This window comes from Bidens hawaiensis, unplaced genomic scaffold (assembly GCF_021521415.1).
Source record: "Bidens hawaiensis isolate Kalapana, Puna unplaced genomic scaffold, B.hawaiensis_p1.1 tig00036431_1, whole genome shotgun sequence".
NCBI lineage: Eukaryota > Viridiplantae > Streptophyta > Magnoliopsida > Asterales > Asteraceae > Bidens > Bidens hawaiensis.
The window spans coordinates 1-64083 of NW_027496371.1; the positions used below are offsets into that span (position 1 = coordinate 1).

The window sequence follows — 64083 nt, forward strand, 5'->3', positions numbered from 1 at the left end:
TATTGTGCATGGCATTTAGTAAGATATAAATTATGCAACTTTGCACCAGGAAGTTGTATTTATACATAATAACTGTTTGATCCTTGATCAGATACAAAAACAAGAGATGTTTACAGAAGCTGAGCTTATTAAGCTAGTTATACCAAAGGGTAGGCATCAAAATAATGATTTTGCTAATTTGTTAAATACCTTCATAGTCATTGAGCATGTTTAATTATGTGGTGCTTCAATTGTTGTATGCTAGTTATATTATGTTAGCTAAGAAAATTGGCCCAAATACTAGAGCCAAGCAATATTATATAACTTATTAGTTTCATAGAACGCATGCTAGATACATTATGCCAGCTAAACTGTGTAATGCCTTTAGTGCAATTTTTGGCTTGTACATTAAAGATGCCTACCAGTTGTTCAAACTTCAAACTCGACAAAGGCCCAAAAATTGTAAAACGATTGAGCATGCTTATTATACAGTTGGATTCCTTTTAAAGCGATAAAATTATAAATCAAAAGAGGTATAGTTACGTGTTTAGCGTAGTAGATCAGTGGGTTAAAAATGTCATTGCACACCAATTGGTTTTCTATCATTATTATTACATTGCTTGTGTTTGTGCTAGTAACATAAACGAAGAATAACAAAGTGAATTATGCAAAATAGATAAACTATGACATCCATGGAAGTATTGTTATTATTACCTGGTTTTAACTTTGAAGTATATTTTATGTGATGCTTCTACCAAAGCCAAGATTGAATATCAAATATCCATATGAAATGATCTTATAGTTGAGCTTGTTTGTATGTGTATTCGTCGTTGAACTGTGGCTTATAAAAACCAGGTAACTCGTTTGATGCTAGGGGCAGATAAAGAAACCCAAAGAACCCAGTTCATTCATCTAATCAAATATAGACCATATTTTTTTTTACCGAAGTACTAATGAATTTGCCAATTAGAAGTGTTGCTTTTAGCCATAAAACCAACTGTGTTCCAAACCAATCTATCACCTATGCACACACAATCATTTCATTAATCTTTTTACTAATACGGGTTCATAGAACCAAACTCCTTAACCGATTGAGTTTGCTAGTTTACTAAGATGCATTCAAAGGTTTAACAATGTACCTGATGATGAACCCAGCAGGTGCCTCTATTTTGCAACTACATGGCATGACGCCTAATGTACCCAAATATGATGGAACGATAATTTTCTCTTACCTTTGAGTAAGGATGAGCAAGAAAACAGTTCATAACCGTTATAACCAAGGATCCGAAACCAAACCGGTGCCTCAAAACCACTAAAGTGTGTTACCTTACGGTTCGCGGTTTTCAGTATTTGCATTAAACGATTCCCAGTTCAGTTTCGGGTAAAAAAGACACGCAACTATAAAAACTTATTTAGCAATTTTGCAAAGTTTGAACAGCCCATTTGAAAAATAACGACTGAACCGGTTCTGCCATAAAACCAAATAGTGAGAACTGACTTTACCGGTTCTAGTACCGAACCAGTCTTACCATAACAGGTTCTGGTTCTGGTTCTAGTTTTCAAAACATTTTCGATTCTAGTACGGTTCTCACGATTCTTAACTATAGCACAGCCCTACTGTTGAGGGTTTGAGTGTTGATGAGTATAAAATACTGGGTGAGCTAGTTCTAATACCATTATGATACACGAACTATTTCTACCCAAGAGAACCATCTGAACCGACCCAAATCACCGTCACAAAAACTTATGTATTTTAATCCGACCTGATCCCAACCAAATCACTGACCCCAAAAACTTTTAGGTATGTAACTTCGGTCAACCCTGGTAAGTGGTAACCCCTGTGATTTAGTCAAAGCTTCACCACTACTTACCACCCCACCGCAATTACTACAACACTGCCTAGCATAGAGAGTCCAAATTCCAATACCCAACTCATTACTAACTTAATAAATAATCTCAAACAACACTATCGAATAACAAAGATAAAATTTCAACTTCAATCACATATTACACTAATAATATAAAGCTTCTCAAACCAAAACATCAAGTCTGAAACTCAAAACAAACATCAAAAGCAACAGCAAAACGAGCGTAAGAATTAAACCATTTGTAACGACAACGGAATCAACGCAACCTCCTAGCCTCTCTCTCGGACTCGAGCAAAGTAAGCACATCACCTTCACGGACCGGTCCTTTAACGTTCCTCATGATGAATCGGTTCTGGTCATCCAGAAACTTCACTCTGACTTGTGTCACCTGACCTCTTGAACCGGTTCGGCCCATCACCTTCACCACCACTGCGTGCTTGATCTGTGTGTCCATCCTGTTATTCAATTCGTGATTGTAAACGTTAAGTTTATGTAATAATAAAAACAATTAGGGTTTGAAATTGACGAATGAAGAGATTGTGTTACCTGATGATGCGGCTGGTTAATTAGAATGAGGATATTGAATGAATGATGAAACCCTAGGTGAAGGTTTTATATTGGACAAGTATAAAGCTTGTTATTATTTAGTGGGTTGGGCTTAAGTTTCAAGGCCCAATACAAAGAGCCCGGTTTATAATTTTCTAATTTAAAAAACAAATTCACAAATTGTTAACGTACTTAGAACTTAGATTTGGTTATTATATGGAAATAAAATGTATTAGATGTGTACAAACATGGTATATTATCAGGAACTGGTTTCGGGTATGATTAAGCAAAAGCCAAAAACAGGTCAGGTAGAAAATGGTATAGTTGGGTATTTGACACGGGTTTTGGGTCGGGTACAAGTCCGGGAGAAACCCAAAACCAGATCTTACTTAGTACGGGTAGGAACTGATTCCGGGTCGGTTCCGGGATTGGGTATTATGGGCACCCCTAAAATGGATCATTACGATTTCATTTCTTGGTTTGGTTACTATGTGGAATTGAGTGAATCGTTGTTTTATGTTGTTTGATAGGTAAGAACTCAACCCAAAAGACTAGTCTGATAGGTGAGGGAACCGATGTGGGACGAGTCCCATACCTTGCAATGGTTTCAGTTCGTAACAATGCACCATCCTTAAGGGCCAACGTCCTCGTTGGTCACGGATGGCTCATTCCAGGCCACCACTCCGAGTCCTCGTTGGTCACGGCTGGCTCACTCCAGGCCACCACTTCGAGGTTGGCTCTGATACCAATGTTACAAGCCAAACAGAAGAACTCAACCCAAAAGACTAGTCTGATAGGTGAGGGAACTCGTTTGGCTTATAAACCCCACATCAGTTGCCCAAACAACCGATGTGGGACAAGTCACATACCTTGCAATGGTTTCAGTCCGTAACAGTTTAATAGTTAAGAAAAGTGAAGAAACGGAATACAAATGTGGTGGTGTCAGTAGTGGTGGTGGTGGAGGAGGGTATTGGAAGAATCAGATGGAAAAAAGAGATGAAGGAATGATTTTAAAGTGTTTAGAGAAAATGTAATATTTGGTGTAATAGGTAATTTCACTTAATTAATTGACCAACTAAATAACTTTTGTTTTCTTCATAATAGTACGTTACATTTCTATATCAAAATAAACGGTTTTTTATGTAACAATAAATGGTAAATATATCTCATAAACAACCATCTTGTATATAAGATAATAAATTATAACCTTAAAAAAATGTACCTTGAAACCACCGAGTGAGCACATGAATCATGAAAGATGGGCAGATGAGATCTTATCCTCTTCATCTCAAATTCCAACAATTTCAATCTTATCCTCCAACCATCACAACAATATCATCAAACTAAAACTAAAACTATAGACCTTCATACACACCACACCACACCACACCACACACCACACCACCACCGTTAGAAACCAAGATGACCAAACTCAAGCTCTCTACCAACTCTTTTCCATGATCATCAACATCCTCGGTTCTCCGCCTCTTCCGATCCCATTCCCGTTGCCTGCAGCCTTCTCAGGCCCTACCTTAGCTTCTTCATGGCCACGAGTGTCTCCGATTGCATTCGGCGCATTGTTTATATGGATTTCAATGGCTTTGATGATGTTTGGAACCACAATAATCATTATGGGGTTCTTGCTGATGCCTCAAGTTATTGGTTTGGTCATGTTGTTTTATTCCCTCCTAGGACTAGTGTTTCAGGTTTGTTGTCGTGAACACAACATGTTTGACATGTTTTAAGGATGTTCATACAACATTAGTTGAGTTGATAGTTGTTGCACTTGGACAAATAACAAAAGTAAAAAAGTTGATGTTAATGTTGACTCATTTCTTTGTATTTTGTTTTAATGTAACATATTTTTTTTTTCTTTTTATCATTTGTCATATACTCATCTTCTAATGCATTTGTTATTTAAAGTTATATATTTTGAATTGTGTTTAATTACACCGGCACACACCATACAGAGGGTTTATGTGAATGTTGGTATGATATGCCGACTTCAATTAACTGAACCACGAGGTTACGAACATAAAAAAACTGAACTAAACATGAGAATCATTCTGAGAGATGAGAATCACTCGGATATCTGAGAGGACTCTAGAATAATTTGCAAATCGAGAGTGCACGGCTTGATCAGCTTGTTTAGTAATACCCGCGCAAGTGGCTCAGTTTGTGAATTAGCAAACAAATTCAGCAACAACCCGATCGTGAAACCGATAATCAACAACGGGTATTTTGGCATGCACCTTGGATATTGTTAAAAATTAAAAATATATAGTTTGTCATTCACCCGGATCAAGGGGCAAAGCATAGCGAGGGCTAGTGGTGGCATTCGGGTATGTAGGGTAGTTTGCCATTCACCCAGGATACCTGACCGAGATTGTGCAAATCAGAAGACATCCTTTTTTTGAAGTACGAATGGTGCTAATTATTATAACGTTTTATGAGTGCTATATAATTACATGTAAATAAACTTCTCTTGCTTGATTAGATTACTCTTCACTGTCTCTATATAATTTGAAACCGGTGTATGTTTTGGGTCATTCACTGAGATATATAAGAGCATGTGTGCACGAGCGATTTCATCATGCCCCGGTATGCGTCTTTAAGTTTTGACACGTATTGTCAATGTTTCTTGTAACATCCGACCCTCACACCATCAGTATCGTCCGCTTTGTCCTCGAAGAGTTCACGGATTTACTTTCTGGTTGCCCAGTAAATACTTTCGAGGAGGTCACACATCCTGCTACTACTCCCACCTTGATATGTTTGACTGTGGACTTTTACTCTTGTCCACTAAAAGTAACTAAGGATAGAATTTTGATAAGATGACCACTAATGCTTTGCCAACGTTTGTTGAAGTGGGCCGAGAACAGCTGATGTTCTATAGTAATCCTTGGTAAATTATAAGTAATCTTATCAGCAAGATTCTCACTCGGACATTTTTATGTTTATTGGTGTGGGTCTCATTACCGACGGAGGGTGAACAAGAACACGAACACGAGATTTGATCAACACACGATCGACTCTTTTATTAAGAAAACGTCAAACAAGAAAAACTTAATTATTACTAACACAATGAACCTATGGTATATATAAACCCACGGTTCCTAATCCCATACTAACGCAAATACACAATTTGAAACCAAATATAGTTAGGATTAAAGATAAGACTAACTTATCTATAATAATAAACTTATTATTATTATATTAAATATTCTCCGAGATATTAGGAGACTTCAATATGATTTGGTGTTGGACACGTTTAACATTGTGCAATACTTTCTAGTCTAAAAATGGCAACCTCCATATATTTCTTATATGGAAAATTATTGTTTGAGTGTGGTCTACGAGAAGAGTTGATACTTTGCTCGAGGATAAGACTTATATATCCATGATCCCGTTATGCATGTTTGTAGGTAATCTATCGATAAACATAATGTTGTTAATCAGTATGTCATGGATCTATCAAATCAAGTTACCCCGACTAAATTTTTGGCGAGTGAAGAGGTAGGTCCCAGCAGAGCCCAGTTGGACCCGCAAGACTCACCTTGAAGAGGGACGTCTGCGCAGAAACCAACTGGATCCGCAGGACCCACCATGCTCAGAGACGTGACGTCCTTACGCGCAGTACGCAAGCTGTTCCCGCAGGAAATGCCTCCCAATGGTGAAGGACTCCGCCTGTTCCCGCAGCTTCGGATACAAGCCATCAGGGAAGGCCACCCGCGCAGCAAGGCTACACGCACAAGGCACTTAGCTCTCAATCACTCAGTGTCACCTGAAGGAATGAGCAAAGCCGGGAACAATCCCGCACAAGGGCGGGAGGGGGAATACTCCCGCCCAAATAAGCTAGTCCGTATGATACGGGAAGATCTTCTGTACTGTACCTGACGAGGTATGGGCAAAATATCTGACTAAAGATACGACAGCTTATTGACAACAGTATGGCGAGCAGCATGCTCCTGTACTGTATGTCACTATTAGCCGCTGCCTACTCACCAACTCCTGTCATACCACGTGCATAGCCGGCAGTTGGTGGAAAAGGAATAGTACACAGCAGGCCTGGTCACTATCAGCCGCTGCCTACCCACCAACTACCAGCAGGGCACGTGCGTAGGCCACTGTTGATGGAACAGGAATACTATTCAGCAGGCCACACCTCCTTGGAAACCTACCTTCGGCTATAAATACCACAAATGGTATGACCATCTCATCTTAACATATCTTATCATATTATACCTGATATCTGCTCTAGCAATCTCTTAATATACATTTATATTTAAAGAGCAATCTAGTCTGATTCTCACGCCGGAGGGTGGTCACAAGGAGGAACCCCCCCCCCCCTTCTCAGTGACAAGCTCACGATGTCTGTTTTGCAGGTTATCAGAAGAACCATCTTTACCGGGTCTAACCCCTCGTGGGAAACAGCTATCTAACCCCCAGGTTACCCGTAATCTGCCCGGGGTCCGGTTAGTGTTTCTTCAGCGAGTATCAACAACGAATTCTCATCGACAACCCTCCAACGATGGTTTTACGAAGAAGCCAGGTGATCCTGGTTTATTTTGTCGTATGTTTTCGATGATTTTTTTGGCTTGCAAACAGCATGCAACATCGACTATTATTTATTACTATTTCAAGTGGTTAATATTATGCTTATTTAATCGTTTTAATGGTTGCTTTCAGTAATTTGTAATTTAAATAATATTACTAAAAGATCAAATACAAGATTGGAGCACATATATCTCAGCTTTTGTCTTACAAGAATTAAAAATATACACCATGTACAACGTAAAATTATGTTACTACTTACTACCCAAGGGTTCATATATTTTTGAGACATACATAAAAATTAAGAACACCAAACGATTGATTTCATATAGAATTTTTAGTATATCAATCAAAGCTCATAGACCAAATTATGTTACTACTTACTACCCAAGGGTTCGACATAACTTTTTGAGACATACATAAATTTCTAACACTGATTTATGATTGCTTATCCTAACAATTTATGTACTATTTGTGACCAAAATAAGTTGTTTAGGAAAATGTTCATTATTTATTCCATCCTATTCTAGATTTGACGATAATTGTCAATTTTTTGAATTACAAGTTGTCTTTTAAATATAAATAAACGCGTAAGTTAGGACAATCAAAGATGAGATGTTTTGAACTAAAAAAAGTTAAAAAAAACGCTAAAAGTTACAGAAAGCGTTTAGTGATGAAACTAGAGTAATACGTTAGGGGATTCAAGTTCAACAACTAAAACCAAATCACATTATCTGGCTTGTCAATACTTTTCCTTTTGCTGCTTACGACCTTGTAACTCTACGTGTAGCTTAAGTTAAGCTGTTTTATATTCCAAACCTATATGTCATGTTTTCCTATGTCAAGTGATTTAAATAAGAGTATGCCGATTTGTAGATCAGCTCATTAATTTTAACACAAAAAAGATTAATATTAACCATTAAGCATCATGCTCATAATACCTACACATGCTTGGTCACTAAGATAATGTGTTATTCTACTCCAAGTTATCATCCTTTCAAGATCCACCACTAAAGAAAAGCAAACATGATATAGATCATTAGTAAGCCATCCACCTTTACACCAACATACATCACTTGCTTTCCTTAAATCTTTTCTTTGCACAAATCATATTCACAAATCTCTTACCCACATTTTATGCTTTAAAAAGCCAACAAAAAGAAACACTCTTGGGATCAATAATTGTATTCTTAATGAAGAAAAATAGTAAAAGTATAATAAAGCATATTAAAGCCCCCCCCCCCCCCCCCCCCACACACACACACACACAACCCACAAAACATACCTTACCTCCCTTCATTAGTTTCCATTCTTTTTGTCCATTTCAAGTTTAGTATCCTCTCCCTTCATCACCAAGTAACCAAGTCCTTATACATATTTGCAACTCAAATACTCCTACTTACACTTCAAAAAAACTATGTAGTTTTTATTCATACATAAAAAATATTTGAGTGAAATATGCATACTGATTGGGGCCTGCGGCTGTTGCAGTGATTATGTTCATATTATTATCTCCAGGGCTGCTATTTCAACTACCCGCAAGAGCACGAGTGGTAGAGTTTGGGAACTTGCAAACCAGTGGCATATCGGTCCTAGTTCATGCGGTTTTGTACTTTTGTATTTACACCATCTTATGTGTAGCTATCGGTATTCACATTCGTACTTGATGTTAATCGAGGCGTTATGTTCTATACGTTTTATTTTTATTTGATGTGACTGTCTTTTTATTTCTGGAATTGTAATTTTAACTCGGATATTGCAACGTACGGATGCGTTTTGATTGTGTTGTTATTGTCACACAACGTTTGTTAATTGTGTTTTTGTTTGTTTTATGAATATGTTTATAGTGGGAATATAAATCTATAGACCCGGATAACCTAGCTAGATGGATCACTAAGAGGTTGTTTGGGTTTGTAGGTTGTCAGATTGTATTGGTAATAATCTCACAACAGATGATTTCAGTGTCATAAAAGATTAAAGACATTGAACTTTTGTCTACCTCGTGTTTTTGATTGTCATGTATATATTTTCTCGGTTGATTACGTTTATACCAAGATCGAAGTAAGTTTAGAAGTTGATCCATAGTAACATTCCTTTTAAGTTTGATCAATAAGTAGATAATTTTTGCAAAACAATTATGATATAAGAGGTGGTAGACATTTAAGTTATTTTACCAAATGCCTTATTTCCAAATCTAAACTTCACTGATTTATATGCTTTTAACCTTTTAAAGAAGGCGTGTATAATGCAATATGCTTATATGATTTTGTTGGTTAGCAGTTCAGCACAAAGTATTTATAATGTGCCTTAAAGTTTTAAGGTAACAAGTTTTCAAGATTATAAAATATCATCTTAAAATACTTGTAAGTCGGATGTAATACCTTGATTTTGAATGGACTTACAACTTCCATGGATTTCAGTGTGAGTGTATCAACTTATAAAAGTTATTTTTCATTTGATAATGTGGAGTAGCTCACTTGATACTCTTAGGGGGTGTTTGGTAGAGGGATTTGATTGGGGAAAAATGGAATTAGAAATATTTCTTTTGTTTGTTTTCCACTTTTCATTTCTATTTCTCTTTCTATTTCTCTAAAACTAGAGAATTCCATTTCTCTTTAAAACAAAGAGAAATCCATTTCTCAGCAGCCTCCTCATAGCATGTCACCACCCCGTCTCCGGCCACCACCTCGTCTCCAAGTCTGCAACCGCCACCTCGTCTCCAAGTCTGCAACCACCACCCCGTCTCCGCCGTTCGCAGTAGTGAACACAGAGATGGTAACCGGTTGTAGGTTGCAGGTGGTACGGGTGAACGGAGATTAGGGTTTCAAGTGGTGGTTCGTGGTAGGTTAGGGTTTTCAGATGGTCGGGTGATTGTGGTCGCAGGTGGGTGACAGTGGTGGTGGAAATCGGCGGTGGTCGCAGGTAGCTTCTGATTATCATCATCATCATCGCCACCACAACCACCACCACAAAATCTCCAAAGAGGCAGTGATGACAGATTTGAGCCTCCTTTTTCTATATCTTATGTTCCAAAAATTTGAATCTTTTTAATTTCTTGTGTACTGTGGTTGAAGAAGGGGATTTGGTGGCGGCAGCCGGTGGTGGTGGGCTGTGGTTGAAGAAAGGGCTGTGGTGGTGGTGCTGGTGGTGTGGGGCTGTGGTGGTGGGGCTGGTGGTGGTGGTGGGGCTGTGGTGGTGGTGCTGGTGCTGGTGGGGCTGTGGTGGTGGGGCTGCGGTGGTGAGTGGTGTCAGGTTGGGTGGAGGTGGGGTTGGGTATGGTAGAGTTCTCTGTTTATTTTCTCGTGTACCAAACAAGAGAAATTATTCTCATTCTCCATACCAATTCTCTTTCTCTACAATTCCATTTCCATTTCTATTTTCTCTCCTTTTCCATTCTCTGTACCAAACACCCCCTTAGTGAAAGATCTTGGTTTCTAAGGCTATGTGTAGTGGAGGGGTTAAAAAATGAGGCGTTTGCGTCATGTGACGCCCAGTCAGCAAGAGGTGAGAATTTGTTTTTGGGGTGTAATGGTGTATGGGCCACAAATAGTAATATAACAATATATATATAACACACATACACATATTAATATAATAATAATAAAATTAATGTGATGGCAGGCGACAAATTCACCTCGCCACCGCCCTTTTTCGCCCCAAATTCGTCCAGAGGGGTGGTGTGCACCACAAAAGTCGTCCCAATTCGCCACAAAAATCGTCCCAGTACGCATGGCCTAATTAGTACTCTAATCTACCATTAAGAAAAGAAAAGAAAATTGTTTTACTTTTATAAGTTTTATTTTATATGATAAAGTTACCTTTTAATAGATGACTTATTTCATTTGTTACATTCTAGAATCGATTTTTGGTTGAAAAAATAAATTCAGAAAAGTATTGTCCCTTTAAAGCAATGTGCAAAAATGCAAATGAGGTTTTAACTTTAATCAAACGCGTTATTATAGAGGCCCCCACTAAATTATTTAGCTTGACTGTTTTTGTTTGCAATCCATTTTGAGATTTTGTTGTTTATCACGCCGAAACAATAATAAGTTGTGTTAGTTTATATTTATAAAAACGAAAATTTATCTATTTGTAATTGATTTAATTTTATTTTTTTTATGTTTTTTGTTTAAAAACTGTCATACATAGTAGTATTACACTATTACCCGAAAAGTAATTTTGTTTAAAAAAATTAAATTTCAAATAAACATTGTCATTTTTCTGTTGGATTATTAGATTTTAATATACTGATTCCTAGTTTATCTTTAAATGACTATATAATTGAACTTCCACCATAATAAAGCAATTGGTAACAGGTTTGATCTAACAAAAACAAACTCGATACGTTATCTGGCTAAACACCCAAACGCTTATCATTAAGAAATTTCACAAAACTCAATTACAATCTCAATATCCAAAACGCAGTATTTATAATTTAGATACGTTAGACTACAACTAAGATTGCTAAATAAAGTGAGTATTAACAATACTCTAACTTACCATTAAAAATACCATAATTATTCACCAACAATTATCACTAACAATTAAATTTAATCATATTTAATTGTTTATAATTATACATTTCTTAATTATCTCAATTTAGCCTTGAATAAGACGTTTAAACCTAAATTTCCAACACAAAAGACATTTGATGTTGTGTTGGCTGGGCAGGGGGTAAGCATGCGTGCGTTGACCTCACTGGAGTGTCCCCGTTGGTGGGGCTGAGAGACAGTGGCTTCGTATCGGGACAGGCGGTTTAGAGAGCGGAGTCTAGGAAGGTTGCTAAGCATGAGACATCGTGTTTGGAGAATCAGCACGTGTTCATTCCATTTGCCTTCGACACTTTTGGATCCCTAGCTCCCGAGGCGGTTCGCTTCTTGGAGCGGGTGCAGAAGGTGGTCCACAGTGACTCGCAGAGCCCGAGGAACCAAGGATTTATATTTAGTAGAATAGGCTTTGCGATTCAAAAGGGGATAGCGGCGCAGCTTGTTGCTTGCTTACCCATTATCCAGATGTAGTTCGGTTTGTGTTATATATAAAAGGATCAATATTTTATTTGATGTTGGTATTGAAGATGTTACGTCCCGATACGGAATTCATAAAAGTACATAATAAGCACAAGGCTGAATCAAACTAGTTATATGCAAGATGTGACTTCAATGCAATTTGACTATCGTTAGTGCGGTACTTGCAACCGAATGAAACCCACGTATTAACGGCATGTGAGAATAATATTCAAGTGGAACCTTTCATAAAAAACCATGATAGCGACTAGCCTGGAAGGGGACCATTAATGGTACAATCCAACACAAAGGGTTTATGTGTAGCAACTGAAATGATGTAATTTTAATCTATCCACTAAATTCTCTTAGTTCAGATTATTTTTTAGAAAACCAGTTGCTTATTCTCATGTCGGATGGTGATCGGAGAAGACACCACCCTCTTATTCTCACCGCTTTTAGATTGCTTCAAACCCAAAGCCAATATATATATATCAATATTCTCAACGGATCTAATTTTTAAAGCTTCAAGTAGCGAAAAATTTTAAACTGTCCTAAATTGACCCATTATAGGAGATAATCCAAAAACGTCCCCCATTTTTGCTTAATTCTAGAAATAGCCCTTCAAATCAAATCAAATCAAATCGTGGCATTGAGATTTATAAATATTGTTTGTCAAAGCATTTTGGAAATTTTCCCCAAAACATTTGTCAAAGCATGTGTTCCATGTAAAGTTTCTTCAAGTCTGAATTATAAATATTGTTTTGTTATATAACATGAATATAAATTAAAGTTGGGGGCAGGTGTATATATGTTTGTGTAAATTTAGTAAGATTATTTATGAGTACACATAGTTAGCTAAAAGAAATATCATAATTCATACATACACATGTGTATGTATGATTGATTGTATGATGTAATTATGTGTGTGCATATATAGGTATGGAGGATCAAATACATGTGAGTAATGTCCAATTTATATCAATTAAAATGTAATAACCCAAAATATGATGTATAGACTCTAGACGATAAGAGAGAAACAAAATACAATTCTTAGTTTTTGTTTTTTATATAGTGATTAATTAAAGCTGATTGGATACTTTTATACCTATTGCACTCATATTCAAACTTTTTAATTAAAAAAGAATAGCTACACCAATATTTTGTGCATGGCAACATAAAAAAAGTTTCAAAAGTTTAAAAAAAATCCAGGGGCTTTCGTCACACATTTATTTTTTATACCCATTCTGCTTAGATCCGCCGGGAACACCATCCCGACCCCTTCGATACTGACCCAAGAGCATCTTAACCCTTCGACACTGACCCAGAAGCATCTCTTTCATATATCCAACTCAACATCAAATAAAAAATTAATGAAACTACTTTAAAATGATTTTTGGGATGGAGATGAATTTTTGTATCGGAACACCACCCACACCTCCTTCGGGTCCAATGCAAGATAATCGAGACAGTAGGAGTGTAGCACCTCCACCTCCCCCACCACCCTTAAAAGCATTTTACTTATAAGAGTTAAGTGCCATTTTCGTACCTGTGGTTTATTCAATTACGCAACTTTAGTACCATTTTTAAATTTATTGCAAATGACTACCTCACGTTTCCAAAACTTGTCAGTTTAGTACTTTTTTCTAACCCGGTTTAATTTTATCCGTTAAGTAAGGGGCAATTTGGTAACTCTTTATTTTCTTTATTTTTTTCTTTTCTTTTTGAAGACCACCAGTCCACCACTATTACCACCATTGAATAACTCTGCCTATCAGACTATCCCCATCAACAATCTCACAATCTCAATATCACATTATAAAATTAATTTCTCTCTCTTCAATCTACAAAATTTAACCCACTCCAATCTTGTACTCCCATTAACAACTCAATCTCATCCTTTTTTTATTAAATAAATTCAATTTATAGTTAGTTTTGATTAACTATATAAATATAATTAGGTAATTATATTTTTTTTAAATATAAAAAACTTTAAATATATATATTAATCAAACACATTTTATAAAATAGATAAAAATAAGTTACAATAGTAGCATGAAATACAAAATTATACATATTAATGATACAAAACTACATACTTATTTATCAACACCAAATTTCTGTCATATATGCTCAATCAAATCGTTTTTTAGAATGTTATGAGCTTCTCTATTACAAAGTTGTGCCCTATTCGTCATATAACTGGATAGGCTTGCACTTCGTTCGGTAGAGTATTGAAAGAGTGGTTCATCTTCACTAGAACTCCTTCGTTGTCGGTTTGTAGGCCTATCATTAAGAAATTCGAATGGATCATAATAGTTAAGGTACGTGTCCCGTTCATCCTCAACAATCATATTATGCATGATGATACATGCAATCATAACTTTCCCCATGGTATCTTTGTCCCACAACTTACATGGGTGACGTAGAAATGCAAAACGAGCTTGTAGAACTCTAAATGCTCGTTCCACATCTTTTCTAGCGGCCTCTTGATGTTTAGTGAACAACTTGTGCTTTCGAAGCTGTGGACAAGTTATTGACTTGACAAATGCGGCCCATGAAGGATATATACCTGACATGTGTGAATATATATATATATAAATTTAAGTAAAAGTTCCACACAAATAAGGTTTTAAAGTAGGTTTTCACCTACAACTAAACCACACACGGAAGGCAAGTGTGCCTATCATTTGTAATAAAGTGTCGGTAAGAACCGAGTATCAATCCATGGACACGACAACTTTCTAGTACTAAATCTTTGTAAATGACCAACCGAACAAATAAATCTTGATTTGAATATTTAACTAATTAAACTAGCATACAATGAAAATAAGCAAGTAAAAACACAAGAATATAATCAATCCAACAAACTACCTAGACATGAATCCACTCTACTTATATGATAAAATAGCAATAATATGGTAAAACATCATGAATCTAAACATAAATACTAGATTACAATAAAGAAACCTAATACTAGCAAATAATAATCATGATGGGTTTTCAATCAAGAGATAAACATAGACTAACTTGTTTGTCAAAACAACAAAGTCTCATAATCAAAGGAAAGCTAGCATGAACAACATTCTAACCACCTAAGATCACACTAAAGTAGCCAAATTCAAGAAATTAATATAAACTTATGAAACTTTAACTAGCAAGTCATCACCAAGTCAAGAATCATAACAACACTCATCAATTTTCCAATATTAAGTGTAGGGTTTCATACTCATCAATAATTATATAACCAAGTTAATTTTTACTAGTCATTCCTAACTTAGTAATGTAAACAAAGATTTCATGAACATTCAAAGTTTACAAACAAACATCTAGAACATAGTTTTCCAACATGAATGCCTAAACATTTGCAAAACTAACAAGGTTATGTAACATAACAAGCATGAACTCCATCAATATCAACTTATAAATTCAACCATATTCTTGAAAGAAAACCACTTTACCAAAATCATGCATAGATAATATATCACATTAATAAGAGTTTCAACATTGTCTAGATAGCAAAAGTAATTAGCCCATAAGGCTTAATACAACTACAATCAAACTAGAAATAAGCTTACAAAACATGTTCAAGAACAATGGGAAGTAAACTAAGATCAAAGAAGGATTGAAGAATGGAATGATGGATCTTGAGGATGGTGGAAGCCTTCAAACTCTTAAGGAACACAAAACATAATTTTCAAGAGTTGAGAGAGAATCACCAAGGCTCCACACTCCAAAATGAAGTGAAAACAAGTGTTTATAAGCTTCGGGTCAAAGTGCATGGTCATGCACAAAAAGTGCATGGTCGTGCACTATTTTGGGTAAGTCAAAGTTTCACTTTCGGCGGCTCAGAGTTGCAGGTTCCAAAAAAGTGCACGGTCATGCACAAAAAGTGCATGGTCGTGCATTTCCGGCACTAGCTAGTGCACTTTCAAAATTAATGTGTCTTGTCCTCGGCATCGGATAGTGCACGGGCTCGTGCACTCGGAAGTGCATGGTGGCGCACAAAAGTGCATGATGGTGCAGTTTCACTTTTGGCACGACAGTAGATGTGCACGGGTTCCAATAAAGGTGCATGGTCATGCACTTTGGCACGTTATCAGATGTGCACGGGTTCCTATAAAGGTGCACGGTGGTGCACCAAAAGCGCATGATGGTGCAGTTTGGTCAGCATGGTCATGCACCTGCAGCATGGTCATGCACCTGCAGCATGGTCATGCACTTTCTTAGCATGGTCATGCACTTTGGGCAGATTCTTGATTTTTGTCCTAAAAATACCATCTTTTCATCGTTTCTTCGTCGGGCGGGCGCCCGGACCTGCAAATTCATAAATAACTCAATTAAGTACTGAATATAACGAATTTGCATGGAGTTTTACCAAAATAAAAGGATAATTTGATGCTAAAATGTGTACACTTTGTGTTACATCAATACCAAAGTAAAAGGATAATATGCCATATTATAATCCCGACCATTCAAGACGTAGCTCACATTTGGTGCCCGACCTGTCAACACATCATCAAAAATAGGAGATCTTTGGAGGACGTTAATGTTATTGCACGTACCCGGTGTTCCAAAGAACGCATGCCATATCCATAAGTCATATGATGCAACGACTTCCAAAATGATTGTTGGTTTACCACTTCGACCTGCATATTGCCCAGCCCAAGCAGTGGGACAGTTTTCCATTCCCAATGCATGCAGTCAATGCTACCAATCATGCCTGGAAATTCGCGTTCTTCCCCGACATGAAGTAATCTTCTTAAATCATCTTCATTGGGCCTTCTAAGGTAATCTTGACCAAAACATGAAATGACACCTTCAATGAAATTTAGAAGAGAATCCCTTGTTACAGTGTCACTCATTCTCAAATATTCATCTTGTGCATCTGTTGATGTCCCGTAAGCCAACACTCGCATAGCGTCGGTACATTTCTGCAAGTTTGAAAGGCATTTTCTTCCTGTAGCATCACATCTTTGTTGAAAATATACATCATTTGCTGTAACAGCGGCCACTATATGGAGGAATAATGGTTTGCGCATTCGAAATCTACGCCGAAATGTGTCTTCACCATATGTTGGGCTGTCAACAAAGTAGTCTTTCATCAAACGTTCCTCCCCATGCTCGCGTTCACGATCACAATACCTTCTTCTTGATCTAGGAGGATGATCTCCTATGATCATATTTGGCATGCTTATAATAAATTCTGTAATTATGTAATCAAGTTGCCGATTTTGCTCACCAACCCTAGCTTCCCATTCATCAAATTCATTTGAGTTAGATGAATCGGAACTCTCCGATGGGTAATCATTCAGAGACATTTTCCTATTAAGAAAGGAAGAGTTATTATTGGATAATACTCTGTCAATGTTTCCCCCATCTTGCTCGTAAAGTTTATGAGCATTATTCTCAATTTCTTTCATGCTCATTCCACTTCTTCTTGCACGATATGCTGCCTTGTACGCACCAACCCATTTACTCCCAGTTTTGCTAAGTCGGCCAAAACGACCTTTTAATTGATTTGCATTCCTTATACCAAGCTTCTCTGGATTTTCTTCTTGAGCTGCATCGTACAACTTCTTTACTTCTTCCCAAAAATGTTTTTCCTTTTTGTTTTTACCTTGAACTTTATCTTCACCAGCCAGAAACCAGGATGACATTAAAGCGACATCTTCATCAACATCTCACTTTCGGGGTTGGGTTTCTGAAATTTGTGAGGTATGTTTTGAAGTGTTTTCATTGACATGAACTTGAGTTGGATTTGAAAAAGGCTAAGAGTTTTCGTAGAATTGGGTATTGAGATAATCTTCAGAATCTCCAAGATTCATGTGAAAGTTTGAAAATTGATGATTCATTGTAGGAATATGAAATCAGATAGAGATGGAAGGTGTGAGTGAATATGAAAGTTCTTATAATATTTATAGGGTTAAAATACGAATTTAGATATTTATTTTATTTTTGTGAACATATAATGTTTGATTTTTTAGATTATAAATCTTATCCAAAAAATCTGACTAACCAATAGAAAACTAGTGGTTCAAATAAGATAATTCAATAATGGTTAAAACTAAAATTTTATACAAAAAATACGATTTTTTAAACAAACTCCATTTTTAACGAAATTTATATCGGAATGCTCACAAAAAAAACTAAGTAAGACTGTGTTTTTAGATTTTTTTAAAAAGTCAAATATAATAAGTTATAAAACAAAAACCAAAATATACATATAAATAATTGTTATGAATTAAAAAGAAAAAATAAAATAAAAGCACATCCATTAATATTGTGACACGTGGCAATGATTGAGAAAAAGATGAGATTGCAATCCCAATTGGTGGTTCGATCTGATTGCCTATTTCTCATCCCACCCCTCATTTTATGTGAGGGGTGTTTTTATAATTTAGAGGGTGATTCAGGATGTTGTGAGTGAAAAGTGTTTATATTTTGGGGAAAGCAGTGACTTTTCTGTATATTTGAAAAGTTACAGTTCATCCTCTGTAATTTTTTAATATATTTTGAGAGTGGTTGTGAGTGAAGAAAAGAGAGTAGGTAATGATAAAATGTATTAAAAGTATTATTAATTAAAATAGAGAGAGAAAATGTAATGAGTTTTAGTGTAATTTTTAGTTTAGGGATAGAGGACGGGACGAGAATGCTCTAAGATTACAATCCTAGATCGCTAATGGTTGTAGCCTCAAGAACCACCCCCATCCCCAGAGACCGCCACTGCCACTTTTGAAAACCACCCAAACAATATCGAAACCACCACCGCCAACAACAAAAACCACTGACGCCGCAGTTACTCACATCTGATAACCACCATCGCCCCTCCTTCAGATCTGACATTTACAGGTTTATGACTGATTTCAGTGGAGAGGGAGTAATTGGTAGATAGATTGAGACATTGGGTGAACGGAGGATATCGATTTTGATGGGTAGCCGGAAAATTGAGGGAGTTTTTAGACAAGTCGTCTGAAAATCGAGAGGGGTTTTTAGACAATTCGCCGGAAAATCGAGAGGGGTTTTTGACGAGTCGCTGGAAAATCGAGAGGGTTGGTCGGGAAATTGTGTGGTTGTCGAATGGTGGCCAAGTGGTGTGAGATGCGGTGGCAGTCTTCATGATCTACGGTTGTTTCCTCTGGCTCCGACCATTAGTATTAGTACCATCGCCGCCCCTTCAGTTAGGGTTCAATCGGGGCTGTAATACAATGGTCGCCGGAATTGCATAGTGTTGGTGGTTCAGTGGCTATGTGGTGGTGGTTCAATGGTTATGTGGCGATGGTTAACTTGTTGGCAGGGAAGAAAATAGTATGTATATATTATGGTTAGTTCGAGGGTTTACAAATGAGGTGGACACATTTTTATTTTTTTTAATGTTGCTTTCCCCTTTTATTTCAAGGAAAAGAAAAAAAAAATAAAGGAAGAATAAAGAAAATAACAAGCTACTAAATTGCCCCTTACTTAACAGATAAAAATAAACTGGGTTAGAAAAAAGTATTAAAATGACAAGTTTTGAAAACGTGAAGTAGTTACTTGCAATAATTTCAAAAATGGTACGTAAGCTGCGTAATTGGACAAACCACATGTACTAAAATGACAGTTAACTCTACTTATAAATTTAGTACTTAAATATAGGGATGAGCAAATTTGGTATCAGTATCAAATCGGTATCAAAGTTTTAAGTCTCGAGATCGGTACGATACCGTTATTTTCCTAATTTTTACCTTCAATATCAGTACCGTACCGGTAGCGAACCAAATATTTTAATCCGGTACTAAGAATTTACGATTTTCGGGATCGGTATTTTTGGATCGGTACAGAGCTCATTCATACTTAAATCTATTAATTATAATTTGAAGAAAATTAACCAATTTCATTAAATTCCCAAACAATAAATAGTGTGTAGTGATTACATACATATAAACCAAATATATCTTCAAAAGAAACAAAACAAAGTGAAAAAAAAATACATTCATTATTAATAATAATAATATTATTAGCTGGAAAGCACTATCGTATTGGTAGTTCTTTGATTCCTATACCGCTGCAAAACACAAACCCTACCGCCACCAATAACACAACTCCGACGGTTCCGCAAACTAAGCTCGACACCATTAAAACCTTCCTCACGTGATCTGAACCACCGCCGTTACCGTTACCGTCACTCCATGACGTGTCCGTTAAGTTTTTGGCCTCCGGTAGTGTGGTTGAAGAAGATACTCCGGCGCCGAAGAACGATGACATCTGCGGAGACGCTGCCGGAGACTCGGCGTCGGGATTTATGCCGTGATTGGATGGCCGGAGTTCTTTAGTGGTGATAATTAGTGGTAGTAAGTAGAGTGTTATTAGAATGCACCATTGCCGTTGATTCTTCTTCATTTGATGCTTTGTTTTGTTTTGGGTTGGTTACATTGCTTTTTGGCTCTTCATTGCCTAGCGTTGTTGGTAATGTGTTTTTTATTTATTTATTTACTAGTTTAAGGCATATGCATTACACGCGCATTTCGTGAAAGTACAATATTTAATAATAATCAGTATACATGAAATAATAAACCCGTTAAACACTATTAACACAGTCGTCGTACAATAGTCTTTAAAAAATTTTAAAAGTAAAATATAATTATAAATATCAAATGTTTGGAAAATATAGGATGTAAATATTAAATTAACAAATTCTAAGAATGGTAACTATTATTTTACTATTATAAATTTGTTAAAAATAGTGAGATTTAATGTAAGAATGACAAATGACAAAACTTGTAGCCTTTTATTATTAGAGAATTGAAGAAACACTAAGTGAACCCACAGGCAGATTATAGATAATCTGGGGGTTAAGTAATGTTTCCCACGGATGAGGTCCAGCAGAGAAGATTATTCTTCAGGGGACCTGCAAAACAGACACCGTAAGCTCGTCACTGAGAAGGGGGGGTTCCTCCTTGTGACCACCCTCCGGCGTGAGAATCAGACTAGATTGCTCTGAATATAAGTGTATATTAAGAGATTGCTAGATAAGATTGAGATATCAGATGATGTCCTTACCATTCCAAGGTGTTGGAGTATTTATAGCCGAAGGTAGGTTTCCAAGCAGGTACAGCCGGCTGAATAGTATTCCTGTTCTACCAACAGTGGACGTACGCACAGGCCATGCTGGTTGGTGGATAGGTTACGGCCAACAGTAATAAGGTCGGCCGTATACTGTTCCTTTACTGCCGGCTACGCACTGTTCCACCAACTGTAGGCTGTGCACGTCCCCTCGTAAGGGTTGGTGAGTAGGCAGCGGCTAATAGTGACAAACAGTACTAGAGGGTGCTCCTCCTCGTATTGTTGTCGGTGAGCTGTCACCCTGTGATTAGTTCATGGGCTGCTCTGGTCAAATTGTCTGTTCCGCCCATACCTTAGTAGGTATAGTATGAAAGACCTTCCAGAATCATACGGACTGGCTCATTTAGGCGGGAGTGTTCCCGCCTTGCTCATTCCTTCATGTGACTACTGAAGTAACGAATGCCTTGTGCGTGTAGCCTTGCTGTTAGTGCGGGTAGCCTTCCCTGATGGCTTGTATCCGCAGCTGCGGGAACAGGCGGGGTACTTCACCATTGGGAGGCTTTCCCTGCGGGTACAGCTGGCGTACTGCGCGTAAGGTTCTTTGAGCATGGTGGGTCCTGCTGGAGCAGTTGGTCATTGCGCAGACGTCCCTGTTCAAGGTGAGTCTTGCGGGTCCAACTGGGCTCTGCTGGGACCTACCTCTTCAAGTCTCCCCAGTCCAATGTTCTTCTCATGAATTATTAATAAGTGAGGTGAACTTTTGGACTTAGCAAGGGGTTTTGAAAAGGGTTTAGTTTTTCGGTTTTCCGTGGTGATTCATCCCGCGGTTTTCCTGATGTCACGCAGAAATTCCCGACTTTTCTGCTTGATCTTTGGGTGTGAAGCGGGTAGGTTTGTAACCTCCTCGCACGTCAGGAGTGTTGAGTCCTACTTGTGTGGATTCTCCGTGGGGTTTTGGTAGCTTTCAACATACTGATCAATTATGCTAAAACCACCAATCCCATCATGGAGTTTCGAACAATATAGTTCTCGACGTTCCCGTCATGCGGGGATGTTATTCCCGTTCCCGCTAGCATGGCCCATTAGATCCTTCTTGGTTTGAATTCCCTGCAGAGTGCTAAGTATGTGAAGGGTTTTGCATTGACACTGTACCCACACTTGTCTTACGGTTACTTTACTTCCAAGGTATTCCTGGCGTCAATTCCCTGCGGGTGCTAAGTATGTGAAGGGTTTTGCCTTAACACTGTACCCGCATCCGTCTTACGGTTACTTGGTTGCCGAGGAATTCTTGGCTTCAATTCCTTGCAGGTGCTAAGTTTGTGAAGGGTTTTGCCTTGACACTGTACCCGCACCTGTCTTACAGTTACTTGGTTGCCAAGGTAAGGGGTATTTTCCCGCTTACTTTTGAATCTTTTTGAATTTTGAATTTTGAAATTCGAAGAGTTGGTGGAAAGAAGAACAGTCCAAAACTCTGAAACGTCGTGCGACGGTTTCTTCTGACTGTGTCAGGACGTGCAGGAAGTTATGGTGACGTGACAGTACATGGTCATTCCAGAAGCTTTTTCAGGCGCGTGGGCGCGATTTTTCGGGCGCGTGGCCGCGAAATTAATGGTATGCGTCCGGTCAACAGCTGTTGCCAGCTTGCTTTTTGCCACGTGTCATAGTTTCATTGCACCTTCGTTTTCTCTCTCTTCCGCATTAATTTCATCGCATTAATTGCGATTAGTATATAAAGGGGGAGAGGGTTCTTTGTAATCCACACTTTCACTCTTCTCTTCATCTTCTTTGCGATTTCCGGCGAATACTCACCTTTTCAGGCAAGCATTCTCCCGAAATCGTTTTCTCCTTTCCTTCACAAGATGTCGTCTCGTGATGTTGAATCCATAGCCGATGACAAGAGTACTGCTGGCGAGTGCCAGTGTGCTCTGCCTGGCGATCTGTACCGGTATGTCGTCAGGAAGTTCATGCTCGAGTCTCTCGAGCCTGAGTTTCCTGAACCCCATCATACTGTGTACGATGCCCCCAGAGGCAAGATCGGGGTTTATGCAGCATTCTTTGTTTATGGGAATCTTAGGTTCCCATTGACAAAGTTTGTTTACCGTGTCCTTGAGAGGCACGGTGTTCATTTGACCGAGTTGCACCCCATGGCGATCGCTAAGATTCGCCACTTTGAGTGGGTGTGCCGGATACTGGGCATTGAGCCCTATGTTGACCGCCTGATGACCTTCTATACTTGGAGGTGCATCCAGGGGTGGTACACGTTGACAACCCGGATTAAGGGTTTAAAGATCTGCGCGACCGAGCGCAGTCTTCGCTCGTGGAAGCGCGAGTTCTTTTTCATATCCGCTCGCGCCATCCCCATTGCCATGAAATTCAGGAACGGGCAAGCACTTCCCAGCCTTCACGCCTCCAGCTACCAGGAGCCGGAATGGTTTGCGAAGATATCTCGGGTCCAATCTCCGGTTTACCGGTTTGCGGAGTCCGGGATGGTGATGCTGGGGATGAGCCGGGTGTGGAAGGAGGCTGATGCGCGCAAGATTCCGATCGTCCTCGAATACGGTTCGAACTCTGTTCCTTACGGTATGCCTTTTTCCCTTTTGTTGATTTTGAATTTCTTCTAACTTTTTCTTGTTTATTTCAGAGGGGAACGACTTGCAGTCGCTCCTGAACCCGCGGGAGGCTGACGGTCCCGCACGGATGGGTACTCGCGCTCTAGATGAGAACGAGTTGCCCATCCTAGATCAAACGGCGGATCGGTTCGTGGAGGTCTATCCGCTAGGCCATGAGATCCTTAGCGCCCGTCGGCCAGGTAAGGCGCTCTTCGACCCTCGACCCCTCAATGTTGAAACCTCTGCTGGAATTCCTCTAATCGTATGTTCTGATGAGGAATCCGCAGATGGTCCTCCGTTGGTGCGGAAGAAGAAGGCTGCCGGCGGGAAGGGGAAGGAGAAGGCCTCCACTGCCGATCCAGCGCCTCGGTCTGATTCGGAGACCGAGAGCGAAGAGGTGGCGGGGAATCCCGGTGGTGATAAGACCACAGCTCCGGAGGTTGCGACTGTCACCTCCGGAGAGCCAAAGAAGACGACGGTGACCGGCGCAAAGAGGCCGGCTCCATCGGGTCCGTCCTCGCCTCTCCGTACCTTTAGGCTCAAGAAAACCCGTAAGTACAACTTTCCTTTAGCTTTTATCTTCATAGCTTAATCTGTTAACACTTTTCTTCTTTACGCAGGCGTGGATGTTGGCGCATTCCAGGGTGAAGCGCCGAGTAGTACCTCTCCGCCAATGACGGTAGGCTTGGTCAGCCTACCTGAGGCGTCGACCTAGGCGTCTGCGCCTGCTTCCGCTGGTTCAGTTGCTCACTCCTTTGAGCCGACTGTTCCAGCCGAGATGACGTCACCCGCCGGCTGTGAGTGCGATTTTTACAGCATCCTTCACCGAGCCGGCGGTTACTATTGCTGCGGATTCCGCGGCAGCGACCGCGACGGCGACCACGGCGGCTGCTACCATGCCCCCGCCATCGGCAACGACGGCCGGTCCATCAGGTACGCATGGGGCTTCCCGCCAATCTTTGCCACCTTCCCATCTGCCTGACCTCTTGGATGGATTTCCTTTGGGTTCAGGTGATGGGTTCGGCGGCTATCGGCCTGTTATTGACCCTACAGGTGCGTAGGGTTCTTCTGGCCCATTTTATATATATATATTTTATCATCTTTTCCTAACTGCTTTGTGTTTTTTGCAGTGTCGGATTCCAATGAAGTGTATGTTCCACGATGGAACATTCACCGAGGAACAACCCTTCGCACCCCTGTGGAGTGCGTGGAATGGGCTCGTCACGCTGCTCCCAGTGGTGCGTTGGGGGAAGCCATGGCTAGCTACCAGGAGGGTAGGCTAACCAATGAGCTTCGGGTTCTCCTGGCCCGGATGCAGCCGCGCGTCGAGCTGCTTTGTCGTGAAAACGACAAGTTAAAAGCAGCTCGCCTCAAGGAAGTAGCTCAGGCGCGGGCTGTCCGGGAGGAGAACCAAAAACTTGCCGCAGTGGCTGCGGAGAAGGAGAAGGCCTTCAAGGCCCTCGAGGTTGAAGTTCAGGCTCGACTCGAGGCCCGTTCCAAGGCTGCCCAAGCTGTTAATGAACAGCTTCGGCTGGCTAAGGAAACTGCGAGGAACGCAACCGAGAGGGCCACCAAGGCTGAAGCTGTTGCTGAGCCTCTGCGCGTGGAGAATGAAGAACTTAAAGCCAAATTAGAGGCTCTCCAGCAGGCTCATGATGCCTTGGCGATGGAAGACGCCAAAAAGCTCCAGGAGATCTTGGACCAGAGGGGGGTGCTTGACCATACTGAGCGGAAGCTAAAGGGCGTCGAAGAGGCTGCGGCTAAAGAAGTGTTGCTTGCCAACCTTAACAAGAGTGAAGCCGAACGCGCCCGTAACGAAGCTCAAGCTGCCCTCCAAGAAGCTCTGGTTGCCAAGGAATGGCTTCTTCGAGAAGCGTTGTCTCAGGTAAGCTTTCATGTCTTTACGCTATTCTTTGTAAATAGAAAGGGTTTTGACACTTGTATATTTTCTTTTGTAGGTTGTGCATCGGGTCTTCTCAGAGACATCTTACGACGATGCAATGAGCGCAGCCCTCAACGCTTCTCACGAGGATGGGGAACGGGCCGGCTTCCTGCTTGGTCTAGGGTTCGTTGAGAAAGGCGTTCCGCCTTCCAACTTCCCTTTGTATAATGTGGATACTGAAGCTATTTACGACCAAGCAGTGAACCAGTATGCTGCCTTCCCGCATCCGGTGGTGGAGAAGGTGAATGAAGTTGCTGCTGCTGATGATGGGCTAGCTATCCTTAAGGCTTTCCTTGAACTGCCACGCTCTACTGACGGCGCTGGTCCAAGTGGACGTGGCCCTGAAGCCTGATCCTGAAGATCCCTTCCCGCTGCTAGGACAGATTTAGTTTGTATATATTTACTCTTGTAGGCGGGTAGTTACCCGGCCATTCTTGTAACGAATATTTATGAAATATAAATCTTTGTGCGGCTAAGACCGCTTCTTTCATTGGATTCCTTGCTTTATAAACGTTATATGACTTGCATACTTTAGTTTAAATTAGCAATTTTCCAAGTGTTAAGAATAAGTTAACCTTTGAACGTGGTAGATAGGTGTGAAGTTTTGCTTCCTCTTCCGTGATTGTGCGGGTAGGACCGTCACTTGCACGTAGTAGGATGGCTAAACTTTACCATCTGACCTGCGTGTAGGTTTTCCTCATCTTTTGAGGATAAGTTAACCTTTGAACGTGGTAGATAATAGGTGTGAAGTTTTGCTTCCTCTTTCGTGATTGTGCGGGTAGGACCGTCACTTGCACTTAGTAGGATGGCTAAACTTTACCCATATCTGACCTGCGTGTAGGTTTTCCTCATCCTTTTTTAGGATAACCTTTGAACGTGGTAGATGATAGGTTGAGGTTTTGCTTCCTTGTTCGTGATTGTGCGGGTAAGACCGTCACTTGCACTTACAAGGATGGCTAAACTTTACTTACATCTGACCTGCGTGTAGGTTTTCCTTATTTTTAGCGTTGTGTTTATGCGGGTTTTGCCGCCTTCCACACGTAACGACTTACTTCTTCCCCATTTATGCGGTGAATACCGGCACCAGTGTGGGAAGTTCATAAGTATAAAGGTAAAGTTAACACATTATGAAAGGAGAATCATTTCCATTAGAAGTGGCTCTAGGCCTTTTCTTTACAAGTTTTGGAATTGATCTACATATAACATTTGCGTAATTGAGCTCCATTCCATGTTCTTGGGATGGGAGTGCCATCGAGCCTTTCGAGCCGGTATGCGCCCTTTCCCAGGACTTCTTTGATAATGTATGGCCCTTCCCAGACCGGGGCCAGCTTTCCTGGGCGTTCTTGGTTCGAAGCCTCGTTGTTACGCAGTATGTAGTCTCCTACATTGAAGTTGCAGAGTTTTACCCGCGTGCTGTAGTACTTTTGCATTTGTCGCTTGTAGTTCTCTTCACGCACTGCGGCTAAGTCTCTGCGTTCCTCGGTCAGCATAAGATCCAACCGTCTTTCCGCATCATTGTCTTCTGGCTGAATCAAGATCCTTGGTGAGGGTAAACCAATTTCGACCGGGACCATGGCTTCCGTGCCATAAGTGAGGCTGAACGGGGTTTCTCCCGTACTGGCCTTCTTCAGCGTTCTGTTTGCCCAAAGGACGTGCGGAAGCTCGTCCACCCAGCCGGATCTGTGTTCCAAGAGTCTTTTCTTGATGCCTTCGACGATGCTCTTGTTTGCTCTTTCCACCTCACCATTACCTTGCGGGTGTGCCACTGAGGTAAAGGTGTGGGTGATTTGAAGTTCTTTCAGCCACTGTTGTAGCTTCTTGTCAGCAAAGTTGGTGCCGTTATCGCTCACCAAATTCTGTGGAAGTCCAAAACGACAAATAATAAATTCCCAAATAAATTTTTTGATATGTTTCGCGGTTGTTTGGGCTAAAGGTTTTGCTTCTATCCACTTGGTGAAGTAGTCGATGGCTACCACTAGGAACTGAACATTTCCTGCTGCTGTAGGAAATGGGCCTGTCACATCGATGGCCCACTTCTGAAATGGCCATGAAGAAGTGACTGGAACAAGTTCATTCTTCGGGCGGTGCGTGTTGGGTGCGTAAAGCTGGCAAGACCTGCATTTTCTGATGTATGCCAGTGCATCCGTATGCATCCCCGGCCAAAAGTATCCCGCGTTGTTTAGCTTGGCTACAACAGCGCGGGGACCTGCGTGTACTCCACAGATGCCTTCGTGTACTTCCCTTAGGAGGTAGTCAGCATCTTGGTTGTCCACGCATCTTAAGAGTGGGCCAAGAAAGTTACGTCTGTAAAGGATGTCATCTATCAGTTGATAATTCAGTGCTTTACAGCGTAGTTTTCTTGCCTGTGTTTTGGATTCTGGTAGTGTACCTGCCGCAATGTATTTTATTATTGGTGTCATCCACGTTTCCGTGCTGGTTTGGATGACACAAATTTCCTTGTGCGGGACCGATGGTGTCTCGAGGAGTTCAATGCGGATATCCTTTCCTAAGTGGGTGAAGGCTAATGATGCAAGCTTGCTTAACGCATCCGCAGATTTGTTTTCACTTCGCTTGACGTGTATGACTTTGCAGTCATTGAAATCGCGCATAAGGGATTTTGCTTGTGCGAGGTGCAGGGCCATTGTGTCGTTCACGGCCGTGTACGTCCCGTTGATTTGATTGGCTACTAACATGGAATCCACGTGGGCTTCCAAGTTTTTCACTCCCATCTTACGCGCAATTCTCAGCCCAGCCAGGAATGCCTCATACTCGGCTTCGTTATTCGTACTTGGAAAATCCAGTCGAATAGCGTAAGTGTATTCTTGGCCCGCTGGGTTGGTTAGCTTTAGCCCTGCGCCTGAACCCTCGTTATTGGCTGCCCCGTCAGTGTAGAGTCGCCAGACATCATTGATGTCTTGTGCTAGAGAGGGTTGAGCCTCTTCCTGACACTCTTTTTCCCGTGATGCAGGCACTTCTGTAATAAAGTCGGCCAGAACCTGGCCTTTTATGGCTGGTCTTGGCTTATACTTTATCGCGTACTCTCCCAACTCAATTGCCCATTTGGCTAGGCGTCCCGATAACTCGGGTTTGCCTAGAACGTTTGCAAGTTTGAAGTTGGAGAGAATGGTGATTGGGTGACCCTGGAAATATCGTCTTAACCTGCGTGAAGCGTGTATAAGTGCTAAGACTAATTTTTCGAGGGTAGAGTACCGGGTTTCTACGTCTGTTAGGATACGGCTGACATAATAGATTGGCATCTGGATGCCTTTTCGCTCTACTAGCAGGACTGCCCCGGTTGCTCTATCAGTTGCGGAAAGGTATAGGATTAACTCCTCTCCCGCTTCTGGTGCTGTGAGTGTTGGGAGTTCGATCAAGCGTGACCGAATCTCCTGAAAAGCTGCTTCCGCTTCTGGTGTCCAGCGGAAGTGCGTTTTCTTCAAACAGTTTCTCAACGTTGACACGAAGGGAAACGACTTATCCGCGTGGTTTGCCAAAAAGCGATTAAGTGCCACTAGTCGTCCATTCAGTGTCTGAGCCTGTTTGATGGTAGTAGGTGATTCCATTTTGATAATGGCTTCGACCTTTTCAGGGTTCGCTCTGAAGCCATCTTTAGTGACGATGACCCCCAAGAACTTCCCTTCTTCCATTCCAAAGGCACACTTGCTCGGGTTGAGCTTCATGTTTATCTTCCTGAGCGTGTTGAAAGTTTCTTCGATGTCTTTCAACATCGCTTCTGGGTCAGGGCTTTTGATGACCAAGTCATCCATGTAGACTTCCAAGTTCCTCCCAATTTGGGAATGAAACTCTTTGTCCATCAGGCGTTGGTATGTGGACCCGGCATTCTTAAGTCCGAATGGCATCATTTGATAACAAAATGTGCCATCGGGCGTCGGAAAAGCGGTTTTGTCCTGATCATCAACGGCCATGTGGATTTGATGGTACCCCTTATACGCGTCCAGGAAGCATTTAAGGCGGAATGGTGCCAACGAATCCACCTTAAGATCAATTTCAGGTAACGGATAACAATCTTTGGGGCATGCTTTGTTCAAATCCTTGAAATCTATGCACATGCGCCATTGTTTGTCATTCTTCGGTACCATAACGGGATTTGCAACCCAAGTTTGATATCTACTAACGCGTAAGATGCCTGCGTCAAGGAGTTCCTTGACTTGGGTTCTACACGCGTTAGTTTGTTCTGGCCCCATTACTCTGCGCTTTTGTACGATCGGCGTGACAGCCGGATCGCATTTGAGCTTATGCTCTGCCTTACTCCGGGGTACACCAGTCATGTCAGCTGGTGTCCACGCGAAGATGTCGGCGTTCCTTTGTAATAAGCGCTTAAGTAAGGTGCGTGTGGGATCAACAATTGTTGGGCCAATGGTTACGGCCTGGTCAGGGTACTTGCCATTGAAGGCCCATCTTTCTGGTTCGGTGATGGTTGGTTTAGCCATCTTTGGTTTGGGTTTAGATGAGACAGATGCGATGCATACCTGGGGAATGCCGGTGATCATCGCTACACCCTCAGCTGTTGGCCATCCCATCATGCCGTGGACTGAGGATACCACGGCATTGAATCTTGCCATCCCGTCTCTCCCGAAGAGAATGTCGTACGTATGGTGTGGCTTCCTCATCACGACAAAGTCCACATCTTCTGTGCGGGAGTGTTTTCCATCTGTAAGAGTGACGGGGAAAGATAGGATACCCAGGGGGGTGTTTGTGCTGCCATCAAACCCTTCCATCGAGGCGCAGATCGTTTCCAGGCGCTCATTGTCTTCGTCATCTAGCTTGTCGAAGAACTGCCTGTACATCACCGTTGACGAGGCGCCGTTGTCAGCAAGAGTGCGAGAAGTGATGTAGTGCCCCAGCTGGCTTTTTATGACGATAGGGCCTTCTTTGCTGGGTCCTCCTGGCACTCGCGGGAAGCGCACCTCAGCTTCCTTCCACGCGCATGGTTCTGGCGTTCGCCTTTTTCTTCCTCTGATGTTGCCATGAACCATGTTGATACTGATGTCAACGGGCTTTCGTCCGTTGCCCCGGTACCGGTTGTCGTTCCGTCCTCCCTTCTTGATTGATGCCACCAGGTGTGCCAATCTTCCATCCTTGACGAATGCTTCAACAATATCCTTCAAGGATGTACACTCTTCCGTACCATGACCTTTTGTCCCGTGGAAGTCACAGGATTTGCTCTGATCCGCATTAGGTCGGTGCCGGATCACTGGAGCTTTTGGCCACGGTAGCTTTTCAGTGGCAAATATCTCCGTGACGCTTTTGGTTAGTGGCGTCCACCGGTGCTTTTGGCTTGAAGGGTGTGTGTGATTTCTTCCGCCAACAAGAGGGTGAGAGCTGGATGAGGTGTCAAAGTTTACCCTTGACTGCCAGATACCTAGCTTCCTCTTTTTGTTCTGCCGGGCGATCCGGACATTGTTCTCTCTTGTCCTCTGCGTGTAGAGGTTTGTACTCTGGGGAAGGTCCCTTCCCAGTTGCTTCTCCGTCTCGGCAAAGCGCTTGGCCGCCGTCATGATGGCATCCCATGTTGATGGCATGCCATCCTTACCCGTCAATGTGCGGATAAGCTCCGGGTATTCGGCGCCTTGGATGAAAGCGGCGCGGACAAGATCTTCACTTACGTTACCGAGACTTAGCTTTTTGGAGTTGAAGCGGGTGATGAAGTCTAATAAAGATTCAACCTCCTCTCTAACGCAGTTGAGGATCGTCCACTGTTCCTCAGTGTATTTCCTCTGTTGGCTGAAGTGCTGGCTGAACTTGTTCTGAAAGTCCGCCCAGTCATATATGTGGTGGACCGGTAAACGATCGAACCATGCCCTGGCCGCTCCAACCAGAGTCATCTGGAACATATAACACCACGTGGGTTCCGTCCAGTTACTGACGGTTGCCCCCGCAATGAATCTGTTCAAGTGGTCGTCTGGGTCGGATAGACCATCATAAGTGCCAATGTTAGACATTTGTTTGGCACTTCTCGGGGCGATTGCTTCCGCAATGTCCCTTGCCAACTTTGACTTTCCTGCAATTGTAGCAGTTGGCCTAAAGGTTTTTGAGAAGTCACGCGGGTTTCTCTCCGCATTTGTTGGTTTAAAAGCTTCCCCAAAATTCCTTTTCGGCTGGAAGTCCGTTTCCTTACGCTTCCCTTTCGCCTTATGGCGAGGGTTTGCGTCGGTATCGGATTCTTCTCTCTCCTCGTCTGAGTACTCGCACTCGCTGTTCATATTGAGCTGTTGGCGAGTACTGCCGAATTCGTCAGCCTGTTGGACTGAACGCAAGCGTTCATCCAATTCAGCTTGGAACTCTCTTTGACGTGCTTCGGCCCACGCCTTCACTTGATCTAGTGTTTGGCGAGGGGCCCTCGTTCGTTTTTCCAACTGGGCATCAGTGAACCCCAGTGGAATATTTACTGCACTTGCCCCGGCTTGTGTAGTCGGGGTAGTGTTCGTAAGATTTGTGTAACCGCCGGTGTTCCCCCCAGTTGCTGGGGTTGTGGTTATCGGGGTTTCTTGGTCGGTTACTGGCCTTGGGACCGGAGTAACGTTAACCATTTCTTCAGAAATTTTGAAAAAACTAAATTAGTTCTAGCTTTTATGCACGGATGGCGCAAATGAAGAAACACTAAGTGAACCCACAGGCAGATTATAGATAATCTGGGGGTTAAGTAATGTTTCCCACGGATGAGGTCCAGCAGAGAAGATTGTTCTTCAGGGGACCTGCAAAACAGACACCGTAAGCTCGTCACTGAGAAGGGGGGGGGGGGGGTTCCTCCTTGTGACCACCCTCCGGCGTGAGAATCAGACTAGATTGCTCTGAATATAAGTGTATATTAAGAGATTGCTAGATAAGATTGAGATATCAGATGATGTCCTTACCATTCCAAGGTGTTGGAGTATTTATAGCCGAAGGTAGGTTTCCAAGCAGGTACAGCCGGCTGAATAGTATTCCTGTTCTACCAACAGTGGACGTACGCACAGGCCATGCTGGTTGGTGGATAGGTTACGGCCAACAGTAATAAGGTCGGCCGTATACTGTTCCTTTACTGCCGGCTACGCACTGTTCCACCAACTGTAGGCTGTGCACGTCCCCTCGTAAGGGTTGGTGAGTAGGCAGCGGCTAATAGTGACAAACAGTACTAGAGGGTGCTCCTCCTCGTATTGTTGTCGGTGAGCTGTCACCCCTGTGATTAGTTCATGGGCTGCTCTGGTCAAATTGTCTGTTCCGCCCATACCTTAGTAGGTATAGTACGAAAGACCTTCCAGAAGCATACGGACTGGCTCATTTAGGCGGGAGTGTTCCCGCCTTGCTCATTCCTTCATGTGACTACTGAAGTAACGAATGCCTTGTGCGTGTAGCCTTGCTGTTAGTGCGGGTAGCCTTCCCTGATGGCTTGTATCCGCAGCTGCGGGAACAGGCGGGGTACTTCACCATTGGGAGGCTTTCCCTGCGGGTACAGCTGGCGTACTGCGCGTAAGGTTCTTTGAGCATGGTGGGTCCTGCTGGAGCAGTTGGTCATTGCGCAGACGTCCCTGTTCAAGGTGAGTCTTGCGGGTCCAACTGGGCTCTGCTGGGACCTACCTCTTCAAGAATATAGATTTTTCAGTTATTAAAAAACGAAATAATAAAGAGTAGACCAACTGTCCAATTATTCAAACCGATTATGTTTACAAAGGAATTAAAGTAGGAAAGTTACAATTATTAAAGGGTAAATCGCACGAATCTTTGATGAAGTTACAAAAGGTGAATGAAATAAGCATATATTTTCCTTCCATTTCTCACATTTACTCTCCACGGCCTTCCTTAAAAAACTTATGAACAAAATTTTTCTGACATTCTTCTTAAATTGTTTCTTTTTCCCTCGGTTAATGAAACTCAGAAACATATTATTACGATGTTGACTTTTTTTATGATTTATTGTGAAGGAGCAATGCATAAATGAAATCAATGAAACCAAGGAACAAACACCAACGAGTAAGGAATCAATCGTCTCTCTTTGACTCCCTTCCTTATCCTTCTAGTTCCTTCCAAATTGAAAGGAAAACATTTTTCCTCTATTTCCTACAATTTCTTTCCTTTAACAAAACTCAAGGATACAACGATTTTATCTCTCCGTCCCTTTCCTTCTAAGATAAACTCATGAACACGTCCCCTTCTTTCTCTCACTCTCTTTCTTTTCTTAACTGGAACTTGGAAACAACATGATTTAGTGTTTGTCATTTTGAGTCTTTCAATTTCAACGAAAGAACGGTGAAATAGAGCATTCCCGGCAGATCATCTATCTTCATTTCTATAATAACGTAAAAAAGTCACTGCATTCTCTCTTTTTTCAATAAACAAATACTTTTATTATTACATTATCTCTAGTTTTCATTGACAACCATTTTTACTAGATAAATTTGTAAAGGGTGAACAGTGTTTCTCTAAATTTACTCGTAAACCAGTAATATTCTCTCTACTCCAATCACACTCATACTAAAAAATAGATGACACCCTCATATAATTTGAAAAAACTATTATGAATTAAGTGTGACTTTGACTGAAAATTATGAATTCTCTTAGGTACGGTTCAAATAGTCAAAAATCAAAGTGACTTAAATTTTTTTACCTTATTTTTCTGTAGTGTTGGCTCGAGTTCAAAGAGACATTGCCCCATATTTAGCTAAAAGTCCAAAACTTATTATTATTTTTTTTAAATCTTGGACCCTCACATTTCTAATCTTGATATCAAATCTCCGGCAAAATTGAAAAGTATGACATAACTGAATGTCTGAATCATGATGATAAACGTGTCTTCAAAGTTCAAATAGAATTTGTAAATTGTGATATTACAAAAAATAAAAAAAATATGACCGAATTGATTCATACACGTAAACCCCAAATAATCATGGTTAAATTGTGCATCAAATGAAAGTCTGAATTTCAAATTTCACATAACACTTTTTTCACAATCTGATTTGACAATTTTTTTATGCCAACTTTTATAAAACAAACGAAAGGACGACTTACGAATAGCAAGCTCTGTACAATCATCATCAATGTCTGAATTCAAATGAAAAAAAATCAATATTCACATTTCACACCAAAAATGTATAAGTACTAAGGGATTGTTTAGAAAAACACAAAATCAGTTCATAGAATTTGTAACCAGTCATATTATTATCAAATCCAATCCAAATTAATCCACAAAATGTAAATCACTAACCAATGATGAAAATTTAAACCATTACATCTTAACCAAGGTACATATGAACTCCAATCGCTAGCAAAAAGATACAAATAAGCGCGAAATAAATAACCGAATGAACCAATATCGACACACCACTCGTCTGAAAGTTACCAAACTCCACCACCTTGTTGCGACCCGGAATCTGAATCAGTAACCCTGGTGTTAGCAATATGAACAACACTACCGCCACGAAAACCGGGCCCCAGTCCGACATGTTTGCAAGATGTGACTTGTGAATGTGTGGGATTGTTGAATGAAGAGACAGTTGGATTTAAGGTTTAGTGGTGGAGGAAGAGACAAGATAGGTATGACTGTGAAAGAGGAAAAGTGAATGAAGAAGCTTTGATTGCTTAATCAAGTTATCTATATTCAATTAAGTGTCATGCCCACTTGTGTTAAATGTTAGTGGACATGTGTTTTGAAAGAGTTGTTGCATTCTCATCCCTTGACTTTACAAGTCATGTTTTGTTTTTTATATTTCTCAAATGATTTTAAAATAACCATCTACTCATGAGCAACTCAAGATTGGCTCTTTAAAAAGTTTGATCGAGCTAAGCTTAATCGAGCTCGAGCCTAAAAGTAAGCTCGTTTAATAAACGAGTCAGAGCTTCACTTATCGAGCTCGAGCTGACTCGCGAGCCTAAACGAGCCTATTATTTATATAATGTTATTAAAAAATAAATAAAAATAACTAAATAATATATACTTTTTATACATAAAATTATAAAATATATATATAATTATATTTATATAAAAAATAACTGATAAATAGTAAACGAGCCGAGCTCGAGCTTTAAAATCTACTCATGAGCGGAGCTCGATCTCGAAACGAGCCGAGCTCGAGCTCTGGATGAGTTAAACGAGCCTAGTCGAGCTCGGGCTCGACTCAGCTCGTTTCCACCCCTAGTTGTCACTTATGGAGTTGTGGGGGTGTAACTACTAACTAGTAGCAAGACCTATTATTAAATTGTGACATGCTCTATATTTTTTTCATAAAATTCTTGGTTTGGAATTAGGTAATTTTAGGCTATGTATTATAGTTGGGGTGAAAGGTTTAAATAAAAAGTGATGATAACACATGGAGGAATTGTTTCATCTTTTATCTAGATGTGTTGTGGTCATGTGAAATGTGATGAGATGGATAATTTGGGTTTACATTTGGCCTCTTAGCGCCTCTTTGAGCCCTTTCCGTGGTGTTCTGCTCTTCTTGTCTACGTGGTGGGGTTTAGTGCTCCTTGTTTATGGTTCGATTAAGGTTAATTTCGGTTAATTAACCAAACGAAATTTGATGCACAACTAATTAATATCCCTAAATCGAAACATAAAATCTTGTTTTTAGTTTAATCAACATAACAAGAATTCCTTTCTACCTACGTGACGTGACGGTGACCGTCACCATTACACACCCGATGAATTCAACTCTCAATAAAATTTAACAACCCACCCCCACCCCACACACACCCACCTTTCAGTAACACCATAATACACCCGATTAATTCAGTTCTCAATAAATTTTGGTCCTATTGGTTTTTGAAAACCCCAAAATAAAAATCAAACATTTAGGTGGTGTTTGGGATTTCTTATTGAAACCCTCTTTTTAACAATTTTAACTTTTGATAGAAGTTAATAGTTTAAAAGGTGTTTGGTAACTCATAAGTTATTTTAAATTTTAACTTCTTAGCTAGTGTAAAAATGAGGTTTTTAAAATTTAAGGGATTCCAACTTTATGAACTTTTGAGTTTGGTGAGGAGTATTACCCATTACACCTTTCTCAACTAAAATCCTAAACAATTTAAAAAAAAACAATTAAAAAAATGTCTTTTTTTGGTCATTTTACATTAATAAGGTAAGTCAATATTTTTTTAAAACAACTATAAGACCAATAATTCGTGACTTACGATATCAATATTGCGAAACTCCTATTATATATTTATTTCAAGCGATTGATTAAAGTTGGCGTGAATTCCAGATCCGAGACGAGAACTTCGTTGTACACGTTTAACTTCAACGTGAGAAAACTTTTAGATGTTTATTGTTTAGCTATAAACAGTGACCATGTTGTCTTTGTTTATGTGTGTTTTTCTAGTGTGTAAACAACCACCCAATGGGAGCTCACCATAGGTGGGATCAGTTCGTTTAATATTATCAATATTTTATTACCGATTACGGAGTCGTTCACTATCCTTTATATTATTTTATACTGTTGTTCGATCGTTTGTTTATACCGCACCCGTCTCGATCGTTTATCAAGAACACAATCCGTTCGTTTGTCCGGTTTCAGGACCTACAACAACTTATTGACTTATTACTTAAAAGTTAATCCAAACATATTTTTTGAAAACTCCTTTTCATATGTTATAAGTTTTTTTTACAAGAAGTCATTTAGAACTTGAATAAATAGTAATAATAATAATAATAATAATAATAATAATAATCCGAAGCGAACTACCTTTGTTTGTCAACGCTATTATAATAATAACCCCTTTGCTCTGTTCTGAATTCTCATCGTTTCCTCCGCATACAAATCCCCAATTCACTTGACAGATCCAATCTCTCTTATTCAATCAATCAATAATGGATGCTTTAGATTCAGTGTTCGAGCCACTAAGAGAGTTCTCAAAGGACAGTTATCGTCTAGTCAAGCGATGCCACAAGCCTGATCGCAAAGGTAAACCCTAATTCTCACTTTTAATTGATTAATAATCTGACTCAATTCTCATTTACAATTTCTTTCTACAGAATTCTCGAAGGTAGCTGTTCGTACGGCCATTGGATTCGTTGTCATGGGATTCGTAGGCTTCTTCGTTAAGCTTATCTTCATTCCGATTAATAACATCATCGTCGGATCTGTTTAGAGGTGAATTCACTTTCTTATTATATGTGCTTTTTTACATTTAGTGTTGATTGATTTTGACCTATGTGGATTTGATATATGCGTTTGAAGTGGTTAGTGTTAATTAATTTGAATATTGCATACCTTAAATTTGATTTAATGCCTAAGTAGTTTCTACCATGAGATCAATAGCACAATTCATCTGGTATAGTAGAATTTGAGCTTAATAACTCAAGCCAGAATAATTGAGATTTGAGAATGCGACTTATGTTTTTTTGAAAGATTAGATCCTTGGTTTTAAAAAGCGTGGGCAACAGGTCTCAAAGACATGTTTGGGATTGAGTTTGAAAACAACTTATTGGTTTTTTTCAAAAAGCAATAAGTTAAAAAAATGTTTGGTGATCACAAAAAGCTTTCTTATTTTAGCTTTTTGAAAGGGTTAAAAAGCTGTTTTCTAAAAGTCACAAATCCTGACTTTTCAAAATGACTTTTTGAAAAAACCAATAAGTCAATAAGCTGTTTTGAAACTCAAATTCCAAATACGAAACAACATCACACAGCACAAAAGCGCATGTTTTCCGTACGGGCGCAAGGTTTTTATATATATCATAGGTTTTTAGGATCATCTACCCAAAATTTTGCTATAACTAGGCATTATATATGATTTAATTTATAATTTGTACAACTTAAAAAGCATGTTTTACGTCATTTTGATGCATAAAATCACCCGTGTACGAAAGGCGCCGCGCTCGCCTGTGTGTTTTGAACTTTCGCCTTGAGTGGCGAAAAGCGATGTGGGCTGCGCTTTTATAAACCGAGAATTTAAATCATGTTTTGTGTCTTTCATCATGTCTGTCTTATTTGGTCATTATATGAATAGACCATACAGAGTCAGTATATAGAATCTCATGATGAGAAATTGAGGATGATAGCGGGGATAACTGTGTTTACCTGATTGTTTAGCATGATCCCACTGATTAGAAGGGTATTAGTGTGGGCCGTGAGTTTTTCAGTTTACAGGTTCTCATGGTTATACATAGAATGTGATAGATCATGCTCTATGTGATTTGAAGTTTTATGTAAGGATCGTTGGAGTTTTTACTTTATGTTAAGCCCGACTGTGTATCTTGTAGTAGTTTGGTTGATAAGTGTTCATTTGTTTGCGGCTAAAGAAGTCTACATGTTGAACCTGTCTTAACAATTTTGGCTAACATTTGCTCTATTTGCTTATTTGTCAGATCATACAATCGACAAGGAATGGATGGAGGACACTAACTAGCCGCATGCAAAATGGAATGGTTTAGAAACATAAGTATGATGTATTAAGGGAACGTATTTTGGTTTTCTGTTTATGTAGAATGGGATTTTTTTATTTGATGCTTAAATGTTGAACTTATGTTAGCTTTTAAATTCTCTGTTTTTTGATTTACTTACTGATGTGTTTTTTGTTTAAAAAAAATAATAATAAAATTGGTTTGCTTGTTGAGTGCTTTACACGCTTCATTTGAATCACGGTTTAGTTGCATTATTTTCGGGTTCTTAGTTTTTAAAGCGTCTTTGAGTCGATAGCCAAAACACTTTTTAAACTTAAAATTTAGCTTGGTTTACTAAGCTCTTGACTTAAGTTTAAGTTGATCAGCAATTCTAATAAATATTTTCAAGTTATGAACTGTAAATGGTTTCTTAGTCATGCTCCAACAGATGACCATGCAGTGACAAATTTAGAAGTACAAGTCCAGCTTAGATTCGTCTTGACTAGGGGTGTAAACGAGTCAAACCAAAGTCAAGCCTGAGCATGGCTCGTTATGAGCTCTATTTAACATTCTGAGCTCTGCTCATTAGTTTTTTTAAAGCTCATGATGTGATTCAGCTTGGCTTGTTTATTGTTTTATTTGTCCATATAAATTATTTTGATATTATAACTTTTTTATTAACATTTCATCTATACATGCGCGTATATTAAATAAAGTTATATAAATATGAGTCCTAACTCGTTTAAGATTGGCTCAATTTGAGCTCTTACGAGCCGGTCTCGAATAGCTTACGAACGGCTCGGTTTGTTTATGTTTACAATAGCTTAAGTATTGAGAATTACTTCATAGGTGGTGGAATAAAAAAGCAATAGAACAGAGAGTTATTTGACAAAAAAAATTACAATTAAAAATGAGTTGTCGAGAGTGGGATTTGAACCCACGCCCTTTCGGACCAGAACCTTAATCTGGCGCCTTAGACCAACTCGGCCATCTCGACATTATATTATTACTTTCCAAAGAATCTTATTTTAAAAAGCTCACCTAGTCTCAATTCTAACGTGACGTTGAAACTAGATGACAGCCACTCATCTCACCGTCCATTTTGTTAATAAAAAAGTATAGTGGGTTTCACAATCAGCTGTCGTCGTAACACGTAAAAGATACTTCACCCGGTTTGTTTGTTTGTTTTTATTTGTTCATCATCACTTCATTGCCATCCTCACCATCCTCATCTTATCACACACACAGAATAATAATAATAATAATAATAATAATAATAATAATAATAATAATAATAATAATAATAATAATAATAATAATAATAATACAATCGAGTGAAGAAGCAAAATATGCCTGGACTGAGAGCACCATCCAATTACTCAGAAGAGCCTTCTCGTCATCCTTGTCTCAAAATCAACTCTAAGGCAAGCTAGCTGCTATTTCATTTTGTTTTCATTGCTCATACTTATGTAATTAATCACACTACGAGTTATCAGTATTGAAATCTGTTTGTTATATCTATAGTAAATAACTAACTGTAACTGTGAAGTGATAATAATAATAATAATAATAATAATAATAATAATATATTATTAATTTAAACATAACTTATTATGCAGTATTGTAGAACTCGCTAGATGCTGTGGTGTGGTACAAACTAGTGATTAGTCTGATTGTATTTTTATACGTAATTTTTCAAACTTATTAATCGGATTGGATTAATGACTATTAACTATTCTGACCTAAGTTTGACTGATATGAGCCAATTGATGACTGGATTTGACTGATGACCGATTTTTAGGTCTGATTACCTGAAATCGTGTCGGTTGATCACTGATTTCTGATTAATTGGCGCCTATTACTGATTTTGTTAACATTTATGTGAGATGTTTGACTTCAAATATATTAGTATAGTCAAATTATGGTTTTAACAATTTAAAAATCTTCATTACTAGCTATTTAATTTTTTTTATACAACTGTGTAAATGTAATACACGGATTTCTAACGTAGTATTAATATATATAAGTTTTAAAAAGCTCAATTTTTGATATATATAAATTATTATGAATTCTGTAGTTTATAAATATTATTTGGCACAGGAGCCCTTCAATGCCGAGCCACCACGTCAAGCGTTGGTTTCTTCTTATGTGACACCTACGCATTTCTTCTACAAAAGAAGCCATGGACCGATACCTGTTGTTGATGATATAGAAAGGTGCTGACTCCTAAAACATGTTGCTTTTGATCTTTATATGTTAAATTGTTTATTATTAAGTTATTAACCGACTGTTATTATATGTTTTTAATAAACAGATATTGTGTGTCTGTTAAGGGACTAATTGAGAAACCCAAAGAGCTTTTCATGAAAGACATTTTGTGAGTGATAAATAGTTAAAACACTCTCTGTTCTATTTGAAATTTTTATGACAGATTGTAATATTCATTTTGTTTTTTTAATTGCAGGAGTCTTCCAAAATATAATGTAACTGCAACTTTCCAGTGTGCTGGTAACAGACGAACTGCAATGAGCAAAACCCGAACTATAAGAGGAGTTGGTTGGGATGTTGCTGCTTTAGGAAATGGTTTGTTTTCTATAATCATTATCCACTAATTCATTAACCTATTTGGCAATGAAATAATAATACCCTTTTTGCCGTTGTTGCGCACATGTCAGCAATTTGGGGTGGAGCAAAACTTGCAGATGTTCTTGAACTTGTTGGTATACCTAATTATACCAACACGACACCGACAGGTGGAAAATTTGTTGAGTTTGTGAGCGTTGACAGGTGTAAGGTTTGTACTTTGTTATCTAATTTAGGATTTTTGTTGATAACAATTTACAATTTCTTTTAATGTTCTTGCTTGATTACAGGAGGAGAAAGGAGGTCCTTATAAGGCTTCAATCCCACTAATTCAGGCGACAAATCCGGAAGCTGATGTGTTGCTTGCTTATGAGATGAATGGAGAGGTATATTTGAGAGATTTTACGTAAATTTAAAGTAGCAAAATTGTTGTTAGTACAAACTTTATGTATATGTACTTTATCATGTTCCTGTTTGGGGTGTGCATGGGTCGGTTTTGGGATCAAGCTAACCAAAAACTGAAAATTCAGTTTTTTGGTTCTGAAAACGTTCAGTTTCGTTGTTTTTTGGCTTTTGGTTTTTTACAATGGGTTCGATTCGTTTTTTCGGTTGTGCCATTTGGGATTGAAATTGTCGGGCCGAAACAAAAATGTCTGACAATAATGAAATCGGACCATAAACTCTAATCCTAATCTTTTTGTTAATTAATGAGTAGTTAAGTATTCACATTTGGACGTTTTGAGTTAGACCAATTATTAAATTTTTATTAATTACTTAACATTAATAAAAAAGTTATAATCCATAAATCAATAACAAAAAGGCGGGGTCCCCTCCCCCCCCCCCCGGTTTTGACGGGGTCCATTCTTGTTTTATGTTACATGCAAAACCGAAACAAAACGAAAATTTGATTTTTGAAAAAAACATAAAACCAAACCATCGTTTATGGGTTGGGTTCGGTTATTTCGGTTCGGTTTTTTCGATAGCTTACTGCTATGAGTGAGATTACGACGGGTACGTTTGTTTGTGCTGGTTATTTCGGTTTTATGCACATCCCGATCATTCCATTTTCTTCAATTCTCTCTTCAGTATTAACATGTAATCACAACTTTACAATCTTTCTTCCTGCTTAGCAGTTGATTTCACTTTTGCTTATTGGTTTGTGAAACTGTTATAAGATTCTCAACAGGGATCACGGGTATCCACTGAGAGTAGTTGTCCCGGGGGTTATCGGTGCCCGTTCTGTGAAATGGCTTGATAGCATCAACATAGACTCCCAAGACTGCAAGGTTAGATTTTTAATTTTATTATCAATCTATAAAATTTACATGTTAGAGTTCCTGTTTCTAAATCTGCAATATATTTCTGCTTACCAGGGATTCTTCATGCAAAAAGACTACAAAATGTTTCCACCGACAGTAAATTGGGATAATATTGACTGGTCTACAAGAAGGCCACAAATGGATTTCCCTGTTCAGGTACTTCTTAGTTATTATGGTCATTATGTTAATTGGTTAGTTAAAATGATAATTATGATATTTCTTTAGCAAAGGTAGTCTGTATTAGAATGATTAGAAGGTTAATATTAACTTATATGAGTGATGCTTTTGACTTCATTTGTGGGCTGGTTATTGGCAGAGTGCAATATGCTCTTTGGAGGATGTGAATGTGGGGAGAAATGGAAAGGTTAGTAAGCTTTATTTATTTATTTATTTATAGTACTCTCATATTTAAGATAAGAGGGTTTCTAGGCAAAGAATTTTGTAGTTTTATGACTTAAGTGACGAGATATTTGGATTTGAATTGACAAGCATGTTGTCACGGCACATCCATGCAAATGAGTATGTGTGAGTAGATGTGGTAATAATGATATGAATCCATTTACTTGCAAACGGGTTCGAGTTAATTGTTTTTTAAAATCTTTAACAGGAAACTGGTTGAGCAGGTCTGAATTTGTCAATTTTGAAGCATGCCAAGTCATAAAACATTTTTTTTAATAGAATAGCATGGTAATAATATAGCTTTAAGGTTTGGGATCAAACCAAACCGAAATTATTTTTTTTTAAACCGTTTGGTTTTTGGTTTTCACGATGGGTTTGGTTCCGTTTTGGTTTTGTTTTTCCTTTTGAGCTTGAAATTTTTGGGCCGAAAGAAAAGGCCCAAAATAATAAAATTTTGGGCTGCATTTTAACTGGTTAGGTTCAGTTTTCACTGGTTCGGTCCGTTTTTTTTGGTTATGAGTTGAGTACATGCAAAACCAAAACCAAACCGAAACCCAAACCAGAGAAGAAGCATAAAAACCAGACGGTTTTGGGTGGGGTTCAGGTATTTCACTTTCATGCACATCCCTAGGTTTTGTAATAACCATATATAACGCCTTAACATAATGACCTGTTTTGACCCGTTATCCCTCTTGCTTGACCCACCCAAGTTGCCACCATTTTATATGAGCTAATTTCTTAAAAACATTTTGTGCAGATAACTGTAAAAGGATATGCAGTTTCAGGAGGTGGGCGTGGAATTGAACGAGTCGATATATCCACCGATGGGGGTAAAACCTGGAAGGAGGCATCTAGATACCAAAAACCGGGCGTTGAATACATTGCAGATGATGAAAAAAGTGATAAATGGGCATGGGTACTGTTTGAAGCTGAGGTGGATGTACACACAAATACAGAGATAATTGCAAAAGCTGTATGTGATCTTATGTTTTTAACTCTTTAATCATGGTTGACTTATTAACTAATTTATTTCCATGTCAACCAACAGGTGGACATAGCTGCAAATGTACAACCTGAAAAGGTTGAAGACATCTGGAACTTGAGAGGAATTCTGAACACATCGTGGCATCGTGTTCATGTACAAGTTAGGCATTCGAATATGTAAGCTATACATACATCGGAGCATGCAATAATATGAGCAGGATGATAAATTGTATGATAATCCCTGCAACTTTTTCTGCAATTACATACTTTCGGATTTAATTTTTTTTTCTTCTGCTTATTGTTGGGTCTTGTAACAAATTATTTGAAAGGTTCCTTGGTAATGTATCATTTCTGATAGAAAACTACGTGCATTTATTATGAAAGATCACGATTTCTGTAAGTTATGCTCTTATATCATTTTTAACGAGTAATAATATGTCGACCTAAAAATCAATCAGACGACACATGACTTAATGCATGAGGTTGTATGTGGGTTGGAATCAGGCTGGCTTTTAATGTGATACTTTCTTTACGAGTATTATCAACGGATTTAGATATAAATTTCACTTGTAATAATATAGTTTTGATGGTTACATTCAGCACATTAACCCATTAAAAAACAAGTATAAAGCATGTAAGAAAACATTTTGAGCCGACCCGACCCAAACCTATTACATATGCTGCCCACCAGTCATGTTCCATTACTTTAAAGTTTTCATATGAATTTTAAAAGGATAACATACAATACGACTTCGAGCCACAGGCTGTCAAAATCATGATTGCGGCTTTCAAGTACCGCATCGATCACTTCAAGGCTACATCGATAAGCTCCCAAACTGATTATTCCAAACTTCATATGTCCCAAGTTCGTTAACAGAAACAGAAGGTCTCACTTCTTGCAGTGCATTCTCAAAGTCCTACAAAATAACATGTCAGTTGACTTTTATAGGTCAAACTCGATAACATCTTTCAAATATTTTTAATTCAATATAAACTGTACCAATCTGCAATTAAATTATAAAATCCTATATAAGAAAGTACCTTTAGTGTAACTGGCCTCATATCATCCTTCTTAAGTTCAGTAATATTTGAATCTCTCATAGCTTCTCTCAATGGACCCATGGAAGCATCTTTCACTAGATTCTTCATATCAGATCCCGAATAGCCTGAAAAACCCCCAAAATACAAACTAACATAAGCCGTAATATGTAACACGTCATAATTTGTAAAATATAAAAATAAGTTACCTTCGGTTAATTTGCATATGCTATCGATCTCCTCTGTCGAAAGATTGAAAAGCCCATCCTTCATTAAAAGATTACGTACTATCCAGGCTCTCGCTTCTTCACCCCGATACATTTAATACAAATTTAAATCCCATTATTAGTGTCAAATAATTTTGGCATAAAGAATTGTAGAACTATTTTAGAAACATGTATATATGTCAGGTCGATTTGATTAGCTCACCTTTCATTTTCTTTTTAAGTTCATAATAACCAATAAACTATATGAAAATGAAACATTATTTTCTGTTATTAAAAGTTAAAAAGTGTAACATACTAAACTATTGTTGCACCTGAAGAAGGAAGTGGAATATAAAGTCGTTTTGTAAGACGCCTTCTAGCAGCCTCGTCTAGTTCTTGTGGTCTATTTGTTGCTCCTGCCAGATATTTAATCGGGTGGTGGTAACTTTAGTGAAAAGCAGATAAAACTTTAAAAGGGGGGTTTTCATTAAAAGGATGAATAATAATAAGATTTTTTAACCTATGAGCAGAACTTGTTCATTCCCATTGTCAAATCCTTCCATTTCTATAAGAAACTGTGTCTTCATTCGCCTGCTTGACTCATGCTCACCATCTGACTTGCGCTGCAAGGTATTATACATTAGTATATTGTCTTACAAGCAATCAAAATACAATAAAGTTGCAAAAGACATTGAAACTTTTATATTATTTAGAGTGCTTGAAAGGAACATAAAACTTTCTTTGTTCATGGATCAAAATCTAACATACCTGGGACAACAGTGAATCTATTTCATCCACAAATATTACAGCTGGCTGGCGACAGCTGGCAACTCCAAAAAGAGCCCTCACCAGCTTTTCACCTTCTCCAATCTACGGTCACCGTTTAACCTTTTTACTTGTATATATAATAGAAAAAAACCAGCAGGATGGGCGGGTTGACTAAAGTTTCAGAACAAATGATTCTGTTTTGGGTAACTTTGACCCGCGGCACTCTTGAACCTTTTTTTTTTTTGTAATTTGTTGCTCTAGTTTTTGTCAGGCATGAACACCAACATATATTACTTCAATAATATCTCTAACTTCTAAATTAGTGACTTATGATGCTTTATGCCTAAAATACGCTTTGAGGTTTGAACGACTTTCACCTGTTCAACCCATATACTTTATACCTAGTTTATGTTTACCCATTTGACCTATTAGAGATGAAATAATATCCAAATTGACACATTCATAAGCAACTTGTTCAAAACTGTCACCTCGGTTTCAGTTATGAAAATATCCACCTTGCACAATGCCAAAAAAGTTCCATATAAAGGTTTTCTTTCCAAATCCTCACAAAGTTAAGTTTAACAACAACATTGGAGTTACATTTCCTAGATATCGTAAGTCAAAATTTTAGTACATATATAATTACAATTTATCTATAGTGCTAAAAACCATCTGCATTAAAGAATCTATACATACCCATTTACTGGTTAGCGAACTTGCAGATATGTAGAAAAATGTTGCTTTAGCCTCTCCAGCAATTGCTTTACCTATCATTGTTTTACCTGTTCCCTAAAACATAAAAAAAGATGCAAACAAATCAAACAAGTGGCAAAACAGCTGGGTCAAATAGGCTGAGTTGAGCACTGAAACTACTTGTCAGTTTTCTCAAATTTCTATCATTAACAATGTACTAAATATAATTACAACTAGATTATTGGAGTTAAATACAACCTAAATCAACCCATTTTCATATAAATAGATCAAAATTCCCACCTCTTCAATATATTAACATGTATTGCACTTACTGGGGGACCAAATAAAAGAAGCCCTCGTCCTGGAGCACGAACACCTTTAAATAAATCAGGCCGCATCAAAGGCCATATGACCATCTCAGTTACACATTTTTTTGCATGATGTAATCCAGCTGTTAAGATACAACATATTATAATCTTATTAGAGTTAACTACAAATTTATAAAACATGAAAAAAACTCTAAGCATCACTAATGTCTAATACCAATATCATCCCAACGAACATTAGGATCTCGATCCATTATCTCATTACTAATGTGCTCAATTAGGCGAGGCTCTAAATTCCTTAACTTCTCTGGAAGTTCACCATCAGGACCGCACAGCATATCCATGCTGCAATCATATAGTGAACTACGTTCAAAATATCATTTTCCAAAAGTTAAAGTGAACAAGATGCTTGATGTTGATTTATTATGTTATAAACAAGCACTAAACTTACCATCTTTTTGTTGAATCATCTAATGCATCTTCGCCTTTCGATGCACGTGACGTTACATTACCAGTATTACCACCATTTGATCTAATCGGTGGTACAAAACCACGCAGTCCACGACGTGATCCATAGGATTTGACGCCATACCCTCTGTTAGATCCATCACTTTGTGAAGATACTGAGGGATTTGGTGATGCAGTCAACCCTCTCTTTTGTCTAACATCCATTTCCTGTGGTATAAATGAGAGAAATCATATTGAGCTATCCGAAAAATCCTGAAAATAAGCTTATAAGAAGATATTCAACATTAAAGATGGATACCAATTTTTTTTTGGCGGTAACAAAACCGTTGCCTGTAGCTTCACTGTTACTTGATGGAGACGTGACTTTTTCAATCTTTGGGCTACTGATTTCCACGTGAGCTCGCTTCGATCTCAAGTTGTTTCCATATGTTCTTTCTTCATCAGCATTAAGATATGTAAACGAACCACAACCCTCAACAGAATTATTATACATACCATTATTTTTCCCTAATATGCCCCCATACAAGCTTGCTGGTTTTACAGGTAAATAACCTTTTGAAGTCTTGCCAGTAATATCTTCCTGCTTTCCAGGTTCATCATCCTATCATAGATTGCTATCATTAGCCAATGATATTTATAGCATCTCATGTTATTGCAATCTAACAAGTATACTCATCCCTTTACTATATTATAACTGGTAATTAGAATCTTCACAGCAATGCATACATGAGTTCATGGAAAGGTTTAAGTATGTGAAGAAAAAAAACCACCAATACCAGATAACTAAGCATCCACAACCATAGGGTACCTCATTTAGAGTGTTTACTTTAGAATGCTGAAAAAGAGCTTTAAAATACTTGGATTGCTTGATTCTCTCAATGCTGATATCCCCTTGCTTATGGAAAACAAACCCTGGATCTCTACCAGCTTGCTCAAAAGCTTGACTGCAGTGAAAAGAGTGCAAAAACCATGGATAAACATCGAAAACTAATAAACTTTGATAACCATAAAACTAAATGAAACACAATTCAGCTAGTTAACCTAGAACTTTAACCTAGCTTATAACTTTTAAACAACATCTATAATCTCTTTATACTCCATAGATTAAACCTTGCACTCCCTACTGCTATAAATCAAAGGCACAAAAATGAACAACATAACTATGGAAAAGCCAAAATGTAAAGAGCCTTCTGAATTTCATGATTTACGTTTCAAATTGACCTAAAATTCTATGGCAATGCAACATTATAACAGGATGATCAACATAAACAAGTTAGAACATCAGTGCAGATTACTAGTTATCTAGAAGCTGCAGTTTGGCGGTAACAACAAAGCTAGAGCACGCAATTTGATTATGTAAACAACTTCAGTAAATAAGTGTTGAGAAAACAAACAACGCGAGTCAGAAACGAGTGACTGAGTAGCAGGTTTGAGTTTTAATAACAACCTAAAATTATACGGCAATGCAACACAAACAAATTAGAAGATTATTACATATTATCAGCTATCTAGAAGTTGCAATTTGACGGTCACAACAAAGCTAGGGCACACAAATTGATTACAAAAACTTCAGTAAAGAAGTGTTGAAATAACTACAAATCCGAGTCAGAAACGAGCGTATCAGCAGCAGATTCGAGTTTTCATAAACAAATTAGAAGATCACTACAGATTATCAGCTATCTAGGAGTTATACTTTGACAGTAGCAACAAAGCTAGGGCACGCAATTTGCTAACAAAAACAACTTCAGTAAACAAGTATAAAAACAACTACCGGTCCGAGTCAGTAAAGAGTGACTGAGTAGCAAAATCGAGTTTCAAATTATCCTAAAATTCTACAGCAATTGCGTAACAGACTATCAGCTATCTAGAACTTGCAATTTGACGGTAACAACAAAGCTAGGCCACACAATTTGATAACAAATTCAACTTCATTAAACAAGTGTTAAAACAACTGCCGATCCGAGTCAGGAACGAGTGACTGAGTAGCATATTCGAGTTTCATATTAACCTAAACTTCTACGACAATGCAGCATTAAGTAACAGGATTATTAAAATAAAGTCAAACAAATTAGCACCTCAGTATAGATTATTAGCTATCTAGAAGTTGCAGGTTGCAGGTTGTGGTAGCAACAAAGCTAGGGCACACAATTTGATTACAAAAGCAATTCAGTAAACAAGTGTTAAAAGTTAATACAACTACGGGTTCGAGTCGGTAACTAGTGACTAAGTAGCATATTCAAGTTTCAAATTAACCTGAAACTATACGGCAATGCAATCACCAATCAGCTATCTAGAAGTTGCAATTTGACAATAAACAACAAAGCTAGGGCACATAATTTGATAACGAAATAAGTGTTAATACAAATACCGGTCCGAGTCAGGAGCGAGTGACCGAGTCGCAGATTCGAGTTTCGAGATAGCTTCACGGCGAATCGGACGAATACACGCTTCGTCCACGTCATTGAGAGACTGAGAGTCGAGGAAACCGATGAGACGGAATGAGAGTAGCTGAGCGTAACTGTAATCTCCGTTCTGGATTGCGATATCTGCACCGAACAGAAGAGATTGGAGCCGCTTGAGGTTTGTATCCAGCTCTTTTCGCCAGCAAGCTGAAGCCGATGATGATAATGATAATGATGATGACGGTGGTTTTGGTTCAGCCTCCATTGTTTGTTCTTCGATTTCGATGGACTGTGTGTAAACTATTTTCCCGCCATTTTCTTTACATTTTATGGTGGCGTGACGGTATACTTTTTGGGATAAATGGATAATGACCAAAATAGCCCTATATTCCGTGACTAACGCTCTCAGATAATTTTTTTTTTTTTTAAATTGTCACTTTCTAAACCGTTAGATGCAACAGGTTAGATTGTTAAGGATCTTTAAACTTCTATCGGGTCTGAATATAAACTTGCAAAAATCAGTTTTGTTTGGAGTGGAAGTCAATAATCAAGAAATTAAAGTAATGGCAGATTTGCTACATTGTAGATCAGGGGAACTTCCATTCATATATTTGGGGATTAAAGTTGGAGCAAATATGAATAATAGAAATAACTGGCAGCCAGTGATTGATGTGTTTGACAAACGACTAGCAAGTTGGAAAGCTCATTCGCTTTCAATGGGGGGTCGGTTGACACTAATTAAATTGGTTCTGGATGCGCTTCCTAGCTATTATTTTTCACTCTATCAAGCTCCAATGAATGTGTTGCAAAAGTTAGAGGCAAAAAGAAGAAAATTTTTATAGGGTGGAAATGAAGAAAAAACCAAAATCAGTTGGGTCTCGTGGGATAAGGTTTTAAAGTCTAAAGAAGACGGGGGGTTGGGTCTTTGTTCGCTTAGAGACTCCAACCTATCTCTATTGTCGAAATGGTGGTGGAGGTTCAAGGTGGAAGATGATAGTTTGTGGAGGAATGTTGTTAAGGCGTTGCATGAGACTACAAGATCGTGGATAATTCTCCCTCAAAACAAAAAACTTACCGGAATTTGGGGGAAAATAGTAAACATTGAAAAAGAGCTTTGAAAGTTCTCAAATCTCGTTGAGAAGGTTATTTAAAGCTAAGGTGGGTGATGGACAGAAATTGAGATTCTGGCTAGACAATTGGCTAGAAGAAGGTTCTTTAAAAGAGCGTTTTCCTAACCTTTTTTCCTTAGAAAAGGTTAAGTCTTGTTTAGTGGCGGATCGTTGTGTTGAGTTGAATGGGTCTATTTCGTTGAGGTGGTGTTGGAAAAGGCAACCTTTGTACGGGGAGGTGGTAAACGAGTTGATGGAACTTCTCAAAAAACTGTACCATTTTTGATACGATGGTGGGGAAGATAAATGGATTTGGGAAGGCGACGGTTCAGGTGTCTATTCGGTTGCTTCAATAAAAAAACAGTTTTATAGGGTTGTGCCAAGCCCTCGTGAGTGCAATATGCATTGGAATAGTTGGATACCCTTGAAGGTGAATTTGGTTGTGTGGCGAGCGCTCATTAATCTACTTCCTACGTGTGATAATTTGTTAAAAAGAAAGGTGGTATATGGGCCAAATATTTGCATTTGTTGCAGATCAACAGGAGAATCAGCTGATCATTTGTTTGCAAGCTGTTATGTGGCTTCTGCGGTTTGGTACAACATTTGTAAATGGTGCAATTTAACTCCTTTTGTTGCTTCCACGATAAAAGGGGTTTTAAACATCCTTAAGCAGGTGCCGGAGAAGGAGCACAAGAGAAAAATAGTGAGTTCAATTTTTATGGTGGTGTTTTGGAGCATTTGGAGAGCTCGAAATAAACTAATCTTCGAGAATGAGCCCATAAAAATCGTTAACATTCTGAGCGAGATAAAGGTGTTAAGTTTTTTATGGATTAAAAACAGAGCGAAAGGTTTAGTTATATATTGGACTAGTTGGAATAGATTGATTTTGTATTATGATAGTTAATGTGTGTTTTTACCGCCCCTGCTAGCTTCTCATTGGGAGGGGTTTGGTTTTGGTTTATTGAAATTTGCCGTTCAAAAAAAAAAGATGCAACAGGTTAGAACTGATATTCGACAAATCTATTTGACACTTTATGTTTTTGGACCACACACATCTAGGTACGCATGCATTTAAACGGTCAGTCATTGATCTATCCGTCGGGCCTCATATCTTTTCTCTCTGGCTTCTTCTCTATTCTGTCGGGCCCGACGAAATAATATTAAATACAAAAATGAAGCCGACGGAATGGATATGGTCGACATAATAATAGATATGAAGTCCGACGGAATAGATCCATGGCCGACAGTTTAAGTGTATACGTATCTAGATGTGGTTGGTTTAAAACGGAAGGCTGTGGGATATATCCGTCAGATGTTAGTTCTAATTTGTTGAATCCAATTTTAGAAAGTGGTCATTTCAGGTATTTTTTGATTTGGGGGTTGGTCAAGGAATGTTTCAGATATATCTATCAGATGCCGATTCTAATTTATTGAATACGACTGTCGAAGCATGAAATGAATCTGACCTGATCCATGACGATGTTTCCACGGATTTTGAGATGAACGAACCACGTCTTGATCTTCTTCTGCGGCTACTTGAGACCTGCAATGGTTTTTCGGGGGTGCGGAGGCGACTGCTAAGAAATCTCAAAGATCTCTTGTTTACAGACACAAAAAGTGGTGGTGGCTCTTATTGAGCATGACCCCTGAATAAGGAGGTGGAGACCTCCTTATATAGAGAGCCTCATGGCCACCATCATGATACCCTAATGGGCCTAGCCCAGTTAGGGTTACCTCCACAAAACTCCCTCAGCCCAATAACATTGTATTAGTCCATATAATAAATAAGCCAAACATAATAAATAATAAATTTAGGGTCGTAAAACCGGGTTTAGTACCATACCCCTACAAGCCCCCCAAGTCCAGCGTTGCTCCTGGGCGCGCAAGCGTCTAGGTGGAGCGCTGGACTTTATAAGGTGTGAGGCGGTTTTTTCCCTTTTCTTTGGCCTTTTCTTTATTGTCTTTGAGTTTTGGGAGGTTTTCTTCATGATGGTGACATGTTGTAATAAAATCCTGCGCGCGAGGCGACTTACAAGCTATGAGAATAATAAAGCTTGCGCGCGAGGCGACTTACGAGCTATAGGAATAATATAGAGCTTGCGCGCGAGGCGTCTTACGGGCTATAAGAATAATTAAGCCTGCGCGCGAGGCGACTTACGGATCTATGAGAATAATGCAGCCTGCGTGCGTGGCGTCTTACGAGCTATAAGAATAATAAAAGCTTGCGCCCGAGGCGTCTTATGAGCTGTAAGAGTAATAACAGCTTGCGCGCGAGGCGTCTTATGAGCTGTATGAATAATAAAGCTTTGCGCGCGAGGCGTCTTATGAGCTATAAGAATAATTACAGCTTGCGCGCGAGGCGTCTTACGAGCTGTATGAATAATAAAGCTTGCGCGTGAGGCGTCTTACGAGCTATAAGAATAATAACAGCTTGCGCGCGAGGCGTTTTATGAGCTGTATGAATAACAAAGCTTGCGCGTGAGGCGTCTTACGAGCTATAAGAATAATAACAGCTTGCGCGCGGGGCGGCTTATGAGCTGTATGAATAACAAAGATGGCGCGCGAGGCGTCTTACGAGCTATAAGAGTAATAACAGCTTGCGCGCGAGGCGTCTTATGAGCTGTATGAATAATACAGCTTTGCGCGCGAGGCGTCTTACGAGCTATAAGAGTAATTACAGCTTGCGCGCGAGGCGTCTTATGAGCTGTATGAATAATAGAGCTTGCGCGCGAGGCGTCTTACGAGCTATAATAAGAATAATAACAGCTTGCGCGCGAGGCGTCTTATGAGCTGTATGAATAATAGAGCTTGCGCGCGAGGCATCTTATGAGCTGTATGAATAATAGAGCTTGCACGCGATGTAACACCCCGACCAAAGGCGGATTATACATCGGGGCGCCACATATTGTTTCATTACTCGTGACACTATTGGGTGTCAATATTTAATAAATACATTCATTCGCACACGCGCAAAGTAAACAAGATAACATAAATCATCATAAATCAATATATTATAAATCATAATATTCGAACAGCAATAACTTGTCTTGATACATTTTAATCTAGGTCCAAAAGTAAAAACGTCCTATGTGTCCACAAGCTCCAAAAACAGCTACAGCAAACCTGAACATGTGTTAAAATAAACGTCAAACACTTGCGTGTTGGTGAGAAATCAAGTTTAATACAATACGTAGATAACAATAAATCTGCGCGCAACATGAGTATGTCTGGTTTTCAACAGGGTGTAATCCGATCGGGACCAACTCTAAGATTCATAGACTGCCAGTGCTCACAATTGAGCTCACAAACAAGAAAGACTGTGCAAGTGTAAACAAAAGAGAAAATCATAAACGATAGTTCTCTCGTGTTCATCTAATGGTACCATGAGAACTGCGGAATAGACCGACAAGACGGTTAATGATCCACACATACAAATAAACAGCCAAGTCTACGTCCTCAACACATGGGATACTGCGCGACTAAAGTTCATAAACAGTTTAAGACTCTAAGTTTGTATGAACACATGAACATCCCAAAACATTAAAAGCAAAAAGGGATTAGGTACGAGATTACTCACTTGATAATCGGTGCGGTGTAAGATAAAGCAAGAACCAACTTTAAACAAGCACAAGTTAACCTATAAATAAGATTATTGTTTTAATGATTTGTTTTAAGTCTTGATTATAAGTTAGCATAATTAATAAGTAAATTATTATATATAATATATATTACCGGAAAAGCAGGGCAGAACAGGATAGAAGACGAAGGCAAAGAGAGAGGAGACGGCAGAGGAAGAACAACGGCAAGGAGCAAGAGAGAACAGGAGAGTTTAAGTGCTTTGTGTGTGTAGTGTTAGGAAATTAACATTATTATTTATAGGGAAGCCCTAGGGAACACAATCCCTAGAAAAGGGGAAAAGATCTCCAAAAAGTAAAAGATTCCAAAAGCAAAAGATATCAAAAGATATGGCAGCTGCAGGGGGCAAAGGAAAAGCTGACAGGTAACAGTAACAGGCATGGGCGGGTCAGATAAAGGTACTGGTCAAGCATGGAAAAGCAGATCTCAAAAGATAATGTCAGTCACTTTTTCTGTCAACCAATGGGGTTGGTGGGCATGCTGCGCCAAAAGTGGCTTTTCAGACATAAGATAGGTCAGGTCAACAGCACAGAAGATAAGACAATACAAAAGTAAACGGCTGGATTAAACAGAAGAAAAGACTCAAGACATAACGCGAGAAAGCTTGAGCGCGAAGGCAGACACAGAAGGTCAAGAGTGTGCGAGCGCGAAGGCAGACAGAACCAACCTTAACGCGTAGCGGGATGAACTACATTTCTAAGCGCGCCGCGGGAAGAACTTCAATTCTAAGCGCGTCGCGAGAAGAACTATATTCCTTAGCGCGTCGCGGGAAGAACGGTATCCATAGCGCGCCGCGGGAAGAACTAAAATCCTTAGCGCGCTGCGGGGACAGTTCGTCTCGCGTATCGCAGTAACAGGTAGTCTTCACGCAGGCTTCCTTGTAAGGAGTCTGGCGCGTGGAGCTGCGCAGACAACCTTAGGCGGGAAGGAACAAAGGACAAGCAAAGAGTTAGAAGAAAAAGAGGGAAACAAGGCTTAAGGGCGGGACGGCGACAAGAGGGAAAAGAAGGCGGAAAGAGAGAAGGAGAGGGACGGGACGGCGGAAAGAAAGAGAGAGAAAGAGGCGGGAAGGAAAATAAAGTAAAATATAAGTATAAATAAATATTAAATCATAAAAGAAAGAGATCGGGTCAGAGAAACGGGTACCTGGGTCGGGTCGGATCGGGGCAGATGTCACAGTCTCCCCTACTTTAAGAAATTTCGTCCCGAAATTTATCTCGAAGTAGGTTGCGCAGAGAACAGGTGCGGGTACTTGATCTTCATTTGATCTTCCCTTTCCCATGTAAACTCGGCTCCGCGCTTGGACTCCCAGCGAACTTTCACGATAGGGATGCGACTGCGCTTGGTTTGCTTAACCTCGCGATCCATAATCTCAACAGGCTTCTTGTGACATCTGCCCCGATCCGACCCGACCCAGGTACCCGTTTCTCTGACCCGATCTCTTTCTTTTATGATTTAATATTTATTTATACTTATATTTTACTTTTAATAATAATATATATATTTTCCTTCCCGCCTCCCTTTCCTTCTCTCTTTCCGCCTTCTTTTCCCTCTTGTCGCCGTCCCGCCCTTACGCCTTGTTTCCCTCTTTTTCTTCTAACTCTTTGCTCGTCCTTTGTTCCTTCCCGCCTAAGGTTGTCCGCGCAGCTCCACGCGCCAGACCCCTTACAAGGAATCCTGCGTGAAGACCACCTGTTACAGCGATACGCGAGACGAACTCTTCTCGCAGCGCGCTAAGAATTGTAATTCTTCTCGCAGCGCGCTAAGAACGGTAGTTCTTCCCGCGACGCGCTAAGGATTTGTAGTTCTTCTCGCAGCGCGCTAAGAATCGTAGTTCATCCCTCGACGCGCGAAGAATTATAGTTCTTCCCGCGGCGCGCTAGGAATTTTAGTTCCTCCCGCGGCGCGCTAAGAAATGTGATTCTTCCCGCGGCGCGCTTAGAAATGTAGTTCTTTCCGCGACGCGTTAAGGTTGGCTCTGTCTGCCTTCGCGCACTTTTGCCTTCGCGCTCCAGCCTCCTCGCGCTGAACCCTTTGAGTTTTCTTCTGTTTAATCTAGCCGTTTGCTTTTGTGTTGTCTTATCTTTTGTGCTGTTGACCTAATCTGCTTTATGTCTGAAAAGTTACTTTCGGCGCAGCATGCGCACCAACCCTATTGGTTGGCAGAAAAAGTGACTGACATTATCTTTTGAGATCTGCTTTTTCCATGCTTGACCAGTACCTTTATCTGATCCGCCCATGCTTTTTACTGTTCCCTGACAGCTTTATCTTGCCCCCTGCAGCTGCCATATCTTTTGATATCTTTTGCTTTTGGAATCTTTTGCTTTTTGAGATCTTTTCCCCTTTTTCTAGGGATTGTGTTCCCTAGGGTTTCTCTATAAATAATAGTATTATTTTTCCTAACACTACACACACAAAACACTTAATCTCTCCTGTTCTCCTTGCTCTCTCTGCCGCCTCCCTCTCTGCCTCCGTCTTCCTCCCTGTTCTGCCCTGCTTCTTCCGGTAATATATTATACATATAATTTACTTATTAATTATGCTAACTTATAATCAAGACTTAGAACCAATCATTAAAACAATAATCTTATTTATAGGTTAACTTGTGCTTGTTTAAAGTCGGTTCTTGCTTTATCTTACACCGCATCGTTTATCAAGTGAGTAATCTCGTACCTAATCCCTTTTTATTTTTAATGTTTTGGGATGTTCATGTGTTCATACAAACTTAGAGTCTTAAACTGTTTATGAACTTTAGTCGCGCAGTATCCCATGTGTTGAGGACGTAGACTTGGCTGTTTATTTGTATGTGTGGATCATTAACCGTCTTGTCGGTCTATTCCGCAGTTTTCATGGTACCATTAGATGAACACGGGAGAACTATCGTTTATGATTTTCTCTTTTGTTTGCACATGCACAGTTTGTCTTGTTTGTGAGCTCAATTGTGAGCACTGGCAGTCTTATGAATCTTAGAGTTGGTCCCGATCAGATTACACCCTTGTTGAAAACCAGACATACACATGTTGCGCGCAGATTTATTGTTATCTATGTATTGTATTAAACTTGATTTCTCACCAACACGCAAGTGTTTGACGTTTATTTTAACACATGTTCAGGGTTGCAGTAGCTGTTTTGGAGCTTGTGGACACATAGGAAGTTTTCTTTATTTTGGACCTAGATTAAAATGTATCAAGACAAGTTATTGCTGTTCGAATATTATGATTTATAATATATTGATTTATGATGATTTATGTTATCTTACTTTTACCTTGCGCATGCGCGAATGAATGTATTTATTAAATATTGACACCCAATAGTGTCACGAGTAATGAAACAATATGTGGCGCCCCGATGTATAATCCGCCTTTGGTCGGGGTGTTACAGATTGGTATCAGAGCTCGTTGACTTTAGGATAGGTGGTTAGACGTAACGGCCTAGAATACCTAAGAGTCCCTTCTCGCGCATGAGAGAAATCTCATGTTTGCGCGCTTATTGTTAATTACTCGTTATTTATGAATATGCTCGCGCTTACGCAGTATATGATTTTATGTTTTATTTCGCGATATTTCGATTTTTGTTGAATTTCGATTTTTATTGATTTTACTTACATATTCGTTTGTTGGGATTGAAAATCCGAAAAGTCATGGTGATACATGAATAGTTGATTTTCAATTTCCATTTACGATTATGTTCTGAGGTTGGAGACTTGAAAAGTCATGGTGATACATGAATTGTCAACCTCCAATACTCATTTTCTTGTATATTTTATATTGAGGATTGAAAAGTCATGGTGATACATGAATCGTCAATCTCCAATACTCGTTTACTCGTCATTTTAAATTGAGAATTTGGAAGATCATGGTGATACATGAATTGTCGATTCTCGATTCGAATTTGTTACCTTAATTAAGTCTGCATTTAAAGTCATTTATTTTACTTTAACTTTTGATAGTATCTAACTCTGCGAAACCAAGCTTTATAAAGTTATACTTTGCGATAAAACCAAGATATTAACTAAAATTAAAACTTTTATAGAATGCCTCCGCTATCTCGCCGATTTCAGAGAAGAGAAGCCTCGCGCATGCGTAGACAGCAACGTTCCCAGGAAATGGCCGCCGCGATAGCCCAAGCCTTGAGCCAAAACAATACCCCCAGTTACAACATTAAGTCCTTTAACGCGGGTAACCCTCCAAAGTTCACAGGTCTTGAAGGAGCCACCGTGATGCTCCAGTGGCTTGAGAAAATAGAAAACACTTTCCTCCACACCCAATGCCCCTCAGACAGACGAACCCTATATGCTTCCAGTATCCTGGAATCCAGAGCGCTTACATGGTGGAATGGAGTAGCTCATGCGCGTGGCGCAGAGGCTGCTTCCAGCATGCTCTGGGAGGAATTTAAGGAAATTCTGACGCAAGAATTCTGCCCTCCCAACGAAGTTAAGCGCCTGGAGGAAGAATTCTGGAACTTGAAGCAATACAGCGGTGAAGCGCGCGAGTACGCGACGCGCTTCCATGAACTAAGCCTGCTTGTCCCTCACCTTGTTACCCCTTCCCGCCGAGCCATAGAGAAATTCCTTAGGGGTCTCCCCATGGAAATTCAAGATTCTGTATGGGCTAGAAACCCAGTTACCCTCTCTGACGCCATCGAGTTGGCCGCTGTGCTCAGCGACAACCATGTCAGAGCAGGAACCCTGTTCCTGCGGGGATCTGAGAAGACCAAACTCACCAAGACTGTTCCTGAACCAGCAGAGACCAAATCAGAACCCTCAAACCGTAACAACCTCAAGCGCAGGCGCAAGGCCTATGCGCTTACCAACCCGCCCATTGTCCAGCAACCCATTTATCAACCCCCAGTTTACGCGCCTAACCCTCTGTCAGCTTACCCAACACCTCCTGTAGCCCACAACTATGCCTTAACCAATCCAGCACTCCCTGCCCCGCCAACTAAGAAACCTTACACAAGAAACCATCCCTTTTGCCCAACCTGTAGATTTCACCACCCAACCCAAACCCCGTGTCGACTTTGTAACCGATGTGGCCGTACTGGTCACACTGCTGAGAACTGTAGAGTCCTTCCCGCCAATCCAATTGCGCCAACACCACCAGTCTACCCGCAGAACCCACAACCAACCTACCAAAACCCACGACCCAGATCGTGCTTTAACTGCGGTGATCCCAGTCATTTCCGGAACGCGTGCCCGAGACTACAAGTTCAGATTACACAAGCGAATCCGGTAAACCAGATTTCAAACCAAGTAACGCGTGGACGAGCTTTTAACATAACCGCGCACCAAGCGCAAGCGAATAATGACGTAGTTAATGGTACATTTTTGCTTAACGGATTTTATGCTTCTATACTTTTTGATACTGGCGCCGATCGAAGTTTTATCTCTCGCGCCTTCGAGCAGAAGCTTGCGCGACCGCGCGATAACTTAAAAGAAAATTTTTCAGTTGAATTGGCTAACGGTGAAACTGTTTTAATTAACTCGGTGATTAAAGATTGCACGCTTAACCTTAACGAAAACGATTTTCTGATCGACCTCATCCCCATGCCTCTTGGGAGCTTTGATGTTATCATTGGTATGGACTGGCTCTCGAAGAATCGCGCCGAAGTTATTTGCGCCAAGAAGTTGATTCGCATACCTCGAGAAAATGGTGATCTTCACATCTACGGCGAAAAACCCTCCCGCGGTCTTAAGCTTATGTCTTGCGCCGAAGCCCAAAGGCTTATGCGGAAGAAGTGTGTTGCATTCTTAGCCCATGTGGTTAAACCTGCTGAAGAAAAGAAGCTTCGCGATATCCCTGTTGTGCGTGATTTCCCTGAAGTTTTTCCTGATGATCTTCCTGGTATCCCTCCCGCTCGTGAAGTTGAGTTCCGTATTGATCTTGTCCCTGGTGCTTCCCCCGTAGCTAAATCTCCTTACCGTCTTGCGCCCGCTGAGATGCAAGAATTGGCCAGCCAACTTCAAGAGTTGACTGCTAAAGGATTCATTCGCCCTAGCTCTTCGCCCTGGGGTGCTCCGGTGTTGTTCGTTAAAAAGAAAGATGGATCGTTTCGCATGTGTATCGATTACCGCGAGTTGAACAAACTCACCATTAAGAACCGGTATCCCTTACCGCGTATTGACGACCTCTTTGATCAACTCCAAGGTGCCTCTTGTTTCTCGAAGATTGATCTCCGCTCTGGTTATCACCAGTTGCGCATCCGCGATGAAGATGTCCCGAAGACTGCTTTTCGAACTCGTTATGGCCATTTTGAATTCTTGGTCATGTCCTTCGGTTTAACCAACGCACCCGCCGTTTTCATGGATCTAATGAATCGGGTGTGTAGGCCTTTCTTGGATAAATTCGTGATCGTGTTTATCGATGATGTTCTGGTGTATTCTAAGACCAAGGCCGAGCATGAGCAACATCTCCAGTTGGTGTTGCAAAAGCTTCGAACCAAGCAGCTCTATGCTAAGCTCTCCAAGTGTGAATTCTGGTCTGATGAAGTACAGTTTCTTGGTCATGTTGTAAACAAGATGGGTATTCATGTCGACCCATCCAAAATTGAAGCAATCAAGAACTGGATTACGCCATCCTCTCCTTCTGAGATCCGTTCCTTTCTGGGCTTAGCTGGTTATTACCGGCGTTTCATTTCGAACTTCTCAAAGATCGCTTTGCCTTTAACAGCTCTAACGCACAAAGGTAAACCATATATTTGGGGCTCGAAGCAAGAAGAAGCCTTTCTGACGCTCAAGCGTTTGTTGTGTGAAGCTCCTGTTCTTGCGCTACCTGAGGGTAATGATGATTTTGTCGTGTATTGCGATGCATCCAACCAAGGTCTCGGTTGTGTTCTTATGCAACGAGGCAAGGTTATCGCTTACGCATCAAGGCAACTCAAGATTCATGAAAAGAATTATACAACTCACGACCTCGAACTTGGTGCAGTTGTTTTTGCCTTGAAGATCTGGAGACACTACCTTTATGGTACTAAGTGTATCCTCTACACTGACCATAAAAGCCTTCAGCATATCTTTGATCAGAAGGAACTTAACATGAGGCAACGCCGATGGAACGAACTCATCAGCGATTACGATTGTGAGATCCGGTATCATCCTGGTAAGGCTAATGTGGTAGCCGATGCGCTCAGCCGAAAACCCTGCCAACTTAACTGTATTTTGCCGCGCACCCAGCTTCACTTCGCGCCGATTCAAAGCAACCTTGAATAGCGTATTCGTGACGCGCAGCGCGCATCCATCAGTAATGGTAACCTTCGCGCCGAGTTAGCGTGTGGCGCGGAAGCACATTTTGTCCCTAATCTGAGTGGAATTCTCTGCTATCTCAATCGCATCTGGATTCCCTTTGATGAGAATCTTCGCGCTGATATCCTGAGTGAAGCACACAAATCTCGATATTCTATTCATCCTGGCGCTGATAAGATGTACAAGGATTTGCGCATTACTTATTGGTGGCCCGGTATGAAAAAGGATATTGCTGTGTTCGTAGCTAGATGCCTGACTTGTTCTAAGGTAAAAGCTGAACACCAACGCCCATCTGGTTTGCTCGAACAACCAGAAATTCCTACGTGGAAATGGGAATGTGTAGCGATGGACTTTATTACCAAGTTACCTTTGACAGCAAGCAAACATGATAGCATTTGGGTAATAGTGGATCGTTTGACTAAGTCTGCTCACTTTCTGCCCATTCGTGAAAACTACCGTGTTGAGCAACTCGCGCAGCTTTATGTCAAGGAAATTGTCTGCCGCCATGGTACTCCTTTGAGCATCATATCCGATCGCGATGGCCGTTTTATATCTCGCTTTTGGAAATCTCTCCAATCTGCGCTAGGAACTCGCTTGGACATGAGTACTGCATATCATCCTCAGACTGACGGACAGTCTGAGCGAACTATTCAAACTCTTGAGGATATGCTCCGATCTTGTGTTCTTGATTTTGGAGGTAATTGGGATTCACACCTGCCTTTGATTGAGTTCTCTTATAATAACAGCTATCATTCCAGTATCGGTATGGCCCCATTTGAAGCACTTTACGGTCGTAAGTGCCGCTCCCCGATCTGTTGGAGCGAAGTGGGTGAAACTCAAATCACAGGACCCGAACTTGTTCAAGAGACAACCGATAAAATCGCCAAGATCCGTGATCATCTGCTGACTGCCAGAAGCCGACAGAAGAGTTACGCAGATCGCAGGCGAAAGCCTCTCGAATTTCAAGTTGGTGATCTTGTTCTCCTCAAAGTGTCGCCTTGGAAGGGTGTTGTCCGCTTTGGGAAGAAAGGTAAGCTTGCTCCTCGATATGTTGGACCATTTAAGATTCTCGCGCGTGTAGGAAAAGTTGCCTACAGACTTGACCTGCCGCCCGCGCTCAGTAATGTGCATCCAACGTTCCATGTATCCAATCTCAAGAAGTGTTTAGCTGACGAGAACCTTCACATTCCACTTGATGAAGTTCAAGTTGATGAAACTATGCATTTCGTTGAGAAGCCTGTTGAGATTATGGATCGCGAGGTAAAGCAAACCAAGCGCAGTCGTATCCCTATCGTGAAAGTTCGCTGGGAGTCCAAGCGCGGAGCCGAGTTTACATGGGAAAGGGAAGATCAAATGAAGATCAAGTACCCGCATCTGTTCTCTGCGCAACCTACTTCGAGATAAATTTCGGGACGAAATTTCTTAAAGTAGGGGAGACTGTGACATCTGCCCCGATCCGACCCGACCCAGGTACCCGTTTCTCTGACCCGATCTCTTTCTTTTATGATTTAATATTTATTTATACTTATATTTTACTTTTAATAATAATATATATATTTTCCTTCCCGCCTCCCTCTCCTTCTCTCTTTCCGCATTCTTTTCCCTCTTGTCGCCGTCCCGCCCTTACGCCTTGTTTCCCTCTTTTTCTTCTAACTCTTTGCTTGTCCTTTGTTCCTTCCCGCCTAAGGTTGTCTGCGCAGCTCCACGCGCCAGACCCCTTACAAGGAATCCTGCGTGAAGACCACCTGTTACAGCGATACGCGAGACGAACTCTTCTCGCAGCGCGCTAAGAATTGTAATTCTTCTCGCAGCGCGCTAAGAACGGTAGTTCTTCCCGCGACGCGCTAAGGATTTGTAGTTCTTCTCGCAGCGCGCTAAGAATCGTAGTTCATCCCTCGACGCGCGAAGAATTATAGTTCTTCCCGCGGCGCGCTAGGAATTTTAGTTCCTCCCGCGGCGCGCTAAGAAATGTGATTCTTCCCGCGGCGCGCTTAGAAATGTAGTTCTTTCCGCGACGCGTTAAGGTTGGTTCTGTCTGCCTTCGCGCTCCAGCCTCCTCG

At 40.0% G+C, this 64083-nt stretch overlaps 6 protein-coding genes and 1 non-coding gene across 7 annotated transcripts; 2 read left to right on the forward strand and 5 right to left on the reverse strand.

Annotated features, from left to right (window-relative positions):
• Nucleotides 1-2073: 2073 nt before the first annotated feature.
• On the reverse strand, nt 2074-2403 carry LOC143588545 (small ribosomal subunit protein eS28). Its single transcript, XM_077069521.1, has 2 exons — nt 2394-2403; nt 2074-2302 (listed from the first exon to the last, which is right to left on the reverse strand). Exon 2 carries the CDS (start codon nt 2299-2301, stop codon nt 2104-2106), a length of 198 nt encoding a protein of 65 aa, XP_076925636.1. The 5' UTR covers nt 2302; nt 2394-2403; the 3' UTR covers nt 2074-2103.
• A 14052-nt stretch (nt 2404-16455) lies between these two features.
• Nucleotides 16456-17607, reverse strand: LOC143588539 (uncharacterized). Its single transcript, XM_077069517.1, has one exon. It carries the CDS (start codon nt 17605-17607, stop codon nt 16456-16458), a length of 1152 nt encoding a protein of 383 aa, XP_076925632.1.
• Nucleotides 17608-34384: 16777 nt separating this feature from the next.
• Nucleotides 34385-35143, reverse strand: LOC143588546 (uncharacterized). The gene has a single exon (XM_077069522.1). The coding sequence runs from the start codon at nt 34978-34980 to the stop codon at nt 34771-34773; it is 210 nt and encodes a 69-aa protein (XP_076925637.1). The 5' UTR covers nt 34981-35143; the 3' UTR covers nt 34385-34770.
• A 2130-nt stretch (nt 35144-37273) lies between these two features.
• On the forward strand, nt 37274-39028 carry LOC143588547 (protein transport protein Sec61 subunit gamma-like). Its single transcript, XM_077069523.1, has 3 exons — nt 37274-37434; nt 37506-37623; nt 38838-39028. Exons 1-2 carry the CDS (start codon nt 37341-37343, stop codon nt 37619-37621), a joined length of 210 nt encoding a protein of 69 aa, XP_076925638.1. The 5' UTR covers nt 37274-37340; the 3' UTR covers nt 37622-37623; nt 38838-39028.
• Nucleotides 39029-39768: 740 nt separating this feature from the next.
• Nucleotides 39769-39849, reverse strand: TRNAL-AAG (transfer RNA leucine (anticodon AAG)). The gene has a single exon. It is a non-coding gene; the product is annotated as a tRNA-Leu (tRNA).
• A 305-nt stretch (nt 39850-40154) lies between these two features.
• Nucleotides 40155-44442, forward strand: LOC143588529 (sulfite oxidase-like). Its single transcript, XM_077069504.1, has 11 exons — nt 40155-40276; nt 40953-41068; nt 41167-41229; nt 41317-41435; nt 41528-41646; nt 41726-41821; nt 42611-42721; nt 42809-42910; nt 43071-43118; nt 43911-44126; nt 44202-44442. The coding sequence occupies exons 1-11, from the start codon at nt 40202-40204 to the stop codon at nt 44316-44318; spliced, it is 1182 nt and encodes a 393-aa protein (XP_076925619.1). The 5' UTR covers nt 40155-40201; the 3' UTR covers nt 44319-44442.
• Nucleotides 44443-44715: 273 nt separating this feature from the next.
• Nucleotides 44716-50411, reverse strand: LOC143588548 (ATPase family AAA domain-containing protein FIGL1-like). Its single transcript, XM_077069524.1, has 13 exons — nt 50005-50411; nt 48445-48580; nt 47935-48237; nt 47620-47843; nt 47386-47513; nt 47175-47293; nt 46846-46938; nt 46150-46251; nt 45902-46004; nt 45714-45797; nt 45385-45480; nt 45179-45303; nt 44716-45054 (listed from the first exon to the last, which is right to left on the reverse strand). Exons 1-13 carry the CDS (start codon nt 50301-50303, stop codon nt 44953-44955), a joined length of 1914 nt encoding a protein of 637 aa, XP_076925639.1. The 5' UTR covers nt 50304-50411; the 3' UTR covers nt 44716-44952.
• Nucleotides 50412-64083: the final 13672 nt, after the last annotated feature.

Coding starts and splice junctions, on each gene's coding strand:
- LOC143588545 (XM_077069521.1), bottom strand. CDS start 2,301: ATGGACACACAGATCAAGCACGCAGTGGTGGTGAAGGTGATGGGCCGA.
- LOC143588539 (XM_077069517.1), bottom strand. CDS start 17,607: ATGTCATCCTGGTTTCTGGCTGGTGAAGATAAAGTTCAAGGTAAAAAC.
- LOC143588546 (XM_077069522.1), bottom strand. CDS start 34,980: ATGTCGGACTGGGGCCCGGTTTTCGTGGCGGTAGTGTTGTTCATATTG.
- LOC143588547 (XM_077069523.1), top strand. CDS start 37,341: ATGGATGCTTTAGATTCAGTGTTCGAGCCACTAAGAGAGTTCTCAAAG. Junction 37,435..37,505: donor CCACAAGCCTGATCGCAAAG/GTAAACCCTAAT, acceptor TTCTTTCTACAG/AATTCTCGAAGGTAGCTGTT.
- LOC143588529 (XM_077069504.1), top strand. CDS start 40,202: ATGCCTGGACTGAGAGCACCATCCAATTACTCAGAAGAGCCTTCTCGT. Junction 41,230..41,316: donor CTTTTCATGAAAGACATTTT/GTGAGTGATAAA, acceptor TTTTAATTGCAG/GAGTCTTCCAAAATATAATG. Junction 41,822..42,610: donor CTTATGAGATGAATGGAGAG/GTATATTTGAGA, acceptor AACTGTTATAAG/ATTCTCAACAGGGATCACGG.
- LOC143588548 (XM_077069524.1), bottom strand. CDS start 50,303: ATGGAGGCTGAACCAAAACCACCGTCATCATCATTATCATTATCATCA. Junction 46,939..47,174: donor TTCTTTTATTTGGTCCCCCA/GTAAGTGCAATA, acceptor TTTATGTTTTAG/GGAACAGGTAAAACAATGAT. Junction 46,252..46,845: donor GTTCGCTAACCAGTAAATGG/GTATGTATAGAT, acceptor CGGTGACCGTAG/ATTGGAGAAGGTGAAAAGCT.